The following is a 60,948-nucleotide window of genomic DNA, read 5'->3' on the forward strand; positions in this document are numbered from 1 at the left end:
TCCATTTCAGAAAGAACTTCTAAAGAGAATGGTTTGGGTGTCTAAAGCAAAGACAGCCAGGACATCTGGCTGGTTTAGTCCATGGAGCAGTGTGACTCTTGGTCTCAGGGTTTGTGAGTTCGAGCACCATGTTGGCTGTAGAGATTGCTTAAAAATAAAATCTTTTAAAAATATATTTTAGGGGTGCCTGGGTGGTTCAGTGGGTTGAGACCCTGCCTTCGGCTCAGGTCATGGTCTCAGCCCTGGGATCCAGCCCTTGCTCAGCAGGGAGCCTGCTTCCCCCTCTCCCTCTGCTTGCCTCTCCGCCTACTTGTAATCTCTATCTCTCTGTCAAATAAATAAATAAAATCTTTTGAAAAACAAACAAACAAACAAACAAATAAATACTGCATTTTAAAGAGAAGAGTTCCAGTTGTCCTGAAGATTCACCACCTGTGAAGACGGAACCCAGTCCTCCCTTTGTGCTCCATTGTTGACAGTTCTGCCCAGAACGATGGCCTCATTGCACTGAGAAGGTCCATCTCTCCAAAGTGTGTGTTGTGCAGTAATTAACAGCATGAGCTCTGGAAGCAGATTCACAGGGTTCAAATCCTGGCTCTGTCACTTCTAAGCTGTATAACCTTGGGCAATTTAGTTAATCTCTCTGTGCTTGTTTCCTCAGCCATCAAATGAGGATAATAATAGTACCCCACCACACCTGATGTCCTGATCAGGTATGTATAGAGAGCTCTTGTGTATGAGCGTACTGAGAGCAGGGACTGAGTCTTACTCAGCTCTGTATCCCCACCTGTCCCCTAGACCCTTACTCCTCAAAGTGAGGTCCAACAGCAACTGGGAGATGTTAGGATGCAGAATATCACACCCAGCCCTATTAAATCAGAACCAGCATCTTAAAAATTTTTGTGTGCACATTAAGGTGTGAGAAGCTCTCAACGAATACTGCCAAGTGAACAAACAAAATTTGGCATTATTTTATATAGAAGTCCCAGAAGCATCCAAGGGACAGAGATGAGGGAGGCGTGAGGGTGGGGGCAGGGAGCTCCAGGGAAAAGAAGAGGAACTCAGTAAGGAGAAAGTGGGGGAGGCTGGGCACTCAGAAGGACTTGGTTCAGTCACTTTCCCAGCTCTGTAACCTTGGGCCTCAGTATCCCCATTTGTGAGATGGAAGGGCTAATGCCCACTTTAGAGATTGTGACCAGAAGTCATAAGTACATAAAACACCTGCGGGGGGGGTGGGGGGCAGGCTGTCATTATTCACAGCCCTCCACCTGAAACCCTAAGGTCAGACTCGTGTGGGTTTTTAGAGCTTTCCAGATGGCTGGCTGAAGGGTCAAGTGACGCCCATGCTGACGCTACGTAACACCCCAGCAGGGTCTGGGGCAGTACCTTCAATTAAACCCAGCAAAGTTTCCGTGGTGAAATGTATGAGCAGTAAGAGACATAATAAAGACTTTAAATAACCTCATGGCAGGCAGACCAGATTTGCAGCCAAATCAGTTTATATCAGGCTCATTTTTTTTCAAAGTCTGGTTTCTAGAGCTTGCAGATTTCAGAAGTGCAGAAGAGGGAGTGTGAACCTAGATGACAAAGGAGGAGGGGCAGCCCCAGTGGGGACTATGGGGAGAGCCTGTCCGTCTTAAAGTGGGGTGCAGGGAAGGACTGAGCAGTTGTCTGCTTGCAGGGGTGAGGAGAGGGCAGAAAGCAAGCCAGTAGATGCTTTGGAGACGGGAGGGAACCTGACACATGGACTGTAGGAAATTGTCAAGCCTAGGGTCTGAGCAAGAGTGTGACCCCGTCAAAGACAGAGCAAGAGATTGATCAAACTTGTCAACAAACAGGAAGAGGGCATCCTAGAGTCACCTCTTGGCCTCACTCAAATTTCCCAGCCTAGAAGCAAAACCCCAGCATGCTCCACCCCTTTCAAAAGCACACAGGGAAAAGATTTTAATTTTTTTTTTTTTTTAGATTTTAATATTCTATTAGACCACAAGGGACAGCCCATAGGGTCTTATCAATTACGTAGGTACACATAAAATTATCATAATGTAAGCAAAAAATAAGCATAGTCAGAGTTTCACTGTGTGCCTGGTGTCATCAACAAGTTAGATATGAATTATTGTTCCATTTTACAGAGAAGAAGACTGAGGCTAAGATCTCCTAAGAAAATTCAGCGTCACATGGTTTGTTCATCTAATGCCAATGCCTGAATGACTTCCATTAAACCACATGCTCAGGGAACCATTCTGGCCAAAGAAAAGAAAGGGACAAGTCAGAGGGCTGAGGTCTGGGAGAGGGATTATCCCCCTCCTGCAGCCTCTGAGACCCCCCCCCCCAACTTCGGACTGGTTTCCTTCACCTTTCTGAGTCCTTCTGATGTTTTGGATGCATCTCTTATAAGCCCCAGATGGTTTGTCCTCTTTCCATTCTGACAATCTGTATCTTTTTGGGGGAGCAATAAGTCCATTTATATTTAATGTAATGATTAATGTATATTTGGGCTTAAATCTACTCTGTGCTTTCCATTGGTTCTGCCTGTTCTGTGGGACTTTTTTTTTTCCATTCTATTTTTTTTCCTTCTCTGGATTTATTATTATTATTATTATTATTATTATTATTATTATTATTTGCCATTGAATGTTTCCCTCTATTAGTTTGGAGGTTATTCCTCTTTCTCTATTTGGCCCCACCCTCAATGTTTTGAGGATTAGATTAGACAAACTTGAGGTGGATAGATAGATAGATAGATAGATAGATAGATATAGACAGATAGATATGAAACTGTTTTGTATCTCTAGTAGGATAGCTTGTGATGATCTTGTAAAAACAAGAGCTTTGGAGTTAGACAGGCCTGGGCTGGAATCCTGGCTCTAGCACTTTCTATTTGTGTGCTCCTTTCTAACTGCCTTTCCCCAAGTCTCAGTTTCTCTGGCTGTAAAGTGTGTAAAATGTCACAGAGCTCATTGTGACACTTTAGTGAGCTGAGGGATGCCAAGTGTGCTACCCAGGATTTGGCACAGAGAAGAGGCTTGATATTCCCCTGTCCTCTCTGGGTTTTGCTTCTCTGCATCCCGGAAGAACTGGCCCTGGAAGGGAGCTGCTTAAGAGCCTGGCTGCACAGCTGGGCTTGACCATAGGAACGCTTCCCAGAAGGAGTCCCTCTGCCGCGAGATGTTCCCAGGGTGCAGCCAGTCTGCAGCATCATCGATGACGGACAGCACCGCCTCAGTCTGGGAAGTGGGAGGCTGTTGGGAAATTCTGCTAAAATGCAGAAGGGGGATGGGTTGTATTGATCAGCGTCCCAGGGGAGCCCTGGGAAGGGGGAGGGCTCCCCAACAGTGTGTATGTCTCCAGCCTGGCCAGGGAAGGGGGACTGACCAGTGAGCCAAAGCCTCCCCTTCTGGGAGGCAGGTGTGTCCTCTTGGAGAGCAGAGCGGTGACTCACCAGATTGCCACAGCTCGTTATAAATATCCCCCGAGACACCTAACTCCCTCGGCCCTGGTTCTATATTAGCACAAGCATCGCTCCATAATTCCATAATTAATAAGGTTTCCTAGGCACCCCAAGACTGGGAGAGGGTGTCCCAACCTGTGGACACAAATATTACAAACTATATGTGAACTGAAAAATAAGTTTGCTTTCTCTCTTTTCTATTTGCTTATTTCCAAATCAGCATCATGGACATTTTGAGAAGTGAGGGCCAGCCAGATGTCCCCTACTTGAATAATGTGAAAATGTTCTGATGGACCCAGTAGCCCAAATCAATTTCCCTTAACCCATTTGGGGAAACTGAGGTGCAGGGGGGTGGGGAGAGCACCTAGATGGAAGAATATGGCAAACAGTGGCTGAGTGGGAACTCAGGGCTCCTGCCTCCCCCTTGCTTCAGCTCTCAGACTCTTAGATGTCTCACCTGTGAATAGAGGCACCAGTTCCTGCTCTGACCACTGCCCGGACACTGAAGGCAAGAGAGGGTGAAAGTGTCCGGGTTGTGGGAATCCAGCCCGTGGAGGGGCTAAAGAACACAGGGTCCCTTTGTCTGGTCCCTCCTCTTCATTTTCTCTTTCCGGACCAGTATCTTTCTCTGTTTCCTTCTATGACACCTGGCGGTCAGTCACTGGGCACAAAAGTCCTGATAACATGATTAGAGATTGCACTTTGCCAGAAACAACTCTAGGCTTTAATAATAGTAGATGTTATTGACTGTATATACACTATGTGCTAGGCACTGTTTTTCATTCAGTACCTCATTTAGCCCTTTAAGTCTGAGCTGTCCAATATCATAGTCACAGCCATATGTGGCTATTGAGCACTTGAAAAGTGCCTAGGGCCACTAAGGAACTCTGTCTCTGTCTGTCTCTCTCTCATATATATACTTTTTAAAAAGTAGTTTCCACAACTAACATGGAGCCCAACTTGGGTCTTGAACTCACAACCCTGACATCCAGACCTGAGCTGACATCAAGAGTCAGATGCCTAACTGACAGAGCTACCCAGCTGCCGCAAGGAGCTACATTTTTAATTTAATTTGATATAATTTTAAATTTAAAAATTGATAATTCAATTCTCAGAAAACTTCGAAGTATGTTTACAGCCATTTGGGTATGTTAGTCTACTATTTCGACTGTAAGTTTTGTTGAAGTCTAACTACAGATTAAGAATTTCCTTTTTTTTTAAAGATTTATTTATTTGTGGGGCGCCTGGGTGGCTCAGTGGGTTGGGCCGCTGCCTTCGGCTCAGGTCATGATCTCGGGGTCCTGGGATCGAGTCCCGCATCGGGCTCTCTGCTCGGCAGGGGGCCTGCTTCCCTCTCTCTCTCTCTGCCTGCCTCTCTGTGTACTTGTGATTTCTCTCTGTCAAATAAATAAATAAAATCTTTAAAAAAAAAAAAAGATTTATTTATTTGAGAGAGAGAGAAAGGTGGGGTGGGGGAGGGACAGAGGGAGAGAGAGAATCCCAAGCAGACTCCCCACTGAGCGTGGAGCCTGATGTGGGGCTCTATCTCACAACTCAAGGATCTGATGCTCAACCAACTGAGCTACCCAGTGGCACCCAGGTCAGATATTTTCAGTGAAAATTTAGTGTCCAAATTGAGCTGTGCTATCGGATGTACAATCCACACTGATTTCAAAGATTAATATAAAAAATATGTAGAATACCTCAATAACAGCTTTTATATTGATGAACGTTTATATGACAATATTTGGCATATATTGGTTTAATAAAAAGTGTTATTAAATTAATTTTACCAGGGGCGCCTGGGTGGCTCAGTGGGTTAAATCCTCTGCCTTCGGCTCAGGTCTTGATCCCAGGGTCCTGTGATCGAGCCCCACGACAGGCTCCCTGCTCAGCGGGAAGTCTGCTTCTCCCTCTCCCACTCCCCCTGCCTGTGTTTCCTCTCTCACTGTGTCTCTCTCTGTCCAATAAATAAACATAATCTTTAAAAAATAATAAAAATAAAATAAAATAAAATGTGGCTCGTAGGGGCACCTGGCTGGCTCAGTTGGTAGAGTATGTGACCCTTGATCCTATGGTCATGAGTTCAAACCGGATGTTGGGCATAGAGTTCACCTTAAAAAAAAATGTGGTTAGTTGAACATTTTAAATTACATAAGTTTTGGAAAAACCAGCAAAATCTGAATAAAGTTTGTAGTTTATTTGATAATATTGTGTCAATGTTAACTACTTAGTATTGCCAAATGTACCTCAGTTATGCAAGATGTTAAGCTTAGGAGAAGCTGGGTGAAGGGTTTACTGAAACTCTGTACAATCTTGGCAACTTTTCTACAAATCTAAAATGATTCTGAAATGAAAAGTGTAAAACACTCCCCCAATTACATATGTAATTACTATTGGAGAAATATACAGTACTATTGTATTTTTTTTTTTAAGATTTTATTTATTTACTTGAGAGAGAGAGAGAGAGTATGAGCAGGGAGGAACAGAGGGAGAGGGAGACTCCCTGCTGAGCATAGAGCCCAGCCTGGGTCTCCATCCCAGGACCCTGAGACCATGACCCAAGCCAAAAACAGATGCTTTAACAGACTGAGCCACGCAGGTGCCCCAATACTGCTTTATTTCTATCACAGAGCTGAAAACAGTTCTCGAAGAGATATTATCCTCAGCAATGAAGAAACCCTGTGTTCAGCGGGGTAAGTAGTGGGATTTGGGGCCCTGTTTGGTCAGAAGTCTTTGAGCTTCTACATGAACAAGTGGCACCAGTTAGAACTCCCTGAGAGTTTTCCCAGGGAAACTTGTGAGTGGACCCATTGCTAAACCACCCACTGTGATGGGCCAGCCGGTGGGTGGAGAGGAGGTGGGAGAATGGGGAGCAGAGGCAGGGGAATCTGGAGGTTCCTGTGATAACAGGGACCATGAGGTAGGAGCCAGTCAACTTCTAAGGCCGTGGGACAGAGGGGAGGGGCAAGGGCTGAACTAACGGGCTTTCCAGTTCAGGGACTGGCTGTTTCATCTCTGCCTCACTTTGGAAGGGATCTCAAGAGCGTCTGCGGCTGTCTCAGGGAAAGAATCAGCAAGACTGCTAAAGCCCTAAATTAACGGGCCCCAAAGGCGACAACTAATGATACCGCAGGGGCAGAGCCTGGGACCAGCGTAAGGAAACGGCAGTGACTCTTCTCCAAGCCTCCCAGCCTGCCACCCCAAGACTTGGCCACCAGAAGCCCAGGCAATCCCTGTTACTATCATTCGTCCTTTGCAGCAGGTCCTGAAGCTACCCTATGCTCCCCACCCTGGCAGGCCCCCAGGACCCAGCACAGGCCTCCCAGAGGGTGGGAGGGAAAGAGAGAGAGAGCGCGAGCGCGTGAGCGCACCATGCATGGGGTCCAGAGGCCCTACCCCTCCTCTGGGCCTCCCCCCAAGCCCAACGTGGGAGGCGGCAGGGGGCCTGGGTCTCCCCGGCCAGGGAGGGCGCTGCTCTGCTGGCTCGCAGAGGCCAAGGCCAGCCTGGCTGGCAGTGCACTGTCTGCGGCCAGCCGCCCACCAGCTTCCCACTTCCAGATGCCTCGGAGCGCGCCGGGCGGCCCTGTCCTGACGTGCCCCTTCCCCTCTGCGGCCCTGCCTCGAGCTTCTCGGAGAGGCGGCCAGATGTGCCGGCATTGGTGCGGCGGTCCCTAACGAGGTCCAGATGTGCAGCCTGGCCGGCCGGTGGCGGCTACCAAAGGAAAGGGAGGCCCTGGGAGGGAGGGGCCCGGCTGCAGCTGGACTCCGCGGTGCTGGAAGAGGAATGCGCTGGGAAGGATTCCCATTGGAATGCGAGCTTGGGATGTCTCCTGCCTAAATAAGGGCCTGGCCTCTCCTGGAGCTGGAGGCCAGGCAACTCTAGGTGCCGCAGGGCCGCAGACGCGCCTTCCGCGGTTCCAGGATCCTCGACAAGCTTTTCTCTCTTCTTTCTTCCTTTTTTACTTCTTTTCTTCTTTCCTTTATTTTCCTTTCCTTTCCTCCCTTCCTTTTTCTAATTATGAAAGATACAATTAGAAAGATACAGGGCGCCTGGGTGGTTCAGTGGGTTAAGCCGCTGCCTTCGGCTCGGGTTGTGATTTCGGGGTCCTGGGATCGAGTCCCACATCGGGCTCTCTGCTCAGCAGGGAGCCTGCTTCCTCCTCTCTCTCTCTGCCTGCCTCTCTGCCTACTTGTGATCTCTCTGTGTCAAATTAATAAATAAAATCTTAAAAAAAAAAGAAAGATACAATTATGAAAGATATACAGCAATGAAAGGCAGGTTCATAAACCCCAAACAAGCTAAAAGATGGGAAAAAAATATATATATATAAAAATCATCTATCATTCTACAACCCCAACCACCATTAAAGTTCCGGGGAGCGTAGGGCTGTATTTTTTAAAATACAAATATTTCCTATGTTAGTTTGTATCAGTTGTGCTGCAGAGACTCTCACTGGGCTCTTCCCAGGTGGGTCAGATATCTTGGTCCCACAGAACCCCCTAGAGCCATTCTGCTATTAATAGGAGAGTCCCTCCCCACCTGCTTGCCATGTCCTGACTTAGGCCAACTTTAAATGGGCTTCTTTTCTGGAGGATTTCTCTGAGTCTTTAATTTACCAATGTACATTCTGAATCATCAAGAGGAGCCTGGCATTTCCTAAGCATATGTCACTGTGAAATCCCTTGAGGGAACCTCTTGAGGCTTGGGTCTGTGGAATGTCATGTAGGAGATGCTGTTCTGTAACATCCTTCATCCGGATGCATTGAAACCAAATGCATGTGTCTGAGGTCTCCCTCAGTGGGCGGGCTTTATGGTTGTCGCCCATGTATTGCTATCCCAAATAGTTCTGCGATGGCCATCCTTTGTCATACCCAGAACATTCCAAGAAATAGGACGGTTGCCGACATGAAAGGTCGTCTTTAACTCTCAGGTTCCAGGGTCCCGTTTCTTTTGCCCCAGTTCCTTCCTCAGCTCTTTCAGGACAGCAAAAGAGTTTACCCCTCTACCACAAAAGGGGGGCATTGGAGAACGTGAGGAGTGGGGTCCACAAATCTTGAGCACTCACTGGGCCTCGGGGATTACAGTGAAAAATAACTTTTCTTGGACTCTTGTCAGTAACCCTGTAACATCCGTGGACAACTACTCTTCACCAAAGAACTGTTGCCACCACAGAGTAAAACCATATTTGGGGTACAGAGAGCTTTTTACTGGGTTGCCCAGAAGGCTACATAGCCCCAGTGCAGCATGGGTACCTCAGAGATGGAATGATGCCGCTACTTCCAGTATTTGACTGGACGCACCATAGGTATGTCAGAAGTGCAGTCCAGAGGCGCCTAGGCCTTGTCGTTGACATCTCCCTCCACATCATTTCACTCCGTCCTCACAACACTCTGTGAAGTAGGGAGTGACAGGCTCCATAAATTTATGCCACAGATGAGGAGACAAAGACTCTGGGCAGGAGACTTGCCCAAGGTCATACAACTAAGTAGTGGAGGGGAACTAGGCCCCAGCGACGCCACTCCATGCCTCTGAGCCACACGTCACCTTGACATCTGCAAGCTGCTGCCAGCAAAGAATGCCCTCCTGCCTTTACTTTGGGCTTTATTGACATGGGACACAGGGCACGGGGACACAGGGTGTGTTGCTGGGAGGTGGGGGGGATAGGATCCAAAAGGTTTGGAGCCTGAGGTCTGCACGGCGAGGCCACTGCTGGTGTGTTTCCTTGGGGCAGAGGAAGAGGAGGACAGACATGAGTAGTGAGCTCATCAAAGAAGAGGAATATGGCCCCCCCCCAGAGGCCCCACAGATCTTCTGCACCTTAACGGCCCTGGAGCCAGGCACAAAGTAGGTGCTCTGCACGGGCACCTGAATGGAAGTTGTAACCCCCTGCCCCTGGGAGAGTCTGTTCTGGGCTCAACCCTACGCAGGGGTCTGTGTGTATTGTCTTCCTGCCCACCCCCAAATCTCCCCAACACCCTAATCCCTAACCCTCACTTCTCTTCTTCATGCTCCTTCTCCCCACCTAAATCTCTGTCTTGTTTGCCCCTGCCCCAACAGTCACTGAGAATCTGTCATCAGATTCTGGTCCCTCAGAGATCCTGGGCCAGAGCTGAGGGGCTCTGACTAAGCACTACTTGGGTCCTCAAGGGCACTGTCCAACTGGGCTTTTAACCTTTTTTGTGTAGCAGATCTCTTTTGAAAATCTAAGCAAAGACAGGAATCCCAGAAAAAAATCCAAATGCGCAGGCCCATGATGAAGATTTGCCTTCAATGTCAGAAGTTCACGTGCAGATCGCCTGAGCGACCTGACCCGAGATCTGGCTTGAACACACTCCAGTGAAGGCGGCTGCTTTCTGAAAGCTTCTGTCAGCACTAGAGCCTCATGCTACCCAGTAAGTGCGCCTCACCCGGGGCCCCTACCTTACCGGGAACTAACGGGTCCGCCATCCCTTACTCCCAGTTTCGAAATCCCCAAACTGCCTTTTTTTTTTTTTTCATCATAAGGTGTTTTATGACAAAGCCTGACCTGATGTGAACTCATTTGGCAGCAAAATGGACCTCAACTAATGTGAAGCTATTTACAGCCTTTGTTTCCACCACTTAGGGTGTGAACATTAGTGGACTTCGTTCAGTACTGTTTCTGTGTTTACCGCGCTGGGGCTGTTTTCCAACACCCAGACAAAGTGAACCCATCATGGCTCCTCTCTGAAAAATTCTAAATTCTTGGGGCATCTGGGTGGCTCAGTCAGTTAAGTGTCTGCCTTCCGCTCAGGTCATGATTCCAGAGTCCCAGAATCGAGCCCCGCATCAGGTTCCCTGCTTAGCGGGAAGTCTGCTTCTCCTCTGCCCTCCCCCACCCTTCTCTCATGCTCGCTCACTCTCTCTCAAATAAATAAATAAACTCTTAAAAAAAAAAAGTCTGAATTCTGAAACCTATCTGGCCCCAATGGTTTTAGGTCAAGGATTGTGGGTCTGTTTTTACAAAATTTTCCTTAAACAAACGTCACAGGCTGACAAGTAAGAGGAGTCAGACACAGAGCATAGATATGGTATAATCCCATTTATAAGAAGTTGAGGAACAGAAAAAGAAAACTGACGGAAATCAGAACTGAAATTATCTCTGGGGAGAAGAACGGATCAGGAGCGAGCATGATGGAACCTTCTAGTGTGCCAGAAATGTTCTGTACCTGAGCTGCGTGGAGATTACCTGGGTACATATACACATAAAAATTCACAAGCTATACATTAAACATTAAAGTTGACTGCACTTTGCTATAAGTCTGCTATACCTCAAAATAAAAGTAGAAATATAAATGATGGGAATATATTATCTCAAATTAAGCGAGAAGCTTCTCCCCTTGGCACCTCACCCCACCCTATGATGTTTTTGAACATCAAAACTTAATGTCATCTTAATATATGTTTGGATTGTCTTTAATCCTGAGAAGCAAGTTCAACACAAAAGTCAAATTTAGTAAACAGTTTTAAAATACTCCAGAGTGCCTTCCAAAAGAGCCCATCCCCAGAGTGTGTCGTTGCTTTGAAAGTACCGCAGGCAACCAGCACTCAGGGCCTGCCTCCCTTAGGTGAGAGCCTCTCCATTTACATGACCCCTCACATCACCGCCCCAGGACAGTTCCCAGCCCTGCCGCCTCCAGCAAGGCTGCTAGAACATACTCCAGCCAGGGACTGAGTCCAAATCCAGGCCTGGCGTCCTGGCCACAGGTCTACCAAGTCAGAACTTGCACCCAACCAACAGTATTCTTTAATTGCATCTGATTAGCTGGAATTTGGAGTTGATATCTGAGAACAGAAGGGCACAAGGGACTCCATGATTAAACAGGTCAGATAAGCATATATTACTGAGAGCCATGAACTGCTTTCCTGTAGCTTCTTTCCCGTAGCTTGCTCATTGCTCAACACCTGCTCACGGCCTTGCCCTTTGACACTCACCCCAATCGCTTGCCCACCTCCGCTTTCCCTCCCACTTCCTATCTGCCACCCCACCTCCCAACCCCAGGTCAGAGCTTGGCTCCATTGGGGCCTGACCTCTGTCTGCTGCTCCACTCATGACCAGGGTCAGCCCATATGCCAGCCTTCCCGTCTCCAGCCAGAAGGCACCCGTCTAATGGCCTCGGGCCGTCCTTCACAACCTCTGATCCTTTCAGGAACAAGTCAGGGTATAAACAAACAAACAGACCCACTTGAGCTTCCCCTCATCTTTCTAGAGCACACAGTCTAATAGAAGAGTCTGTGCTGAGGGATAGATTCTATACCTGTGTTGTCCCATTCGATAGCCACTAGCTACTGAAGCAACACTCACTGTGTGCCTAAGTACAACTTAGGAACTGAACCTTCTTTTTTTTTTTTTTAAGATTTTATTTATTTATTTGACAGAGAGAAAGAGATCACAAGTAGGCAGAGACGCAGGCAGAGGGAGAGGGGGAAGCAGGCTCTCCGCTGAGCAGAGAGCCCAATGCAGGGCTTGATCCCAGGACCCTGGGATCATGACCTGAGCTGAAGGTAGAGGCATAACCCATTGAGCCACCCAGATGCCCCTTGAATCTTTTTTTAAAAGATTAATTTATTTATTTGAGAGAGAGAGAACTGGGAGAGGGGCAGAGAAAGAGGGAGAGAACATCAAGCAGACTCCCAGCTGGACGCAGAGCCCGATGTGGGGTTTGATCCCAGGACCCTGAGAACCACAACCTGAGCAGAAACCAAGAGTTACGCATTCAACCAACTGAGCCACCCAGGTGCCCCAGGAACTGAATTTAAAAAAAAAAAAAAAAAAAAAAAATTGGCAAGGGGGGTATCTTGGTGTCTCAGCTGGTTAAACATCTGTCTCTTGGTTTCAGCTCAGGTCATGATCTTACGGTCCTGGGATCGAGCCCACGTCCGGCTCCGTACTGGACAGTGTGTGCTTAGGATCTCTCTTTCTCCTTCTGCCCCTCCCCCCACTTGCGCCCTCTCTCTGTTAAATAAAATCTTTAAAAAAAATTTTTTTTAAGTGTCCCTAGGTGCACAGTTGGTTAAGTGACCACCTCTTGGTTTTATTTATTTATTTATTTATTTTAAAGATTTTATTTATTTACTTGACAGAGAGAAATCACAAGTAGATAGAGAAGCAGGCAGAGAGAGAGAGGGGGAAGCAGGCTCCCTGCTGAGCAGAGAGCCTGATGTGGGACTCGATCCCAGGACCCTGAGATCATGACTTGAGCCGAAGGCAGCGGCTTAACCCACTGAGCCACCCAGGAGCCCATTGGTTTTAGATCACATCTGGATCTCAGGGTCGTGAGATCAAGCCCCCTGTGGGGCTCAGAGCTCAGTGCTCAACAGAGTCTGCTTAAGATTCTGCCTCCCATTGGGCACCTGGGTGGCTGAGTTGGTTAAACCTCTGATTCTTGATTTCAGTTCGGGTCATGGTCTCAGGGTCCTGGGATTAAGTCCCACATCGGGTTCTGCCCTCAGTGTGCAGTCTGCTTGCCCCTCTTCCTCCCTGTGTATTCTTTCTCTTTGCACTCTTTCTCTCTCTTGCAAATAAATAAATAAAACCTTTAAAATTAAAAAAAAAAAAAGATTTTCTCTCACTCTCCCTCTGCCCCTCCCTCCTACCACTCCCTCTTTTAATTAAAAATTTTTAATTAAAAATGTTTCTAATTTAAATGTAAATATTATATGTGATTAGTGCCTAATAGTGGGCAGTGAAGCTCTATAGAGAGAGACGGGTTGAGGGTCTGATACTCCTTTAACCAAGCCCAGCGCCCTGGTATCTCAGGAAAGTGTTGTGTCTGCTCTTCAGAGATACCCAGCCGCCGGGTCTGTCTTCTTTCAGAATAATAACTGGGAGCATTTGCTGAGCCCCTACAATGAGACTGACATTTTGCAGATGGAACCCAGATGCATTGGTCACCTCAAGGTCTATGACAGCATTCCAGAGCTCAGGATTCTAACACAGCTTGGAAAGTAACACAGTAGGTCTTTTCTGAAAACCTCCCAAGGAAGCACAAGGGGAAGAATTTATCACCAGAGGGACTTAACTTCTTTGTCCCACTGTTCAGCCCTGCTGCTCTGGCCCTCTCCTCCCACACCTGCACAACCAGTTATGGTTCTGTTGGCCTATCTACCCTTCCTCCCACTTCATCTTTCTCTTCCTTTCTTCTTCTCCTTCTTCTTTCTCCTTCTTCTTCTTCTATGTTATTTATTTATTTGAGAGAGCGAGAGTGAGCAGGAGCAGAGGGGAGTGGGAGAGGAGAAGCAGACTCCCTGCTGAGTAGGGAGCCGGATGTGGGACTCGATCCCAGGACCCTGGGATCATGATCTGAGCGGAAGGCAGATGCTGAACCGACTGAGCCACCCAGGCGTCCCTTTTATTTCTTTCTCTTTCTCTCTTTCTCCCTCCCTTCCTTCCTTCCTTTCTTCCTTCCTCCCTTTTTCCCTCCCTTCCTCTTTCTTTCTTAGCTCTAAGCCCAAGGTGGGGCTTGAACTCACAACTCCCAGAGCAGGAGGTGCATGCTTTACTGACAGAGCCAGCCAGGTGCCCCCACCTATTTTTATTTTATCCCTGCTCCATAAGGTCACTAGTATCCCCAGTTTACAGATGAGGAAACTGAGGCACAGAAAACTCAAGGCACACAGATAGTGAACAGAAAAATCATGAGCTCAGAGTTGTGAGAATCCTAGGACAACATGGGGTCTCTCCAACCTTCTTGGCACGCCTTACCCATGCAGAGAGCAGGCCACCTGTCCTCACTCCGACCATTGACCCACGATCGATGGCTAATGGACAAACCTTTCCTCACTAAATAAGCCAGCTATGCAAGTTCCTGGGTCCTCCCCCACACCCCAGGAAATTGTTCCGTCTGAACAGGAGACAAAGGCTGAATCCCAACGAGTGACTCAGTGAGGATCTCAAATCCTAGTTTCTCAGTCTAAATTTCAAGGCTCATCAGGACAGGCTGAGCTTCCCCTCCCATCTCCTCTGGGCTCTGCCGGGGCCAGCCTACTCTCCAGCTCATCCTGACTCAGCTGTCCATCCCACCAGGCCCTTCCCACCACTGAACAGCAAGCTGCTCCATTTGCTGGTTAATTATGGTAAAATATACACAACACAAAATTTACCACTCCAACCATTTTCAGGTGTACAGGTCTATGGAAAGAGATTTCACTTATGTCCTGGTTCAGCTGTCACCACCAACCACATACCTCCTCTAAGTGGAATCATATAGTATTTGTCCTTCCGCGTCACTCCATATCATGTCTTCAAGCTCATCTGTGTTGGAGCAAGTGTCAGAACTTCATGTTTAAGGACGAAGAACATCCCGTTGTATACATAGACCACATTTTCTTTATCCGTTCATCCATCAGTAGACACTTGGGCTGCTCCCACCCTTTTGGTTATTTTGAATAATGTCACTATGAACATGGATATGCAATTATGTGTTTGATTCTCTGCCTTCCATTCTTTGGGGTCTACACCCAGGAATGGGACTCTCGGATCATGTGATAATTCTCTAATTTTTGAGGAATTGCCATTCTATTTTCCACAGCTGGTGCTCTACTTTTACTCTCAACCCACGCTTCTCTGGCAATTACCACATTAGCCAGCATATTATCTGTCACGCTCAAAAATGTAGGGCTAAACTCATTGCTTTCAACCCCAGGAATGCAGATCAGTCTGGAGGAAACTCAGTGGTAGTGTGCCGTGGGGTTGGTTTTGACTCGGCTCATTTCAGTGTTTATATTAGAAATTCCGGGGCACCTGGCTGGCTCCGTTGGAAGGGCATGTGACTCTTGAGCTCGGGATCGTGAGTTTGAGCCCCACATTGGGTATAAAGATTACGTAAATAAATAAAACTTACAAAAAAAAAAAAAGAAAGAAATTCCAATAAAGGTATGTAGGTCTATAGTGACAGGAAGAAGTGATACAGCTATAAACTGAGCTTCTTGGGCACCTGGGTGGCTCAGTTGGTTGGGCAACTGCCTTCAGCTCAGGTCATAGTCCTGGAGTATCAGGATTGAGTCGCCCTGGAGTTCTCCCTCTGACCTTCTCTCCCATGCTCTCTCTCACTGTCTCTTTCTCAAGTAAATAAATAAAACCCTTAAAAAAAAATTAGCTTCTCTTCATTGAGTACCTCAATGGGCCAAGCACCACACTATGTTCTTTTATGTATCATTTAATTGTCACACCTCTATAAGATCGGAAATAAGGACCCACTGGGACTTCTGGGTGGTTCAGTCAGTTGAGCCTCTGACTTCGGCTCCAGTCATGATCTTGGGGTCCTGGGATCAAGTCCCATGTCCAACACCCTGCTTAGCAGGGAGTCTGCTTATCCCTCTCTCTCTGCCCTCTCATGTGTGTGCGCTCTCTCTCAAATAAATAAATAAAATATTTTATAAATATTTGTGCCATAAATAAAATCTTAAAAAAAAATAGGGGCACCTAGGTGGCTCAGATGGTTAAGCATCTGCCTTTGGCTCAGGTCATGATCCCAAGGTCCTGGGATCGAGTCCTGTATCAGGCTCCCTGCCCAGTGGGAAGCCTGTTTCTCCCTCTCCCACTCTCCCTGCTTGTGTTCCTGCTCTCACTGTCTCTCTCTCTCTGTCAAATAAATCTATAAAAATAAATAAATAAAATAAAAAATAGTGACCTGCTTCACAGTTGAGGAAATCAAGACTCAAAGAAGCTGAGTAATTGACCCACCCTGTGCTTCCAGTCAAAGGAATCAGACCCCAGAGTGCATGCTCTTTCCAGCACACCATGCCATCTCCTACTCGATTGCACCAACAAAATGAACATGAAAAAGAGTAAATGACCTTGATACAATTCACAGTAAAGCTAGAGGACACCTGGCTTGTTAAGCATTCGTGACATCAAAAGCTCGGCATTTTTGCTGAACTTCAAGGACCGTGATCAAACTCTTAAAAGAGATCACATAACCCTGGGCTCCCCCAGTGAGTATAGTGACCATATTCAAGGGGATAGCTCTCCTGCTGGGCACCCCACCAGCCACTGACATAGAGAGGATGAGGCCAGTTCCAGATAGCAAGTTCTCTAACCAGCTTTCTCGAGGTATCATAGACATATAACAAATGGCGTGTGTTTAAAGTATACAGTTTGAGAAGTTCTGCCATATGTATAACCTGCAAAACCATCATCCCACAGTTTCCGTGTGCCCTTCCTAGGGCTTCTCCCCCTCCACCCTGTCTCCACAGCCCCCAGCAACCGCTAAGGCGTTTTGGTCACTATTGATTACTTTGAGCTATTTACAATGTTGTATAAACAAAATCACCCAGCACAGAGCTTGTTTGTTTTCAGCTGGCTTCTTTTACCCAGTATAATTATTTTGAGATTCATCAGAGTTGTTAAGTATAGCAATAGGTTTGGTTTGGTTTTTGTTTGTTTTGTTGATTAGTATTCCTTTAAAAAAAAAAATTTAAGATTTTATTTATTTGAGAGGGAGATAGGACGCACAAGCAGGGGGAGTGGCAGGCAGAGGGAGAAGGAGAAGCAGGGTCCCCACTGAGCAGGGAGTGCAACACGGGCCTCTATCCCAGGACACTGAGAGCATGACCCTGAGCCAAAGGCAAATGCTTAACTGACTGAGTCACCCAGGTGTCCTTTTTTTTTTTTTTTTTTTTTTTTTTTTAAGATTTATCTGAGATACAGAACCCAAGCACGGGGAAGGGTAGAGGGAGAAGCAGACTCTGTGAGGAGCAGGGAGCCCGACTCGGGGCTCGATCCCACAACGTTGAGTCATGACCTGAGCCAGAGGCAGATGCTTAACCGACTGAGCCACCCAGGCATCCTGGAAACCAGTGTTCCGTTGCATGGATATACCACAGTCTGTTTACCCATTCCCTGCTCACGAACATTTGGGTTGTCTTCAGATCTTGACTATTACAGATAAAGCTGCTATGAATGATCACTTGTCCTTAAATGGACAAACGCTTTAATCTATCTTGGGAGAAATATCTTGCAGTTGAACGGCTAGGCCATATGTTTAACTTTTTAAAAAACCTGCCAGCTCTTTGTGGAAATCCCTGTCCCAATTTCCATTCCCACTGGCAGCTGGAGTTTGAGTTGCTCCAATGCTCACCAGCACTTGGTAGGGCCTGTGTTTGAATTTGAGCCATTCTAGTAAGTCAGACAGTGAGTTTTAAAAATGGTCATGTGACCGGGGTGCCGGGCTGGCCCAGTGTGTGGAGCAGAAGACTCTTGATCTCAGGGTTGTAAGTTTGAGCTCCATGGTGGGTGTGAAGCATACTTTGAAAAAAAGGATGGGACCCCTGGATGACACAGTGGGTTAAGGAGCCAACTCTTGATTTTGGCTCAGGTTGTAAACACAGCGCTATGGGATTGAGCCCTGTGTCCGGCTCCAAGCTCTGCTGGGAGTCTGCTTGAGGTTTCTCTCTCCTTCTCCCTCTGCTCCTCCCCTGGCTCGCTTGTGCTCTCTCTCAAATAAATAAATAATCCCCCCCACCTTTTTTTAAAGGTGACATTACAGAGCAAAAAGTATACAGGAGAAAAAGCTAGAGGGGGAAGGATCCAGAACCAGGACCCACAGAGAACTGGGAGGATTTGGTTTGGAGAAAGATGGATATCTTAAATATCAGAAAAAGGGATTCAGTTTCCATGTTGTTTGAGAAGATGCCCTAGAACCTGCAGGAAAAGTCACGGGCAGAGAGACTTTGCTTCACCTGCAGACCTTTCCATACAGCCTCTCAAAGGCAGAATGGGTGTTTGAGGAAGTGGGATCTCTGTCATTAGAAGGTTTTGGTGCCGGATTTGGAGCTTTTTTCTCTCAGGGATGGTCAGTTCAATTCCGTTCACCTTGGTCGAGCACCTACTATGTGCTGTGAGGGGACGGGATGAAAGGATACAAAAGCAGACGTTATCACATCTTTGCCTAAATAAAGTAATTAGAGCTCGGGTGAAGCTATGGGCAAGGGTGATGGGAGGGAGAAGGAGGTGGCGCTTCCCAGAGGAGGCAACATTGACCTGGGTCTCCCGAGGGCAGTTGGATGTTCTAGAAGAACTCCTAAGCAGGGTGGGAATGTGGACCTTCCAGTTTCCACCAGTCTATGATGAAGCTGCATAAAAAATACATACATACAAACAAACGTACATACATACATATGCTGGAAGTCCATCAGTAGGGGCCTGGCAATGTAAAGGAAGGTCTCTTCTTAAAATGGAATAACATTCATATGTTACAATACATACATACAATACATACAATCTGGGGCATGATTACATAGGATACAAAATGATCTCCAAGATACAGTAAGTGAAAAAAGCAAAGTCTAGGGGTGCCTGGTGGCTCAGTTGGTTAAGCATCTGCCTTCAGCCCAGGTCATGATCCCAGGGTCCTAGGATCGATCCCCACACTGGGCTCTCTGCTCAGTGGGGAGCCTGCTTCTCCCTGTGCCCTTCCCCTGCTCATGCTCTCTCTCTCTCTCTCTCAAATAAATAAAGTTAAAAAAAAAAATCTTTAAAAAAAAGAGAAAAGAAAAAAAAAAAAAAAGAGAAAAGAAAGGTCTAGACACTGTGTATGGTGAACTACCATTTGTTTAAAAGGGGTGTGATGAGCTAAACACACATATACAGAACAACAAACACACACACAGTTTTATTTGCATAATATCTTAGACTTCTCATCTAGTAACATAGGTTGCTTTTGAGAGAGGAAGTGGCCGGGAGACAGGTGTGGGAAAGAAACTGGCTGACATACCCTTCCGTGTCTTTTTTTTTTTTTTTTTAAGATTTTATTTATTTATCTGACAGACAGAAATCACAAGTAGACGGAGAGGCAGGCCGAGAGAGAGGAGGAAGCAGGCTCCCCGCTGAGCAGAGAGCCCGACGTGGGAATCTATCCCAGGACGCCGGGATCATGACCTGAGCCGAAGGCAGCGGCTTAACCCACTGAGCCACCCAGGCGCCCCCCCCCCTTCCGTGTCTTTAGAATTTTAACTCTGTAAGTGAATTGCCAAGAAAAATAAAATTGAAACTAAAAATGTAAAAGGCACCTGCTTATTTCAGCATGTTTTCCTGGAGTGCCTTCCTTGGCCTTTTCCTTCCTGTTCACGTCCCTCCATTGAACCAGGCGTGTGGACAAGTCTTCCCCTCAGGGGAGGCCCCCCCTCTATTTCTTTCCTCCTACCCCTGCAAGGCATGCATCAGCCAGACCAATTTTTCTTGAACATGAATGTTCATTAATGTGATCAACTTGGTATCTTGTAAAAATCCAGATTCTGATTCAGTCATCTTCTCTGGCTCCTGGGATTCTGCATTTCCAAGCGGCTCCGGGGGAGCCAATCCTGAGTCTTCTGACCACGCTCTGATCGAAGAGGGGCGAGGGTTCCATGTGCTCCGTGGTAAGGCTCATGGGTTAAGTACTGACAGGTCTCCAGAAGCCACACTGCTCCGAAGAAGAGAAAGGGGTAGGATGGTGGGGATTCTGGTGGAGAAAGAGACCTGTCCATCCCCAGGCTGGGCTGAGCCTGTTAGCACTGCCAACAGAGTGCAGACCACTGACCATCACCCTAGGTTTCCACCTCCACCTGGAGCACAGGCTGACACCCCCCACCCCACTGCCTTACTTAAAGGGAGGTCCAGACAGCAGGTGGGACCGCATGGGGCCTCAGAGGGAGCTGGAAGGGAAGATGCCTGGGTTACAGCACTGCGCCCCGCACAGGGCCACTTCACCAGCCACTTCACCCTCCCTCTCTTCCTTCCTTCCTCTTCTTTCTACCTTCATTTTCTTCCCTCTTTCCTTCCTTCTTTCTCTACCCATAACGTGGGGCTTGAACTTACAACCCCGCAATCAAGAGTCACGTGCCTTAGTTCTGATGGGCTAAAGGCAGCTCCAGGCCACCCCCTCTCATGCCCTCCCTGCAAATTCAGAAACCAAACCAAGCCTCCTCCAGAAAATGAAACCAGACAGCAGCTGGCAAAGCCATTCTCCCTGGTTGAAAAGCAGATGTCTTGAATCCAGGTGTGGAGGGACCACCTGGCCTGGCAGAAAGCCGATGGGCCTCCAGTGGAGCTCTCCTCCCTTGCCAGGACGAGTACTGCCCTGTGAACATGGAAGTCGACCTGCTGAGCGCCCCGCCACACCCCATCCCCCCGGGCGACAGGGTAGTTTCCTAGGCCACACACATGGCTTTCCCTGATGAGGCATTTTTTTGTATGACAAAACCCTGCTCTTGCCCACTGCCAGAGAGAAATCAGTGTGCTGTGAGTTCTGGAGGGAAATCAACAGGAACATTCCCTCAGGGCTGACATCAGCCCGGGCTGAAGCAGCACCCACCCCCCTCCCAGGGACCCCTGGAGAAATGCCAGGAAAGGCACCCCCTTCTCCCCACACCATCCCCCCACCCCCACCCACCAGGACCATGCTTAAAATTGCACCATGAACATTCATTCTTTGGGGATGAGAAATGGCTTCTCTTAAAATACTCCCACCCACAGGAGAGGTAATATACTAAGCTGTTGTCAGTCATCTACACCTCAGTGTGAATTAGTTGATTAGTCCTGGAATGTTTCACCTGGAATGGGTCTGGTCCAATCCCTCTTTTTGCAAGTGAGGAAAACCTCATCCCAGAGCAGAGGTGATGTCCCGAAGGACAAGCAACAAGGGGGGTGACCCAGTAATGGCAGGGAAGAGGTGGGAGGTAAGGATTGTACAGGGGTGACTGGGGCAACAGGGGACCCCCAAAGTCATTGAGAGGAACAGGGGCATCATCAAGCTTGCACTTAAGAGATGAACTCAAGGGGCGCCTGGGTGGCTCAGTGGGTTAAAGCCTCTGCCTTCGGCTCAGGTCCTGATCTCAGGGTCCTGGGATCGAGCCCCACATGGGGCTCTCTGCTCAGCAGGGAGCCTGCTTCCTCCCTCTCTCTCTGCCTGCCTCTCTGCCTACTTGTGATCTCTGTCTGTCAAATAAATAAATAAAGTCTTAAAAAAAAAAACAGAGAGATGAACTCAGAGCCACACCAAGGTTTCCCCCATGAGAAGGTAGGAGACAGAGTCAGAAGCCAGTCTCCCTACCCCACCCCACCCTTGAACATAAAATTTCTTTGAAGTCTCTGGTTTTATCTTAGAGTTCATTCAGAGGCAACATTCTACACTAAAATATATTTTGGGTTGTTTTCATATAAAAATAATAGGACAAACTGGTGGTTGCCCAAGAGGAGGGTGGGGGATGGGCAAAAATGTGAAGAGGATTAAGAGGTACAAACTCCCAGTTATAAAATTTTTTTTTATTTATGTTATGTATTTATTTATATTTTTAAAAGATTTTATTTATTTATTTGACAGAGAGAGAGAGAGACAGTGAGAGAGGGAACACAAGTTGGGGAGTGGAAGGTGGAGAAGCAGACTACTCACTGAGCTGGGAGCCCAATGTGGGACTTGATCCCAGGATCCTGGGATCATGACCTGAGCCGAAGGCAGATGCTTAACTGAGTGAGCCACCCAGGCGTCCCTAAAAAAGAGTTTTAAACAGGAGCACCTGGGTGGCTCGTTAGTTAAGTGTCCGAGTCTTGATTTCAGGCTCAGGTCATGATCTCATGGATCCTGGGATCCAGACCCATGTCAGTTTCAGAGCTTAGGGAGGAGTCTGCTTCTCTCTTTCTCCCTCTCCTTCTGCCCCTCCACAATCTCTCTCTCTCTCAAATCAATCAATCTTTTCTTTTAAATCTTTAAACATAAAATTTTCTTTAAATAGTTAGATTGAGGGGCTCCTGGGTGGCTCAGTCATTAAGCGTCTGCCTTCAGCTCAGGTCATGATCCCAGGGTCCTGGGATTGAGCCCCACATCAGGCTCCCTGCTCAGCAGGAAGCCTGCTTTTCTCTCTCCATCTGCTGCTCCCCTGCTTGTGTTCCCTCTTTCGCCGTGTCTCTCTGTCAAATAAATAAATAAAATATTTAAAAATAAATAACTAAATAAAAATTAAAAAAAATAAATAAATAGTTAGATTTATTTAGCCAGATATCACTTTCCACTTGGCCGATAGGCTGAGTTTGTGTTTCTGGGGAAGATATCTGGATGGATGGGATGGGGTGAGGAGGTTTCTCACTGTATGCCCCTTTGCCCCTGCTTCTTTATTTTTTATTTTTTAATTTTGAAGTAATCTCTACACTCGCTGAGATCAAGAGTTGCATGCTCTTCGCACCTTTTAAAATGTTGTGCCCTCTGCAAATAGGACCTGGCCAAAAAGTTAATAAAATTGAAACTTAAAAGAAGGTAGGTGGGTTGGTGTAGGGCAAGACAGACCTTTTTGCTCTGATGGGAAAGAATGAAAGAAAGCAGGAACGTATGCATGCTGGACCACTCTCATATTCAGCCACACGTTCGATGTGTGCCCCTGTACCTACCAAGGTCTGCTCCGGGGAGCTAGCCCCTAGCCAAGGGTGTGGGGGGTAGGGGAATGGCACGCAGGCTACCTCATTTGGGCTGACTCTGAGAGGCTGGGTCTGAGCGGCTCGCTGCCTTTGAAGGCCTCGCTGACTCAGACCAGGAGCTAGATTTTTTCCTTCCCAGTCTGGTGACCTCCTCACACCACCCCCTTAAGCACTGCTCAATAAATAATAGTAAAACATGGGGCGCCTGGGTGGCTCAGTCGGTTGGCTGCCTTTGGCTCAGGTTATGATCCCAGAGTCCTGGGATCAAGCCCTGCATGGGGCTCCCTGCTCAGCGGGGAGTCTGCTTCTTCTTTTCCCTCTGCTGCTCGCCCCGCTTGTGTGTGTGCTCTCTCCTAAATAAGTTAAAAAAAAATCATAGTGAAACAAGAGCTGCTGCCCACGGAGTTGCAGTTTGTGCCCAGCTCTGGTACACAGACAGCTCCTTCAGCCTCACGGCCGCCTCACCAAGCAGCCGCTGTCACCTCAGCTATGTGGTAGACAAGGACTCGAGAGTCTGTCAGCGCTAACCTCGCCCACTGTCATACTCTCTAACCCAGCCAGAGGCAGACAGAAGATTCGAACCAGAGGCACATGCATACATACCCATTACCATTTATTAAACGCCTGTGTGCTGAGCCACTGTGCACCTCGCTTAGAGGTGTTTTTACGAGGTCATCTCACCCACCTGCGTTGAACGCAAGAAGTGTCACTGAGGGAGGGGACTGTCCCTGCCCTGGAGAAGCTGACCATCTGTGTCAGTGTCTTAGATGACCACAACAATCCCTCCATCTGTGCCACACTCCACAGCTTTCAAAGCCCTTGATCTATCTCATTTAATCATCTTGAAAATCCTGCCAAATCATGTTCACAATCTCTGCTCCGGGATGAGGAAACCCAAGCTCTCCAGGTCACACGGGGCTGCCCCCAAGATCATCCAACCAGCCTGGGTTGGAGCTGGAACCTGACCTCAGGTCTCATGACTAGGTCTCTGCAGAGCAGGGACAACATGCTGCCTCCATAGCCTGGGCTCAGTGGCTTCCAACCTGCTCTGGCGGGAGGACTCCCTCCCCACAGCTTGGAAATTGTTGCAGTCCTGCAAATGAAAGGGGCTGTTATTTAGGGTTTTAGTCAACCGGGGAAATTCACAGTGGAAAAACGACCAGGGATTCAGCACAGCTGAAAAGCAATAGCACAGTCATACCCAGACATTACTTATCCAGTCGGCAGACGATATTTGGAATACAAATAGACACCGAGACTTCTTGCAATAACCCTGCAGCCCCTGGGCAGGCAGCAGCTGGCTGAGACCCCAGTGCTGGAGCGGTTCAGAGGAGGACGCAGCTCCCAAGTCCTCTCGGTCAGAGCGCAGTGTTGTGGTGGGGGGTGGGGGTGGCGGGTGATATTCAATGGCATTGAGGGAAAATAGCATGGGGGGGATCGTGGGGAGCAAAGGGGCTTGGGGAGGGCCACGGAGCAGTGGGGAGGCTCGCAGGGTATATGGATGTGTGTGTATTTCTTTTGGAGGAAAAGGTTGACTCTAGATGTTCAAGAGCCATTAGAGAGAGCAGTTGGGTAGGAAGCAGACCAGAAGGGGAGAGAGTGGTCTAGAGGGGAGATAACATAAGAGGTTTGAAACTGCAACGAAATTAACTTTCAAGAAACAAAGAGAACTAACATCCAAGGCTGTGGTAATGGGTTCTCACTTGTCATTGAGTGACTGGGTGCCATACCCTGGACTATGTAGGCCTCTAAGCTTGGTGATCGTTCACTCATAGTTCCAGAATCTGCTGCAGGCAGTAGGGTACAGCAGTGAAGCTCATCAATGTTAGAACTCAGAAGCCCCAGTGCATGTCCCAGCTCTGTAAAGGTCTCAGGGCTTTAGCTTCCTCACCTGTAAAATGGAAGTGACAATAGTACTTGCCATGTTGCTATTTTGAAAATTAAGCCCAAGAGCATATGTTAAATACTGAGAACAGAGCTGTCCTAGAATAAACGTTTGATATTATTCCTGTGAAAAAGCCTTTCCCACTCCACACCGATCATACCCCTCTCCCCTGCACACTTGGATCTCCAAGCTCTTCTGCCACTTTTTTTTTTTTTTTTTTTTACTTATTTGTCTATTTGTATGTGTTTCTTGATATTAAACTGTAAACACCTGGCACATCATGGACATTTATTAAGTGAGGAAGGAAGGAAGAAAGGAAGGAAGAGAGGGAGGGAAGGAGGGAGGAAAGGAGGGAGGGGGGACGAAAGGGAGGAAGGAAGGGAGAGGAAAGGGTCCTACCTGCAAAAGCTTATAATTTTACTACCGAGGGGCGCCTGGGGGCTCAGTCGTTAAGTGTCTGCCTTTGGCTAGAGTCATGTTCCCAGGGTCCTGGGATCAAGACCCACATCGGGCTCCCTGCTCAGCTGGAAGCCTGTTTCTCCCTCTCCCACTCCTCCTGCTCGTGTTCCCTCTCTTTGCTGTGTCTCTGTCAAACAAACAAAATCTTTAAATTTTTTTTTTTTTTTAACTATGGAATGGGGCACCTGGCTGGCCCAGTCTATAGAGCATGCAACTCTTGATCTCGGGGTCATGAGTTCAAACCCCAGGTTGGACACAAGAGTTTACTTAAAAATAAGCTTACTGTGGAAAACTGGGATGCCCAGGTGGCTCAGATAGTTAAGTAGATGCCTTTGGCTCAGGTCATGATCTCTGGGTCCTGGGATCGAGCCACACATCAGGGTTCCTGCTCAGTGGGGAGCTTGTTCCCCCCTCCCTTTACCCCTCCACCTCACTCATGCGCACTCGCGCGCGCTCTCTCACTCTCTCACTCAAATAAATCTTTTTTATTTTATTTATTTATTTGAGAGAGAGAGAGTACAGGCAGGGGGAATGGTAGAGGGACAAGCAGGTACCCCACTGAGCAGGGAGCCTGATGCAGGGCTTGATCCCAGCACCCAGGGATTATGACCTGAGCCGAAGGCAGACATTTAACCCAGTGAGCTTCCCAGGTGCCCCTAAATTTAAAAAAAAAAAAATTTTTTAAGTTTACTACAAAAAGTCATCAAGGTGAAAAGAAACCATATGATCTTCATCTTCTATAAGCATATCTTCAGACCCTTCCCACAAAGCCATGGGGAACGGAGTTTACAAAACTCATATAAATTGCAATTCCAGCCTTCGTGGAACTGACGATCTATGCTGGGCGATGGGACAGGACATGTGAAAAATAGCTGTAGAGCAAGGCTGTGGTACTTGCCCACCGAGGGACGGTCAGAACCGCTGGCAGTCAATAGCCGGGAGAAGGCAGAACAATATGGGATGAGTCACAAGTGTGTGTCATCCTTGCTCAAGGTGAAATAGGGTTGTTGGGTAACAATAGGAAAATGTCACAAAGCTGGAGGAGCCAGTGCACGCCTCAGATTGGGGGGCACAGCCTTGGGTGTAGGGTTCACAGGACAAGAGAAAGAGAAGGCTCTGGGGGGGTGGTCAGGGCAAGCTTAGTGGGATGGTGGCTGGGATCAAACTCCAGAATCAGGGTCCCGTGGAACTCTTACTGGCTTGGAGCCCCAAGTGTTCAGAGTTGGCCTTCTATCTTCCCTGTGCTGTGAGCTCTCCTAGATGTTGATTTCTGGTAACTTGATTTATTTGAGAGACAGAGCACGAGCGGGGAGCAGGGGACACAGAAGGGGAGAGAAAGAGAATCCTAACCAAACCCCCTCCTGAGTGCGGAGCTCCACTGGGGCTCAATCTTATGACTGAGATCAGAGTCGGGTGCTTTAACCCACTGAGCCACCCAGGCGCCCCTCTGCTAACTATTATTATGCAAGTAATATGCTTTCAGAGAAGAAAGGAGGAGAAAGAAAAGGAATACAAAGAACCAAAGAGGAGAAAATAACCTATTAGTCCCATCCCCCTCTGCCAAAAATTCACTCCAAGTTTTGGTGCCTGTCCATTCATTCCCCCCCTTTATGTACCCGCCTACCCTTCAAGCTACCTATTCTTCCATCCGCCCATGTGCATCAGAGTTCTCAGCTGCAAACAACAGGATCTACTCTAACAGAAAAGGAATTGATTAAAAAACATTCAAGTGTCGTCTGAGTGGCTCAGTTGGTTGAAGGACCAACTCCAGATTTTGGCTCAGGTCATGATCTCAAAGTCCCAGTATCAACACCTTCATTGGGCTCTACACTCAGGAATCTGCTCCAGATTCTCTCTCTCCTCTTGGCCCTTCCTCCACTCACGTGCTCTCTCTCTCTCTCTCTCAGATAAATAGAAAAAAAAAAAAAATCTTTAAATAAAACAAAACGTTCAGAGGCACCTGGGTAGATCAGTGGGTTAAGCCTCTGCCTTTGGCTCAGGTCATGATCTCGGGGTCCTAGGATCAAACCATCAAACCCTGCATCAGGCTTTCTGTTCAGCAGGGAGCCTGCTTCCCCCACCCCCTCTGCCTGCCTCTCTGCCTACTTGTGATCTCTCTCTCTGTCAAATAAATACATAAAATCTTAAAATAAAATAAAACATTCAGTGGCTCAAGAAGAATCCAGAAAGGAAAATATTCAGGCTCAGAAGTCAGAGATGATGCCCAAACCACCCCATGGTACTTTGCTAGTCAAGCCACCATGGCAGCTGTCAGCATGAATTCTGCAACTTGCTCCAACTCCCCCTCTTCAACGATGGTAGAAACTGGACCTCAGAACGTCCCTCCCGTTGCTCTGAAGGCCAGACGCCTCCTCCAGCCCCCTTCCCCGGGATGCCTGCTATCTCTTACTGTCTTCCAAAGCAAAACCCATGTGGTTGCATCAGATTTGTGGAGCCTGGGTCATGTGCAGACACCTGAGCTGCAAAGGGGTCTGGGAAAGGAAATTTTTGGCCTTTACCCGTCAGAGGTGTGAAATTGATGATCCAGGGAAAACCCACAGGCACCAGAAAGTTAATCAAAAGTTACCGGTGGGGGCACCCTGGGTGGCTCAGAGGGTTAAAGCCTCTGCCTTAGGCTCAGGTCATGATCACAGGGTACTGGGATCTAGCTCCACTTCGGGGTCTCTGCTCAGCGGGAAGCGTGCTTCCCCCTCTTTGCCTGCCTCTCTACCTACTTGTGAACTCTGTCAATTAAATAAATTAAATCTTAAAAAAGAAAAAAAAAAGGTACCGGTAACCATAATGTATGGCAAATGTCCCTTACACTAGGCATTGTTTTTCTCCTCACAACTACAGGATGGCATCAGTTTCATCAGTCTCTGAATCTCCAGGGCCTGGCCCAAGGTAGACACTTGATACATGAGGAAGGAAAGGAGAAAGAGAAGGGAGAGATCACATATGTACACGTTGCTTTACTAAACAAGATTGGAGGAAGACCTCGTGTTAATAGAGTCCACTGGGCTCCCAAGGCCTCCTGTGGATTCTGAAGGAAGGAGACTCCCTTGCCCAGCATGCAGGTACGAGGCTGTCCTCCCACCCCCGTCAGACTCTTGCTCTGCCCCTGGCCTGTAGCATCTGGACCACAGGGAATGATGTCCTGGGGAGTCACTTACTTCTTGGTAGCCCACCTGTTGGCCTAATGTCACTCAGGCTGTCACTGAATCTCCTTCTCTCCCCAATCCCAGAGTTCGTGAGGTTTTAAGTGGTCTCTGAAGGCCAATCTAGAACAGTTGCTGCAAAGGCAACATCCGAGGTCTCCCCAAGGTGATAAAGATCACATTCAAGGCACCACATTCAAGCGGCTCTATTAAAATCAGGCTCGTTCTTCACGGTCAAGGTGTGCTGTCACAGAATTATATGGGTCCTGGCTTTTAGAAGTTTATGCTGTTGTTTAATTGTTAAGAGGCTAGATACACATGCTTAAATGACAAGCTCTCTTGCTGCCAAATAAGGTAGGAAAAAGTCGCGAGCTCCTAGCTCTCAGGGCGTGGGGATGGCCAAGCCTCACAGGCTGGGTGAGAGGTGAGGGAGAGGAGAGAGGAGGGGAGGAGAGGCTGGGGGATGAAGGGGTCCGGGAGCCACCGCTGATAAGCATTCTCCCCTAACCCCTCCAAGCAGGTCAGACCCTGTAACTTCTATGAATTGCTATAACATCGTGAACCCCTCCTCCTCATGGCTGAATGTTTCGGTGGTTATCTGGTTGTCCTCTGCCCCCTGCCCTCCATCCCAGACCTGGCTGTGGTGACCCAGGAAGGTGCTGGGTGGGCAAAGGCTGGTGGGGACCAAGTCAGGGAGAGGCTGCAAGGAGGGCGAGGCTGAGACCCATCACAAAGCCCGTGTGAAGCCTCCCCCTCACACTCCTTTCCCCCAGGGAGGAGCTGCTGATGAGTTTCTGGAGTGTTCAATCCAATTAGTGCCCTCCCCTGCTCCAAGGAGGGGCCCAAGCCACCACTCCCCTCCCTGAGGTGGAGACGGGCTGGCAGGGGGTGCCGAGGAGGTCTGAACACCCTGACCCAGCTCCTCCTGGCAGCGCTGCTGGCTTGCTGCCACACAGAGGCTGCTATGACAGCGCCCGTCTCTAGGCGACTGTTCTGGGGAATGGTCTGTTTTGGCAACCAGAGGGCCCCTGGGTAAAGGGGGCCGCTGGCCGCCGCGCATTTGCATAGCAACCTCTTCTCCTCCCGGGGCCGGAGCCTGAGCTGGGTGCTGCTCCATGGAGGGGGCCAAGCGGCTGGGCGGCTCCGGTCAGCCGCAGCCCCTGCCATCCACCCGGCCCGGCCTCAGCCAGCAGGCCCACCCGGTGCAGGTGCCCTCCCTGCCTCAGCGCCCCCTCTTACCTCTCAGGGAGGTAGAGGCTGCCTGCAGAGCTAGGGCATTTCCGGAAAGGCTGGTACCCTAGGGAAGTGGGGAAATGATGCTTGGGGACCAAACACAGACACGGAGGTGAGGGGGATGAAATATCATCTTTTACAAAGAGTCAAAGTCACATGGCTTGGTAGCGTCGAAATGCCTTCTGGATAACAGGGTTGGCTCACCACATATTTAAGTGACCTCCCCCCCAACCCGGCAAAGGAAGCCCCAGGGGGTACTCAGATCATGTCATTTGGATCATTACATTGCAAGCGTATGTGTGAATTAGGAAATGGGTAGGCCTGGAAAAAACATTTGTTACCTAGAAAAATCAGGCAGTGATATTCCTGGGAAATAATTTCAGATACTTGCAGGAGGAACTTGGTGACACAGTAGTGTCTGCATTTCAGAAGAAACTGAAAGGGAAAATAAACAAGATAGTCCAGGAGGACCCCCCCCCCATCCTGCACAGACCCACCCCAACCCCAACCACATCTGCTATCTTGAGTCTGTGATGCCAACAGAGATACCAGGCTCTGAGCACACAGACAGTAACTGCCCAAGGACACATGCCCTGGGCTGGAACCCTAGAAGGGGGTTGGGCAGGGGCAGGTCACCTCAGCTGAGCGATCACATTCCCTGGCAGCTGTCCAAGGGGCAGCTCTGGCTGCACCTGTTTGTGGGGAGATTTGCTTTTATCAGTGTTGACACAGCAGCCTGGCCAGGGAGTAGGAGAGTAATAAATAAATGAGAGAGGGAGGGTGGGGGGAAAGGCAGGAGCCACCGAGGCGAGGCAAAAATGCTGAGGTCTTTTTTTTCCCTTGTTGTATGTCAGCGCGTTCAATCCAGTTTCCCCACCCTTGAAATCTCCGAGGATCATGGACCGGCCTTGGCATGGGAGCTCTGGGTCTTAAAGGGATAGAATTGCAGATCGGAAGCACCTGAAGATCCTTGTGTGCCAATGTCCCTCACCGACAGATCTCAAGGTTACTTGGTATCCTCACCTGCCACTTAACAGTTTGTCAGGAAGCTCGGCAGGAAGGGATTTCCTTCCTCCCTCTGCCAAGTTTCAGCATCGGGGAGACAAGTATGATTAAAGTGTTAGGTTTAGGAGTTAGTCAAACCTAGGATCAAACCCCGGTGCTGTCTAGCTGTGTGATTTGGGGTGCGCTAACTAACCAGTCTGAGCCTCAGCTCCTCCCCAGAAATGGGGGAACAAAACAAACTTCTGCCCAAGGAGGCAAGTGAGGACAGAAGCTAAGGCTTGGAATAATCCCTCCATATATATGTTCACTTGGTTGCTCTTTTTTCTTTTTTTAAGATTTTATTTATTTGTTTGACAGAGAGAGATCACAAATAGGCAGAGAGGCAAGCAGAGAGAGGGGAGAAGCAGAGAGAGAGAGCCCGATGCGGGGCTCGATCCCAGGACCCCGAGATCATGACCTGAGCAGAAGGCAGAGGCTTAACCCACTGAGCCACCCAGACGCCCCTTGGTTGCTCTTATTACCTATCAACAGCAAGTTTTTCTCGAAAATGTCCCTCCCCCCACAAAAAAAGAAAAAAAAAAAAAAAAAAGATCTGTTCCAGAAATGGCAGAAAGAACCTGCAATGCTCTTTGTCTCCCGGACGGAGCCAAAAGGGACCTCTTAGTTTCTTGGCTTTGCTTCCAGTCTTCAGGGGCTACAAAGCAGCTCACCTCCATTCTAGTCCAGTTCGGTGCCTAAGCGGGATGCAAAACACACCTGGTCATCAGAAGCTGCCTGACCAAGCCCAGCAACAGTTTGTAACAATTACCGCAGTGAGTCACTCCTGCCTTTCCGACAGGGAGGCAGCTAAGAAGGCAGGTTGCCGCTGTCAGACCACTGAACTCTAACCCCAGCCTTGGCAGCTCCCAGAGACAGGTTATTTAACTTTCATAAGACTTGGGGCACCTGGGTGGCTCAGTTCATTAAAGCCTCTGCCTTCAGCCTCTGCCTTCAGCCCCGCATTGGGCTCTCTGCACGGCAGGGAGGCAGCTTCCTCCTCTCTCTCTGCCTGCCTCTCTGCCTGATTGTAATCTCTGTCTGTCAAATAAATAAATAAAATCTTAAAAAAATAAATAAATAAAGACTTGCTCTCCTTGGGCGCCTGGTGGCTCAGTGGGTTAAGCCTCTGCCTTTGGCTCAGGTCATGATCTCGAGGTCCTGGGATCGAGCCCCACATCGGGCTCTCTGCTCAGCAGGAAGGCAGCCTCCCGCCGAACCCCCACCCCGCCTGCCTCTCTGTCTGCTTGTGATCTCTGTCAAATAAATAAATAAAATCTTTAAAAAAAAAAAACCAAACTTGCTCTCCTTATCTGTGAAATGGGCATAATAAAGAACCGCAAGCTTGTCTGGAGGATTGAATGCATGAAAAAAGCATGTAGTGAGGGCAGAACCCAGAGAAAGGGCTTGCTTAATCGTGTCCGCACTGACGGTCATTTGCTGTCTGATGAATAAGGCCAGGGACTGTGTCATACTCATCCCTGTATCCCCAGGTCCTCAAACAAAGCCTGGCGTTGAGTGGAGTCCAGTAATTTGATGAATGAATGAATGCAAGGCCCCTGCCCTCAAGAAGTTAAATCTACCCAGGAAATAGAAGGTGTAGGAGGCAGCAGAGGGTTAAAAGCCATTCTACCAGTCCCGAAGCCCCAGAGGCAGACGGTCCCTTTGATCCCTGTTTCATCTATCCAGGATGCTTTCAAGAGAGGAAAACAGGAAGTATCCCTGATAGCCCAGCCTCGCTCTGTTGTTGTTTTTTTTTTTTTTAAATGATGAGGGGTGGGGGGAGAATGGTCCTCTGGGTCACATTTTGCCAGTAAATCAGCCTCTTTCCTATCTCATCCTGGGGCTTCCAAAGGGGCAGATAAATAGCTTCTTGCTCAGTGCTGAGAGAGAGAGAGATGTGGTCCAGAAATGGCAAAGCTGACAGGTTGGGGTTCCTGAGCTAAAGCGTCTCTTTTGCATTCACTTCCTCCCTCCCTCACTGTTGAACAAGTGCCTGGCCTTGATCAGGGGACCTTAGGGTTACAGCTCAGTGTCTAGTGTCCAGGGTATAAACTGTCCAAAACAAAGGACAGTGAACTCAGAGAGGATGGGCCGAACACGGAAAGGCGAGAACGCTCCGAAGGGAGATAGCCACGTGATGAGCAAGCAGTCATAGGAAAGAAAAACAGAGCGGAACAAAAGAAAAAAAACCTGGAGAATAAGTATTTCAGAAAAACAAAAGAAAGCTGCTTCTTCTTCTTCTTTTTTTTTTTTTTTTAAGTTTATGTATTTCTTTTTAGTTAAAATAAACATGGGGCTGGAACTCACAATCCTGAGATCAAGAGTCACATGCTCCTCTGACAAAGCCAGCCAGGTGCCCCAAAACATTGTTTCTACGAATTTGCAGCTAGGGTTGTAAAGGCCTTGTAATAGGATAACTGGATACAGAGGCTGTGCAAAAGGCCATCACTTCTAGGGACACAAAGGATGGCAAGAGTGCACAGAAGCAGGGAGGGGAAGAAGACAGCAGATCCGACTCTGACCTAGCCAGCCCGAAGACAGCAGGTGCTACCCCTCAGAGTGCTAAACTCACATCCGTGTTTGTTTCGTAAGTTCAGTTATTTATTTGCCCATGCTGGACAGGAGAGAACTTTCCAGAAAGGGGCAAATATGCTATATTGGAATAGAGATATAGTTTACATGGACAAATCTATTTTTCGATGTTACACAGTTAAGCCTTCTACATGTCTGTGTTTGTAAATTTCACCCAGGAAAAGAACTATACAAAGTAACCAAGTGGGAGGGACTGGAGGTAAAGATGAAAAAAGAGACAGAACAGTTAATGACAGACTAAGCATCCGTGGGGGTTCATTATATCATTTGGTTGACATTAAATGTGGTTTGAAGTTTTTCATAATAAAAAAGGGTTCTTTTTTTTTTTTAAGTGCCTATAACATGTCACTGGTGTCCTTAAGCAAGTCCCTTTTGGGTTATCAGCAAGGCAGCTGAGACATAATCTCTTTTCTTACACATTAGGAAACAGAGGTGCACCTTGACTTGCTCAAAGTGTTCTCAGATATCCCGCAGCAGAGCTGACACTGAACTATCAAGCCGGAGCAATGCCCTTCTGACCTTTTCAGCCGTCACCCACTTGTGGGGAGTCAGCTGGAAGTCGCCCCCCACCCCGGGCTGCCTTTGCAACCCCCAGGCCCAGGGAGGTGCTGGGAGGCCGCATGGGCTGGAAGGAGGGTCTGTTGACTGCAAACCCACTTTGCTCTCCAATGTTTTCATTCTGAAAGGTAATCCTGAACATTCGAAGAATTCCGTTAGGTCCCTTAACTGTGCTTTCCAAAAGCAGAGAGGGAAACCTGGACAATGAAAGATTTCCAGTCACCAAGAGTTGAAAGAACAAGAGGCCCGGAGTCCTAGCTCAGTGGCCAACAGAGGTGTTGCCTTAGCGTGGTCCCCTCTCTTGCCTTGGTTTCTACTCATCTGTAAGACAAGAGCAAAGAAGGGGTGCCTGGGTGGCTCAGTCGGTTAAGCGTCTGCCTTCCACTCAGGTCATGATCTCAGGGTCCTGGGACAGAGGTCCTCATCAGGCTCCCTGCTCCGTGGGGAGTCTGCTTCTCCCTCTCCCTCTGCTTGCTGCTCTGCCTACTTGTGCTCTCTGTGTCAAATAAAGAAAAACTTTTAAATATATATATATACATATAGGTATGTATATATATATATATACACTTTGATTAAAAAATAATTTATTTTAAAAAATAAGATTGCAAAAAGACTTTTGGGTTCTGTTACCTTATGGGGTTGTCGGAAAGATCCCAAGAGGTGTGGCTAGGAAAAGTAAAAAGAGCAGTAGCAAGGGGTAGCATTATGGGGAAACAATGAGGCTTTGGCAGGACTCTTAAATAACTTTTTCGGGTGTGCCTTAAGGAAAAGACTTTTTGGGGGGGGAGGGGACACAACATTTATGGATGTCTCTGCACTAGGCCAGATGTGGTGTTTTGCTTTCTCCATAATATCTCATTTACTCTCAAAAGACCTTATGGGGACTCAGGTACTATGATTTTGCTCATTTTCCAGATGAGGAAAGAGGCACAGAGACCCTTAGGCTGCCCAAGGCCAGACAGCTGGAATGGGCCAACCCAGACCTGGAGCGGGGCTGTCCTGTTGGGGGAAGGCCACACCCTCTTCTGAGGGCCGGGTGGCTGCCAAGGCTCCTGGTCACCTGGGCGTCAGACTCAGCATCAGGAGACCCAGCCTCGAGTTCCAGCTCAGCTGCTTATTAGCCCCGTGACTGGGCCGAGTCACATGGCCTCCCAGACCCTCCGTCTCCCCAGCTGTACCCCAGTGATAAGAAAACCTACTCCACCTACCTCTCCAGAAGGAGGTGAGGATTCCTTGAAATCACTGATACTGCAAGGGTTTGGAAACAGCTGCAAAGGGCAACAGAAAAATGAAGACATCACGATTATTTTTTAAGAGACACATTCCTGGCTTATCACATGGGGACATTTCAGCCCCTCATCCACCCCTCCCCCCAGTCCACCCCCAAGCCCCCAATGGTGGTGGTCAGAACCGGAGGCCTGGGTGTCTCTTCCAATACTATTCTGGTCCAAACGTGGGGAAGAGAGGCATCTCAAACAGTCTCAGCTCCAGGATTCCCCGAAGAAACATAGTAGAGTGTCGGCTTCAGACTCCGCCCTGGGCCCGAACTTCAGTGAGGGCCCCTTTTCCTGTTTGTCGTAAAACAAACAGGCTTTCAGCCACTTGGGCAGGATTTAACTGGCGATCGGCCCTAGAGATAAGTGGGTCACACTCCGCAAGCTCACAAGGGAATAATTTGTACCCAAGAGCAGCTTATCATTTATATTTTTGAATCCAGGCCCCCGGGTGGCTCAGCTGGTTGGGCATCTGCCTTCAGGGTGGGTCATGATCCCAGAGTCCCACTTCAGGATGGAGTCCCACTTCAGGATCCCTGCTCAGTGGGAAGTCTGCTTCTCCCTCTCTCCGCTCATGCTCTCTCTCTCTCTGTGTCTCAAGTAAATAAAATCTTAAAAAAAAAAAAAAAAAGTGGTAAAAAGGTGAAGACAGGACGTTTCAGTTTATCTGTTTTGTATACCCTTCATTCCCTTCCTCTGTGTACCTGAGGCCCTTAGCACAGCCCGTCACAACAGAGCACAGAGAATGTTCAAGAAATGAATGGAATTAGGGGGAGAGAGTTCTGGGGTTTTACAAGCATCCTGGAAGTGTATGGCTTTTGCAGGGGTTTTGTGCCCTTTTGTTATGTGCAGCTCACCCCACCCCAGACACTCACTGTCCACCCACTTCTGCTGCTTTCAACTCTAAGCTTAGAGGGACCATGCATTTCTAAACCTCAAATCAGGAAACAAGGGCTGACCGAGTATTTGAGACCAGGAATCTATATTTCAGAAGGATTTGTGCCCTTTGTTTTGCACTCGAATTTGTAATAAGTATCCTCCTTCTGCATTTGGCAGACTTTGCTCAGCCCAGTTTGCCCATGGACAGTCTATCTTACAGAGATAAGGCTGAATCAATACATATAGGGAGATCCCGGGGACTCATCAGCCGACCTTCTAATTCACTTGCCCCGTGGCTTGGTGGTGGTCCTCTGCTAGGCTACCATGCACTACTCAGCACAGGTGAAGTGGATAACCGAGTAGGGTCAGGATCGTTCCCAAGGGGAGAGCTCTCGGGTGCTGGGTGGGGCAGGAGGAGCCTCGGATTGGATTCCTGCCCCATGTCTGCTTCTAATTGGTGGTGTGTCCTTGGGGAGGTCGCTTCTCTCTGGTCTCACTGAGAAGTGAAGGGGTGTGGCAGATGGCACAGGCTCAAAACCTGACTGACATCTTGCAGTTCAAGCCCTGGGATGTGAGAATTTACCCACATACTCTGCTTTTCCTCCTGCAGTTTGAGGATAAACAGTCTGGCTCCTATCTAAGGCAAACACCTTCACTGGCCCCTGGATCCCATCTCCTCCCTCTAGCAATGGTCTCTCCTCACCCCTGCATCACCTGTTTTTCCCTCTTCGCTAAATCATTTAAAACAGCATATTGATATATTTAAATGTTGGCAACTGGGTGGCTCAGTCAGTAAGGTAAGCAATATCACTAACCCCTCATGCCTTTCAGCTCAGGTCATGATCCTGGGGTCCTGAGATTGAGCCCCACGTTGGGGTCTCTACTCAGGGAGGAGCCTGCTTTTCCCTCTCCCCCTGCCTGCTGTTCCCCTGCTTGTGCTCTCTCTGTGTCAAATAAGTAAATAAAATCTTTACTTTAAATATATTTAAATGTGCTATAGTTCCACCCATCTTTAAAAAAGTCTCTCCTGGGGTGCCTGGGTGGCTCAGTGGGTTAAAGCCTCTGCCTTCAGCTCAGGTCATGATCCCAGAGTCCTGGGATCGAACCCCGCATCAGGCTCTCTGCTCAGCGGGGAGCCTGCCTCCCCCTCTCTCTCTGCCTGTCTCTCTGCCTACCTGTGAACTCTGTCAAATAAATAAATAAAACCTTTTAAAATAAAATAAGAATAAAAAAGTCTCTCCTGACCCTACTTCCCCTCCAGCTTCTCTCTCAGGCAAGTTCAATCACTACACAACTCTGTTCAAACTGCTCTTTGTTAAGGTCAACAGTCCTACCCCCTACCCCCTCCCCCGCCGTGCCCTGTCCCCCGATGTGATTAAACCTAAAGGTCATCGGTACTCTTCATCTTACTTGACAATGAGGATCAGCTGATCATTCCTTCTCCTTTTGACACTTGTTTCTCTTGGCTTCCAAGACACTACATTTTCTAGGTGATTCTTCAGGGTAGGTTCTCCTCATTTCCTTCACCTCTAAAGGAAGGCTCCTGGGGCTCAATCCTGTATCTGTATTCAATCTTCACCAAGCCACCAATGATCTCATTCAGTCCCATTGTGTTAAATGCCACGTGGCTTAGCCTAGGTTCCTCTAGAAGCAGAACCCTAACGAAAGGTTTGCGCGCAGGTAGTTTATTTGGGAATAAAATTCCAGGGAGCAGAAATAAGGGACAGAGTGACACAGAAAGAGAGAAGAAAAGATAAACCAAGTCAAGAGTGCATTATTGAGCTGACCACCACCACTATGGAATACAGACCCTTTTCTCCACAGACGCTTCTAAGGAGATTCAAAACTGTCTGTCAAGGGATAAAAAGGGATACACACTCACCCCTCAGCTTCCTTCCACCAGTGGTTAAGGGCGGCCCCATGAGCATCAATGCCTTCATAGTTCTGAGTTATACATATGGTGGCACTGAGGGAGTTTCCAGGGTTGTCCTACAGTCACCCTTGTACAAGAAGCAAGAGGTACACAGAGAGGTAGGGGGGAGGCACTTGTCCATTCATACCCGTGGCAAATCTGCATGATATCAAGCTGGGGGAAGAGTCAGGGCCAAGAGAATTTAAGGCAATGTCTGAAATGCCACCTATAACGCAATGGCTCTCAGCTTTCTACCTCTAGCTGGAGCCTCCTCCATTAAATTCCAGACTCGTGTATCCACTGCTCATTCCAGATTTCCACCTGGTTGTCTCCTCAAAACCTGCTCCATTCAGTCTCCCCCTCATTCCCCACCCCCCACGCATTTTCATTAATGGCAACTCTATCCTCCCAGATGTTCCTTCCTTCCAAAGCCAAGACCTTGGACTCATCCTTGAGTCTGCTCTACATACAATCCATCAGTAAATTAAGCTGGCTTGACTTTCAAAATATACCCAAAATCAGACCACTTCTAACCTCCACTCCTTGCCCAAGCCACACCGCCAGCCCTTGACGGGATTACTGTCATTATCTGCTCAGGAGCCTTCCTGCTTCCTCACTTAACACTCACATCTCTTCTCCATTCTCTGCAGCGGCTAGTGAGTGTTCTAAAATACAAGTCAGATAATGTCGCTCCTCGCCATTTCCTTTCCCCTTCGCTGCTCTGTATTTCTCCATCACACTTATCACTATCTGACATAACACAGACCTCCCCTATTTACATATTTACTCTATTATTGTCTCCTTCTACTAAAATAACAGCAAGCATTTTTGTCTATTTTATCCCCAGGACCTAGAAAGGTGCCTGGTACATGGGGAGAGTACAATAAATATTCATTGACTAAAGATCATCTAGTTTAAGCCCATGCACTTGGCACATGAGAAAACTGTAGCCCAGAGAGATATGACTAGGCTAAATACACTGCACAGCCTTTTTTTTTTCCCTTTTCTTTTGCAAGGCCTTCTTGATGCCTCTACTGGTGTTCTGAATAGCTGGTCTCCATTTTCAGCAACATTAATCCTTAGTTATTATTATGGATGTTACCGTCTAGCCAATCTGAGTAGCAGTCTGTAGTCAGGCTCAAATGCACCTCCACGAAATCACTAGAGAACAATCCCAAGGCATTGGAAGCGTAAGTAATCCAAGATCATACAGTATAAAGGCAGCAAGCAACAACTGAGGGGATTCAAGGTGAGGGAGAGTCTCGGGGGTGTTTTGAGAGAGAAGTGCAACACTGAGATTCCTGAGGGAAAAAATGAGCGTTTCAGGTGTGGGAGAAGCAAGAGCAAGGAAGACAACAATATCACTAACCCCTCATGCCTGCCATTCTCTGCCCCTCCGTTCAGCGGAGTGGAATGGCCAGTGTGAGATGACTTTGGCATTGACCTGGACGGGTAGTTGTACTCGGCTATGTTCTAGCTGTGTGATGTGGGCAAGTTATTTAATCTCGCTAAACCTACAAAATGAGGATGATGTTCCCGGCCCCATTGTGCTGTGAGCATTACATGGAATAACATAAAAAGGAACTTAAAGGGGCGCCTGTGTGGCTCAGTGGGTTAAAGCCTCTGCCTTCCGCTCAGGTCATGATCCCAGGGTCCTGGTATCGAGTCCGACATGGGGCTTTCGGTTCAATGGGGAGCCTGCTTCCCTTCCTCTCTCTCTCTGCCTGCCTCTCCGCCTACTTGTGATCTCTGTCTGTCAAATAAATAAATAAAATCTTTTTTAAAAAAGGTACTAAAACAAAAAAAGTACTTTGTAGAATGACGTGGACAAGCAGTAAGTAAGTAATATCAAGGTTCTTGCTATGACTCTTTGAATGGAATCATGGGAGTGTGCAGCAGTAAGTGTCAGGTCCGATCAGGAGAACGTTGTGACTGGCATCAGGCACCATTAAGACGCAGAGGCCAGATAATGGAGGGCACTGAATACCAAGGTAGAGAGTCTTGGCACTGTGATGTTACTAAAGGATCTTTTTTTTAATTGCACAAGGACTTTTTTAAAAGATTTTATTTATTTGAGAGAGACTAAGCATGAGCAAGGGAGAGGGCGGGCAGAGAGAGAGAGAAGCAGACTCCCCAATGAGCAGGGAGCCTGATGCAGGGCTCAATCCCAGGACCCTGGGATCAGACCTGAGCCAAAGGCAGACACAACCGACTGAGCCAGCCAGTGTTCCCTGGTCAAGGATCTTGACCAGGGAACACACAAGACTCAGTACCTGTGATGAAGACAACCTGATGTCCAGAAGACCAATGGAAAGGAGCAGCCTGCCGTCACCTAGCCCCCTGCAGGGCCCTGGTCATCTCCACCACTGTTCTTTCTCATCCTGTTGCAGGGACAGGTTTCAGGTCTTTGTATCTCCTGAAGTTCAGGACACAGTCATCCCTACTGTCAGAGCACAAGGCCTGGCCCATAGTCGGGCTCCCAGAGCATTCATTCTAGTCTCACTAACCTACACTGACCGCTATGGGAAAAATTCAAGTCTGTGATGATGGAAGCCTGAGTGGGGATAGTGGCCATGAGAATGGGGAGGGTCAAATCACAGAAAACCCGGGAGAGAGACAGTGATTGTTGCAATTCTTTTAACACAGAAATTCAAGAAAGCACAAGGGCACGTGGGTGTCTCAGTCAGTTACAGAGTTAAGCGTCTGCCTTAGGCTCAGGTCATGATCTTGGGTCCTGGGATGGAGCCCTGAATCAGGCTCCCTGCTCAGTGGGGAATCTGCTTCTCCCTCTGCCTGCAGCTCCCCCTGCTTGTGCTCATGTGCTCTCTCTCAGATAAATAAACAAAATCTTTTAAAATAAGCTAATTAATTAAATAAAACATGAAGTGGTGTTAGTAATAGGCTTGTGATTAATTCCCCTGATCCTATTCTGCTCAATTCTTCATTTAAAATTATGAGGGGACTGTTCTGAAGTTTTCAAGCTAAGTCACTTCACAAACACTTATACAAGAGAATTAAAGACCTCAGGGCTTTAGGTCAAGTGACTGGTAGGCGAGTGGCTGGTCTGCAGCTCCCAGGCCACAACAGAGAATAATAGCAAGAAACCAGAATGTCTAGGCGCCTGGGTGGCTCAGTTGGTTAAGTGTCTGCCTTCGGCTCAGATCACGACCCTGGAGTCCTGGGTTCAAGTCCCATATCGGGCTCCCCCTGCTCTGCAGGGAGCCTGCTTCTCCTTTTCCCTCTGCCTGCCACTCCCCCTGCTTGTGCGAGCTCTCTCTGTCAAATAAATAAATAAAATCTTAAAAACAAAACAAACAAAAAAAAACCAACCAGAATGTCTGAGCCAGGCCTTGACCCCCCCCAGGTGAGTGAAGGTGCCCATGGTGAGATTTCGCCCCCTTGCTGCTTTAGGAAGCTACCACCAGGCGCTCCACTCCTCACCCGGGGACTAAAACTGAAGATTGCCCATCTGAACATTATAAATTACCATTGTCAGAACTAGAGCAGAGATAAGAAAAACATTCTTTTAAAGGGCTCAGTGGCTCTGGGAGGCTAGGTAGTCCTGAAGGAAGTCCTGAAGTCACATTAAAATTGCAAGTTCCCAGGCCCCACCCCAAACCTCCTGAATCCTGATCTGTATTTAACAAGATTCCCAGGTGATTCCTGAGCAGATTACAATTGTAAAGCTGCCATGAAAGGGAGGGTCAGAGGCAAGGAAAAGGAGGAGTTACGAAGGCTCAGGTGGCCCCTGTGCATCCAAGCACTACCTGGCCAGAGAATAGGGTCTTGGCCAAAAGGCTGTGGATATTAAGGTCCATTGGTAAGGTCATCCCTGCTGTGGGGATGGGTGAGTGTGGATACCCAGGCCAATGCTCTTCAGCTTCCAGGTCATCTGACCGCTCCTCGCAATCAACCTGTGCTCCCCAAACCCTACTCCAGTTACCACTTGGCTTCATTCAACCCCTAAGACACAATGTGCTGGGCATGTTGATGCAAAGATATTTTTGCATCTGACAGACATTTTTCTAGTTGAAAACTAAACTGGCATCTTTGATATACAAATCAAACCAAGTCAGGAGTGCCTGGGTGGCTCAGTGGTTTAGCCTCTGCCTTCAGCTCAGGTCGTGATCTCAGGGTCCTGGGATCCAGCTCCGAATCAGGCTCTCTGCTCAGCAGGGAGTCTGCTTCCCCCCTCTCTCTCTGCCTACTTGTGATCTCTCTCTGTCAAAAAAATAAATAAAATCTTTAAAAACAAAACAAAAGACAAATCAAACCAAGTCAGAGGAGGGCACACTTCTGGAGTCTGATCAACGAAACTGGGTGATAATTAGACAGCCCTGTCCCGAAACAGCCCAGTGAGCGAGCAGGCTTCTTCCAATAACCATATCTCATCTCCACCCCGCCCCGATCCTAGAATTTCTACCTGTGTCATATAATTTGGCTCAGCTAGTCCTCTGGCGTCACTGGGCTGAATTCCGCACTACCACCTGCTAAGTTCCCTGAGGGCAGCCAAGGTCCTCCACAGAAAACAAACCTGAAAGGACTGGTGGCCTGGGTGCCAAGAACTTAAACCCAGAAAGGAAAGGAAGTGCCTGCAATAGAAGAAACCACCATTTCTTGTCTGGGGAGTATTTCGCTGAGGTTTTGGCATGGAAAAAACAGGAAGCAGAGTAAATGTAGACCAGTGAGGGAATCGCTAGGTGAATTAAGGCATAGGTATATCCCGAATATATCCAACATGGTGCTATATAGTTATAGTCCACGCGGATTCCGTGTAGTAATTTGGAAAACACTCCTGATATATATTCTGTGACCATCAGAGTCTCAGCAGGAAACAGATGGCGCAATCAAAATGGGGAACTTTGGAAAGAGCTTAATAAAGGGACTATTTGCAAAGGTGTGAGCCGCATTTGGAAAAACAACAGAGCAAAGGGGAGCTGTTCCATTTCCAGGCAGTGTCTGAGGGGTAAATGGGGCCCTTAGAGGAACAGGGAGAGAGAACTATCTGGAGAAAAGCCTCGCGGGGCCCCAGCCAGAAGCTGTGGCCTTCTTCCGTGGACTCAGCTCGTCTGCGGGGACCTGGAAGGGAGGGAGGTGGGGAAGGAATAGGTCTCAAACCCAGCCAGAAGCCAGGGAGGCAAAAGGGCACCCAGCAGACCGCTGGAGTGCAGAGCAGGGTGAAGGCGTTTGGTGAGAAAAACCTGCAGGAGCAAAGGATGGAAGATGCCCAGCACCGTGAATTTTGGGGGAGGGTAAGCAAACCACGAGGCGAAACTGCAGTCCGGATACTCCAGAGATGTCAACACCACATACGCATCAGAGAGATCGAAGGGAAATCTACCCAAAAGGCAATCATGACCGTAGGAAGACACTGGGGACCGGACTGCGGATTTTGGTAAGATGGAGGGTTATTGACTTTCAACGACTGAGAACGTGGCTACGTTCCTTTTCTAATCAAGCGCAGTCAATAGAGGCGAGCTGAGGAAGAGCGTCTAGGGAGGGGGTGGGGTCAGGCAGTCCTTAGGGGCACCTTCTGGTGTCCTTCCGATCTCTTCGCTGAACCAGAGGGAGAGCTGACTTGTGCAGAGTCAGAGAGCAGGTTAGTGGCAGGCTGGGAGGCAATCTGGATGGGCTCTCCCCAAACCCACGCAGGCTTCCAAGCGCTCCTCGCCTCTCCATTCGGCCCCACGCCACCCCTCCGCGCCTCCCCCCTCCTCGGCCCCCTCCCCCTTTTCTCTGCTGCGGCAAATCGGCAAATCCTTGAGCTACTCGGAGACTCGAGACGAAGCAGCTCAACAACCTCACACCCTTAATCTCACTGTCTGAATGATAAATCCTGCAGGACAGCTCGTTCCATTCAAGCCCTTCACACTCTCCTTTGAGTAGCTGGGTGGTCTCTTCCGCCGAAGCGGGGGCTGCTTGCCCTTCCTTCCACTTAGCATTCCCCCAGGAGTCGAGGACTTCCCGGGAGCCAGGCATTCGCCTCCAAAACAATATCCAGCTACGACACGGCCCTCCCAACCCCCTTTCAGGGCCAGACCATAAAATAAAGCCGCGTGGGCCTTACACCCCTGGACAGAATCCTTTGTCTGGGTTGGAAACAGCCTGAAAAGATTAAAGGGGGCCTCCACGACGACCTCTTCACCTCTTGTTATCTTGTGCCCACTCCCTTTAGACTCTCTGAGGCAGACAGCAGCATTTTCCCATGGTCGCCGGGGTTAACAACGTCTTAGCAGCTAGCAGAGAGCGGAATGTGAGGAATGTACCTGCCTAAGGGGCGATTATTTTCATCAAGGACAGGCTGAAATGGATAATGAGGTCAAAAACAAACGCCATCTCTTTCTCAAAGCACTCTGTAAAGAGAGGCTATTAGATATAGTTCATTAGCTAGGGGGGTGGGGGATAGAGAGCTACTTTTCCGACTGCCGCTTGAAGAGAGAGGAAGGCATTTTGCCAAGCTAAGATTCTTTTGGGGGGGGGGGGCTAAGTTTGGATGCAGATTCAAGCCTTTATAGATCTGAGTTTCAGGTACCGGCAACAGGTGACATCTGGACTGGAAGGGAAGATTTGCAGAAGAATGTATCACAATGACACAAGTGGGGTCCGTGGTAAAACACACACACACACACACACACACACACAAAACACCTAATACCCCAAAATCGAATTTGGAAAACTGACGAACCAGAGTTTACTTGTCAAAATACATGTATCATGTGTTAGCATCTTCCTACAATGGTCCCCTTCCCCATCATCGCAGTTCAGGCACTAACTCCCCACCCCCACCCCCAGATTTTATCATGACTTGTAAACTGGAACCTCCTCAGCCCTTTCCCTTCCAACCGATCCTGCATCCCCACACAGGCTCATCTTAAACCACATGTTATCTGCACCCTCAAAAACCTTCATGGCTCACCAAGGCGGAATATGGAAAAAAGGTATGTGCTTCCCTTTTTCTTGATATCACCATGAAATGGAAATTTAAACTTTATGCCATGTAAAGCTTTTCAAAATCGGAGCCTAAGTAACTTTCAATTTGGAACAGCCCCCTCCCCCACGCTATCCCCCCACCACACACATATTTCAAAGACCACTTGCCCATAATATCCCCCAACTTTGCAACCGAGTTCTCAAGGCAAATACCCTGGGCTGTGTCAGTGGACAATAAACTCTTCTTTGGGGTTAATTTTCCCATGACAAAAAAAAAAAAAAAACAACAAACGGAACTTCAGGCTCGGCTTAATTTACGCACAATCACTTGCTGGAACACCGTGGGGAGGTAAAGGCTGAAACCAAACGGGGTGGCCTCCCAAGACTCGCCCTTCAGACAGGAGGGGGCCTGGACGTGAACACACAAACAGACATGTGAGAAAAATGTGCACACCTCCAAAATAACAAATCCACAAAGTAAAGGGAAAGGAACCAATCAGGAAGATAGGCTGCAGTGGGTAAGAGTGCAGGTGTTTCCTAACCTGGGCGAGTCTCTTCACGGCTCCTGGGCCTCAGCTTCCTCACCGATAAAATGGATTGTTGTTTTAAAATAGGAGATGTAGGAGCGCCTAGGTGGCTTAGTCATTAAGCATCTGCCTTCGGCTCTGGTCATGATCCCAGGGTCCTGGGATCGAGTCCCATATTGGGGTCCCTGTTCTGCGGGGAGCCTGCTTCTCCCTCTCCCACTCCCCTTGCTTGTGTTCCCTCTCTCGCTGTGTCTCTGTCAAATAAATAAATAAAATCTTTTAAAAAATAAAATAGGATATGAGTAAAGCACTTAGCAGGCTGCATGCCATACAGTCGGTAAGTTCTATGAATGTTAGGTTTGATGATGATGATATAGACGAACACTTGCAAAAGTTCTTTGCAGAAAAAAACAAGTTCCCTGACCAGGCTTGTGCTCACTCAGGCTTTGTACCTTTGCCCTAGCTCCTCTCTGGGTTTGGAATGTACTCTCCCCTCCTCCTATCTCTGTTCAAAGGACACCTTCATGGCCCAGCCCCTCACTCCCAGACCAGCCAAAGGAATTCCTCTCCCTATTAAGGGACCATAGCTCCATGATGGCGTTTCTCACTTTGTATTAATAATGACTTGCTTAGATGTTGGTCTCCAGAGTTAGAATATTAACCTCTAACACTATTATTAGCTTTGGAATTCTCAGTGTCCAGCACAATCTAACTCGACAATATGGGTGCTTTAAAAGTATCTGTGGGGCGCCTGGGTGGCTCAGTGGGTTAGGCCTCTGCCTTCGGCTCAGGTCATGATCTCAGAGTCCTGGGATCGAGTCCCGCATCGGGCTCTCTGCTGAGCAGAGAGCCTGCTTCCCTCTCTCTCTCTCTGCCTGCCTCTCCATCTACTTGTGATTTCTCTCTGTCAAATAAATAAATAAAATCTTTAAAAAAAAAAAAAGTTCATATTCTAAAGAAAAAAAAAATAAAAAAATAAAAGTATCTGTGGAAGGAATGCACAAAGAAAGAACCAAGAAGTGGCCGTACATTGTGTGGTTTCACACCAAATCCCAGCCACCTCATCCCTCCACTGTCAGACCCCTGTAGACACCTGTTTGAGAGAACTCCCGCTCCTAGAGTCTCCCTGGGACCTAGGAGGGCATGACTGCATTTTCAGCTGTTGCCTCCACCCCACCTTGCGTGACCTGCTGACCAGCTGGAGATGCCACAAGGAGCATGACTCGGGGTGGCCAAAAGATGGTTTTGTCCCCAAATGACAGAATTCAGTTACAGGTTAGTGCCCAAGCTGCTACTGGAGGAAGTGCCTGCAAATCGATCCGTAGAACTTAGTTTACCAACACCAACAACTCGGTGGGCTGGCATTCTCTTTAGCTCCCAGAAGGCTCAGAGGAAGAAGGTAATAACTGATCGCTTTCCATTTTTGTCCACTAGTCAAGAAAGGCACAAACGATCCTGGTTCTTCTTCCTAATTCCGAGTATTCATCAAATTCAAGGGGACAGATGGTCTGTGGTCTTGCAATAGGACAAAGATACTGGGTCCTCATGGGAATAAAGCCGGTGACCTCCAGTTCATTAGCACCTGTGACATCAAAGCAAACTTAATGGGCCCCAGCCAGAGCTTTGGGGCTGCTGGAGACCTAACACAGGGAGGTAATACTGGAGAGGGGATATAAGACGTGATTATTATGGGACACCTGGGTGGCTCAGTCGGTTACCCACCTGCCTTCCACTCAGATCATGATCCCAGGACCCTGTGAAAAAGTCCTGCATCAGGCTCCTTTCTTGGCAGGGAACCAGCTTCTCCCTCTGCCTGCCACGCCCCTTGCTTGTGTTCTCTCTCTCTCATTCTGACAAATAGATAACTAAATCTTTTTAAAAGGAAAGAAAGAAATGATTAGTTATGAAATGATCCCGTTAGATTCACTTTAGAAATTTACCACATATTCACTGTGGGAATATGCAGGTATGTAAAGGTAAATCAGAGGATAGTGGTAGGAGGATTAAATGTGACCACGTAACCTGCATGTAGTGAGTAACACCTTATCAAAAGGTAGTGGAAAGGGGCGCCTGCGTGGCTCAGTGGGTTAAGCCTCTGCCTTCAGCTCAGGTCATGGTCCCAGGGTCCTGGGATCAAAGCCCCAAATAGGGCTCTCTGCTCGGTGGGGAGCCTGCTTCCTCCTCTCTCTCTGCCTGCTTCTCTGCCTGATTGTGATCTCTGTCAAATAAATAAATAAAATCTTAAAAAAAATAAAATAAAATAAAAGGTAGTGGAAAGCTCCAGACATACAGCCGGAGTAGTGGTGGTCCAGTAAATAAGCAGAAATTAGGAAATGTGCACGCCTATGGGTTGGGAAGGGAAGGGAAAGGGGAAGATCCCTGCTCTAGGAAAAATGCTGGTCTCCAGGCAAGGCAGGGGAAAGGACTGAAGTGAAGAGATGGGTGTCAAAGGTGATGAAGTCATCTATCACTAAGTCTGGGAGTTCCCTGCTCTCTAACAGTCCCCACCTTCCTCTTTTTTTCTTTTTCTAAAGATTTTATTTATATATTTGACAGACAGAGATTACAAGTAGGCAGGAAGGGGGGGAGCAGGCTCCCCGCCGAGCAGAGAACCCAATGCAGGGCTCGATCCCAGAACCCCGGGATCATGACCTGAGCTGAAGGCAGAGGCTTTAACCCACCGAGCCACCCAGGTGCCCTTCCCTTTTTAAAAGATTTTATTTATGGGGCGCCTGGGTGGCTCAGTGGGTTAAAGCCTCTGCCTTTGGCTCAGGTCATGATCCCAGAGTCCTGGGATCGAGCCCCACATCAGACTCTCTGCTCAGCAGGGAGCCTGCTTCCACCTCTCTCTCTGCCTACCTCTGCCTACTTGTGATCTCTCTCTCTGTCAAATAAATAAATAAAATATTTAAAAAAAAAAATAAAAGATTTTATTTATTTATTTATGTCTCAGAGAGAGAGAGCCCAAGTGGGGCCGCAGCAGGCTTCCCACTGAGCAGAGCGCTATATGGGACTCGATCTCAGGACCCTGGGATCATGACTTCAGCCAAAGGCAGACACTTAACGTACAGACCCACCCAGGCACCCTATATTTTAAGTTCTTGAGGGAAATCTTGGACATCATCAAATCCCACCACACCATTTTATCAGGGAGGGAATTGGGGCCCAGAGAAAAGGATAAACTTTGCCCCAGGTCATGGTTCTAGTCCTGCCTCTGCCAGCAAGGGGCTGTGAGGCTTTGGGCAAGTCACTCTCCCTTTCCCAGCCTGTAGTTTCCTTCTCGGTAAAATGAGAGGTTTGCAGTATTTTGAGATCGAAGTTGCCTTCTACTTTTGCTGTATTAAAATAATAGTTCTGGGGCACCTGGGTGGCTCAGTGGGTTAAAGCCTCTGCCTTCGGCTCAGGTCATGATTTCAGGGTCCTGGGATCCAGCCCCACATCCGGCTCTCTGCTCCGCAGGGAGCCTGCTTCCTCCTCTCTCTCTGCCTGCCTCTCTGCCTACTTGTGATCTCTGTCAAATAAATAAAATCTTTAAAAAAATAAATAATAGTTCTTTCTACCGCTCTCAAGTGTAGACATCGGATCCCTCCCTTCCTGTTCCCCAACCCCCTCCGCACACCCATCTCACACACAAAAAGTCAAGAAAGACATGTCTGGATACCTTTTGAGCTTAATTTTAATGGAATGATAGTTTTCAGTGGGGGTAATGACAAGAAGAGAGTGGTCCCAGAGAAGAAAGTGCCAGATGCTGAGGGTTCCTGGGTGCGTGCCCAGTCAGCGTGCCCAGCCCCTGTGATCCAGTCCCGGCAGGGCCAAGTGCCGGCAGCACAGCGGGGATAAATAAGGCCAGCGATCACCCCTTACATGGCCATCCCCGAGCTGCCCGGAATCCCTGGGATTACGCAGACTTCTGGAGGACTTGGAGCAAGTGCACATCACCTGCTGTGGCCACAAGTGTGCCTGGACTTCGGCAGCCTCCGTCTTGTGACTGAGGAATCTTTAAATGGAAGCTCTGAGCTCACAAAAAAAGAACATGTCTCCCTGATGTCACACAGTTGCTGCCAATTCATCAGCTCCAGTTAAAGGTCAGAGAGGGGGAAGCCACTGCTCCAGGGTCCTGCGGCTGCTCCCTGGGATGGGGCTTCCCTTCCAGCAGGCTTTCCGCCAGCCACCCAGGCCGGGCCAGCGGTGGAAGTCGAGCTGAGAGGGCTGTTTGCATTTCCAGGGCACGCACAGAGGCAGTCCTAAGGCCTGCTTAGCTGCTGCTGCTGCCTGTCGCAGTCCTGAAGCTCTTCAGCTCCAATCCCCGAGCCCCCCACCCCCGGGCCTCTCCAGCCCCTGCCCTCTCCGGCAGTCAAGGCACATCCTGGAACCTGAGGGGCCTTTCCTAGGATCGCTTCAAAGATAAAAGCAATTTGGCACAGAAGTTCCTGGGGTATTTGAATAACTGAAGGCAGTGTTCAAGAGCGAAGAATAGGATTCCCCGGATTCCAGGTGACAGCTCACTCCCAACGCTTCCAAGGAGGGAGCTTTTTGCAAGTTCCTTAACCTCTCTGAGCCTGCTTCCTGACTTGGAAAATGAGGCCAAGAATACTTAACCTCACAGGGTTTTCCTGAGGAGTCAATGTGAAGCTTGGCTACAGGGCCTGGCATGTTGTAAGTGCTCAACAGATGTCAGCTTGGAACTGAGACACGCAGAGAGAACTGGACAAATCATTTCATCCCTGAGTCTTCACTTCCTCATCTGTCCAATGGGGATAATAAGCATATGTAAGTGAGAGGGTCGCTGCCAGGATTCTGGGAAACACACAGCAATGAACAGAGCACCCAGCATCAAAAACAATAGATGTTGGCCACTGGAACTCACCTCTCCATCAAACTGGGATCCACAGGGAAGGCCTACTGTAGTCGTGATAAAACACCTTCTCCAAGCCTGACACAATCCTCAGCCCCCTACGAGTCATAATCCAGAGTTAAAGATGAGACATGGAAAAAACATGTATATGGTTCAAACATAAGCACAGAAAAAAAAAATTTAATTCATTTTTAGAGCTTTCCCTTTTGGGGGGACTGTTTTCAAGTGTGGCCTAAGTTTCTAAGAAGAAAAAGATGATAAAAGTTACATGGGTGCAAGAGAGAGGATTCAGTGGGGCGACCACAGGGAGCCGGTAGATGGAACCACAAGTGACATCAAGGAGGAGGAGGAGGAGGCTAAAATAACTGAGTAATAAGATAGCAGTAGATTTCTCTAGAACCGGAAGGGACCCCAGACTAGTTCTCTACTTAAGATGTAAAGAACGGGGCACCTGGGTAGCTTAGTCGGTTAAGCATCTGACTTATTTTTTAAAGATGTATTTATTTGAGAGAGAAAGAGAGAGAGAAATAATGAGCAGGGGGAGGGGCAGAGGAAGAGGGAGAGAGGGGAAGCACACTCCTAGGTGAGCAGGGAGCCTGATGTGGGGCTTGACCTCAAGACCCTGATATCAGGACTTAAGCCAAAACCAAGAGTCGGAGGCTTAACAGACTGAGCCACCCAGATGCCCCAGGCATTTGACTGTCATTCTCAGATCAGGTCTTGAGTGCAGAGTTGTGTGTTCAAGCCCTCCCTGGGCTCCATGCTGGGTGTGGAGCCTACTTTTTAAAAATATGTATTTTTTTTAAGGTAATAAAGGTAAAGAACAGACCTGGAAAGACAGTCTGCTCAGAGAGGGTCACCATGCTTACCCAATGCTGACTGATTGCGGTTCTCCTTCTTGGGCACCCTGGGTGCCCCCAAACACAGACTGCTGCCTCAGTGACTGACTGGAGGCTGCCCTCTCCTAGCCAGTCTGCTGCCAACCCGAGATCCCCCTCCTCCCTGGCATCTCCCATCCTTCGTTTCTGGCACAGGGATGTCCTGGGTGAGGCTTTTCTTCAGAGCTCCTCAGTCCCTCTCAGGATGCTCTCACAGTGTCCCCAACAGGTGAGCCCTGGCAGTCTCTTCCTGTGTCTTTCCGGTCAGCCTTAAGACAAAGACATTCAAGGTTCTTGGTTTCATATTTCCACAGGCTATTAATATTTTAATGACAAGACCTAGAGAGTCAACATAAATATATCAAATTCTGTAAACATTTCTTGAGCCTCTGCCTAATTACCAGACACTACTCTAGTCCTTCTGCTTTCTCACAGCTAGCCTATCAACTTCCCGGAGGCCTCAGATAAGAAGCCCTCGAGAATCACAGCACAACCCTCCACATCCTCCTACCCTTCAAATCCTGCCCAAAGATCAAGTATTGTGAGATCCTTTTTCTGTCTCCCACACGTGCTTCTCCCTCCCTGTTTCAACTGGGCACCTCACATCAGCCCTTCCTAGTCTGTACCCCTGCATAATCGCATCTTCCTTGAAAGCCTCCTTCATCACATTATCCAACCCCCGCCCCCCACTCCATCCAAATCCTTCAATGGCTTCCCCCCAGATTTCATTCAAGGTTTTCAAACTCTCTGGAGAGGGATTTACTCAGAGAGCCCTGATTTACCTATGCCAGGGGTCTCAGGGGAGGAAGGAGGAGGGAGTCTGTGTACCCAGCAGGGCTTTAGCGCAATGTGGCCAGGGCAAAAATCTGAATCATAGTCAATGAGGGCAGCCAAATTCCTATCTGGGAAATCAGGGCAGTCTGAAGGGTGAGGCCAAGCCGTAAACAGAATGAGTAATGAGGTCAGGAGCTGGTGGGGACCAGAATCATGTCTAGATACAGTTTAAGGAAACGGAAATGGTACAGGACTGAGGCTGTGGATTGAATTATAAGAAGGTATGCTGCTCTATGCGGGGATGGGGGCGGAAGGAGCAGTCCTCCAAGTCTTCCCTTCCTCTGGCCCTGTTCTTTGGGTTTCCACGTGTGTGGAAATGCCTTTCTTCCCTGCCGCCGAAGTTTCCCACGCTTCCCAGGGCCCCAGCACTGCCAAGAGACTTGTCCAAGGTAGTGTGGTGGAGGATGGGGAAACAGAGCTCCCTCTCCCACCTCACAGGGGATGTGCTAGGGAAGCAAGCTTAATCTAATATTCGAGGGTTCGGAGACTGACCTCACCTCTCCACATCTCAGATGCCTCATCTGTAAAGCGAGGACAATAATAACACTACTTTGTAATAGTGTTACATAATAATAAGACTACTCTGAGGATTAGCCAAGCAAATATTTGTAAAACGCTTAGAACAGTGCTTGGCACTTAGTAAATGCTGTATAAGTGTTAGTTAAATAAAAATAAGGTGCACAGCTGGTAAATAGGGCCAGTACTCAAAGTCAGTTCTAATTTTAACATTCGAGTCCTTAGATCCTCCACTCAGGTCAACAGCAGGTTATGATGGACTAAGCTGACTATAGGGCTTTCAAAAATTAGTTTTCGTGTCAACTGAGAATAGAAAAACACACTGTTGGCTTATTTTACTTGGGCACAATGGAAATATCACTCAAGTTAGTGCCCTTTCCTTTTCTAGGAAACCACTAAGAAATCCAGAAGGACCAGTTCAAATAATAGTTTCCATCCCAAATTTAATAAACCTTTCAAAAAAAAAAAAAAAAAGTCAAACTCAGAAAATGACTGTGAGTTCAGAAAAGAACAGCATAGGAGCACCTGGCTGGCTTAGTCGGTGGAGCAGGGGACTCTTGATCTCAGAGTTGTGAGTTCAAGTCTCAAGCTGGGTGTAGCGACAATTAAAAAAAAAAAAAAAGGATCAGTGTATACTAGGGTAGCTGGGTTTAGTCTGGCAAGGGTCAAGGCTACAGCTCTCCTAGGAGAGGTAGCCAGAGAGCAGATAACACAGAGGAAGAAACATTGTATTTATTTTCCAAAACTGTGGGGGGAAGGGGTATGGAAAAGAAAGAGGAGAGGGAGAACATGAGTTTCCTTTGCAAGATGATTAAAAAAAAAAGGGACTGAGTGCTACTGAGTGCTCAGTAGCAATTCAAAGATACTGCAAACGGCTGCTTGCTTTACCAATCTATCAACCAGAAATCTTTATTAACTGAGCCTCTCACGCGACTACAATATGGCACTAATAGATGTTTGAAAATGACGACCTCGATAGAAGGCAAAATCCTAAACAGCTTTCTGAAACAAGAGAGAGAAGATGAAATGAAGCTTGGTATGGTTTGCGACAAGTGCATTTTATTGTTTTCTAATTTTTCCCAAACAAGCAATATTTTTGTCATTTTGTATGGGGTGATTTATACGCCCTCTGATAACTCTCTACCCACCCTAACAATAGGTTGCCTGATTAGGATTGGTATCAGGGTTTAATAAATATTCCTTTTCTCTGAACACACTTTCCCCATTACTTGCTTCCGTGTTCCCTCGCCCTATTCTTGATGCCTGTCTCTGCCAGAACGTGACCCAAAGGGGGTTCTCCACTACCTTGATTCTTCCCCAAAGGAGCTGTCCCTGGCCTTCCCAACCACTGACCCTGGCTTTGCACACTTTCATGCTGGGGTGGAATTTTGAGGATGGCGCTCTCTTTCTCTTAAGAGCCCGAGGAAGGACACCAGCCCGGGTAGAATGCAAGGGAAGAGCACAGCTCTTTGGAGGTGAGGCCTCGGGGCGCGGGGCGGCGACAGCTGAGTGGCGGGGAGCACGTGGCTGTCCTGGAACAGAAACAGAGCCGCAGGGACCGCCCCCGGGACACCCGAGACACAAAACAGAACCCAGCTCGTGCCCGCCGGGCCCCGGATCGCTCAGGCACGGAGGAGGTTCTCCCGCCTTTTCTAATTACCTTCCCATTCCTGTCGCGCCCCTCCTCGGCCCGCACTTCGGGCTCCGCATACCACAGGGGTTAGACACAAATAAAATCCATACATGGACTCCATCCTCGGGTCAGAGCGCTTGCTTACCAGCGCGGACGGCCGATGGCCCGGGCGCTCACCTCCCTTCCACACCACCGACTTTGCTGGTAAACACCAGTCACTGGGTAACACCCTCAATCAGACGCCTTGGGGCTATTATTCATCACCGACTAACCTTCAACCAACTCCATCTTCACAGGCCTCCCCCCAGAAGAGAGGAAATTCCACAGCTCTGAGGTGATGTGAAACGTGTTCTGCACGCCCCGGCTCTCTTTCTTTCTCACTCTCCCCAGCCAGTTCCCAAACTGGGTTTCCCGGGCCCCCCTGGACGCGGTCTTCCCCGGTTTCCCAACCCCCTCCACCCCCCTCCCTCCTTTCCCTCTCCATTTTACACACTGTAACCTGATAGGCTGGAAATGCAGCCTCTTTCATCTTCCATTTCCCACATCCTGAAAGTCCCGAGAGAAGGAGCCCACCCAGATAAAGGCATTCCAAGTATGTGCGTCCCCATCCCCCTATAACTCCATTCACAAAGCAGATTACTAAAGGCCCGGGGCTCCCGGGAGGCCCTACGCCCCTCCCCCATCCCGGCGCCCAGCACCCCCCACCCCCACCCCCAAGAGTTTACTCATTCCAGGCCCTCACTCCTCACCCGCACAAAAATCTAAGTCCACAGGCCTAGAACCAAAAATTAACTTTTCCCTGGACTCTGATCCTAAGGGAAGCTTTCAAACTTCACTCTGATTGGGACTGCCGGGGCTGGAGATTCTGCTGCCTATCCTTCATCTGTCCCGGAGTTAGCATTTCTAGATAAGAAGGCTCAGGGAAAATGTGTCTTTGGACCAGGGGGAAAAGATACAAGTGTAACATGTGATGTTTCAAGAGGACTAACTCGTGTCTCCGGGAAAGATCACAGACTGTTCTAATCCAGAGACATTTCCTTCCAACAGAAATTGTTTGGAGGCCAGAGGAAAAGATGCTTTATTTGAGGGAATAAGCAGAGAACGGGTGTGTGTGGGTGTCTGTGTGTCTGGGGAGGGAGGCTCTGGTAGCATTTTTGTTTAGAAGTTTCTTTGAGTCCAAATATCCTACTATAGTTCTTCACTACCTGGAAATGAGTGATTATAAAACATGCCCCCAGCTAACGTCATTAGTTGCCCTGTCCTGAGTTGTCACGGATGGGGAAAGGGAGGGCAGGAGCAGCCTCCCTGACCTTAACCACAAAGGTTAGGAAGTACCCCCCCCCCACCTTACCCCCAAATACCACCACCACCACCATCCGGCCAACAAGCATCCCCTTTCACAATGGATGATAAATTCTCTTATCTGTCCTTCAGAGAGAATGGGAAAAACACTTGAATCTGTACCAGGCCTGGTATAATCAGTTTTCTCTGAGTTTACCAGTCATTGTGTGAAACAGGATTTCCTGTGTCAAAGAATGCTCCCCAATCCTGGTACCATGGAGTATATTGAATAAATTATAAACCATATTGTCTTTGCAACTCAGGAGAGCTAACGTGCTTGATGCACTAGCATGGGCCCGAAAATACGCTCAAATCCTGGCCCATGTCAGTGTGTTGGGTCATGTATTCAACAGATCTAATGATTACTTAAGAAGTCCCTTGGAATTCCAAGAAGAATTCAAGAGCCCAGACCTGGGAGATGCGGTCATGATGATAAGAAATTAGACTGTGGCAGAACAGCCACATGGCCCTGTGGTGCTAAGGGGAAACGCGTACTGCTGCCCAGCTCCTGGACTGGTCCACGTTTGCAATCTGCAGTAAGGCAACCTGTTCCCTGTACCATGCTGCTAAGAGGCCAGCTCCATGGGCTCGGCCTCCTTAACCAACAGCAACACAAAGGGGTACACTGGCCGCTTGCAGCTCTGAGCAAGTATTACTCTCTCAGAGCCTCGGTTTCCTTCTCTGTAAAATACCAATGCCTGCTAATCCAAGTGTGAGCCTCAGTCCCACAGCCATGCTTTACCTGGGAGCTAGCTAGCAATGCAGAATTCCACCCCACCCCAACGGATTGCATTTGAACAGGATCCTCTCATGATTCCTGGGCACCTTACAATTTGAGATGCTCTGGCCTTAGCCCCAGGACCTCGGGGGTCCTCTTTCCAGTTCTGGAATTGTCCAATCTCATGAAGTGGTTTCCAGAGAAGTTTTTCTTTGCTGATAAATGGTTTTTCTTCTTTCTTACACCTCTGCTCTTGGCGTAAGTAAGTAGGTCTTGGGAGACTTACTGCCTCCCCTGCCAAGGAACTCCAGTTTCAGTAGGTATTGGATTTGCCTGAAGAGCTTGTATAAAATGCAGATTCATGAGCCCCATCAAGAAACACCGACTCAGTGGGGGCCAGAGAATCTGCATTTCCACCAAATTCCATGCATTTCCATTTTTATTATGGAACATTTCAAACATTTAAAAAAATAGACAAAATAGTAATAATGAGCAATCGTGTTTCAAAATCCAGCTTCAACAATGATCAACTCAAGGTCAATTTTGTTTCACTCAGATCGTATTTAAAAAACGATTGTATGTAGACCTTCCCTGTGTTCTGAGCTCCCCCTCATCTAACCACCTCTAGTCCATTTTTTTAAAAAAGTAATCTCTCTGCCCAAAGTGGGACTCAAACTCATGACCCTGAGATTGAGAGTCACGTACTCTGTGGGCTGAGCCAGCCAGGTGCCCGACCTGTAGTCTCTTAAAGCTCAGCTTGTTCTCCTTGAGGGCAAGAGTTGTATGTGTTGTATTGTCTTGGAGTCCCTAGCACCCGACACTGCCTGGCTCATGTAGGCACTCAGAAAATGTACGCAATAGTGCATTAAAAAGAACCTTAAAGTAAAATATATTACCGTCTACCTGGATGGTTTAAGATGGAGATAATTGGAACCACCCTATCCCCCATTTCTTTTCAATTATTTGCCTGTGATGCCTTTTTCAGTTCGAGAAATTAAGGCCTCAAAATACATCTCACCAAAGTGAAAGAACTGGCGGGAAGTTTCCAGAAGTCCTTGTTGACATTCGTTTCGTACTGGTTTCTACATTGCATAAACGATTTTTGTGTTTGTGTGTGTGCGGTAGGAAAAAAGGTAGGAAAATAGCTCTGGGGAACGAAGATATCATCTCATGGCCTGTTTTACTCTTTAACCTGGTAATACGTCTCTTTAGAGCTCCTGAGGTATTCAGAATATCCTGTCCAAGGCAAGGTCTTCCCACAGTGGTGAAAGGCATTCAAGTTTCCTAGGTGGACAGAGCCATGAGATCCCAAAGGTACAGTCCTGCCCTTTCCGACCATTTGTTCATGGTGAGGCTAGATCTGCGAGCTCTCTCGGACTGGTATGCTAAATAATACCAGGGAGAGTGAGAGAAGAAGCAGGATCCAACGGAGAAAAGCTCGGCAGTTCCAGAACTCAGCACAACAATCAAGGGATAAAGCGGTAATTAGGCCTGATTATCATGCAAGGCAGCCCCGGTTAAATTGGAATGTAGCCGGAGAGACGAAAGGCTGGATGGAGAGTTTGCTATGCAGGAGACATGCTTTGATGTCTGCAGGGAAGGTTGTGTTTCATTCAGCCCTCCAACCAACCAAAAAAACATTGCAGGAGCCATAAGAAACCTTCTAAAATGCAGCGGACGGGAAGCTGGAGTGGAGAGCAAGGGGCTGGGTCCGAGTTCCCCTTGTGTGTGTGTGTGTGTGTGTGTGTGTGTACTTAGATGCCTTAGATGCCTCTTTTCTCAGATCTCAGATTTGCTCCAGCCTCTTGGATATGTCAGAAGACAGGAAAGGAGAAAAGGAGCACACGCTCCAGCTACTAACTCACCGTCCGGGGCTTAGCACAGTCATATGCCAAGGAAAAATGTGTTGAAGCTCGCGGAAGCCTTTTTACCTGCTGTGGGGAGAAAGCAGAGGAAAGGGGGGTAAATGACTCTGGGTGTCCGAAGAGGAGGCCTTGAACTCTGCTGACCGTGGCAGGCGGAGTCATCGGAGTCTGCCGGCCACCAGAGCTTTGTATCAACTTATGTAGGAAGAAGAAAATGAGCCAAGAAAGTAGGTTAATCTCCCAGAGAAACACAAAATAGGTAGCAAGTACCATTTTTACACCTTTCCCTCTTTAATTGCTTCCAACCCAGAGCTGTGAAGCCCAAGGAATTCCTTCTGTGTCCTTACCTTACCTTGTAGGGGTATCCCCGATCTAACATGGTGTTTTTGTACCTGGGCTTGATGCTCAGCTAGGCGCCCTCCCCAAAGCAACCCACAACTTTCCTTTCCGTGCAAGGGATTTTCCGTACAACTTGGAATTGGGAGAGATCAGCTTTTTATCAGCTTTCGACTAAATCACTGACGGGAAAACAATAGTCATGTTATTGTTCTACTCATTCACGGGGTGTTCACTGGAGGAAGTGGGATGTACAATCTTGATTTTGCATGAAGACGGTCCGTGGAAATACAAAAATGCAACATGGGAGAGTAAATGCAATTTCTTCTTCTCAGATGTTTCCAAAATAAGATCCTCTCGCCGCTATGGCATACCACCCAGACACGCAGTTCAATATTTCTTTTCAAAAGAGATGAAGGAAGTTGCTGATCAAGTTATCTTGAAGGAACCAAAGGAGCGTGGATTCCATATACAACACATTGCTTCTTTGGTTTATCTCAGTTTTTTCGTCCTCTGTTCCAAGAGACAACCTACAGAATCAGCTGTTTTGCTGTGATTTTTTTCTGTACCCCCATTTTACTCTTAAGAACTGCATAAAATAATAATGACATGTATTTACCATGCAGGAAAGAAACCATGAATAACTAAAGGCACAACACCTATTGCTTCTATCACTACTGGCATTGCTACAATACTTGAGAAATTGTGTGAGTGAAGGATGATTCTCTGATGTAACAGGCTGTTCCTTTTGTCCCCGTCCCTCCTCCCCCCACTACCAAACAGTGTCACTTGATTTAGGAGAAACTTTACTCCATCCCTTCTATAAAATTCCCTGAAATTACTCTTGTGGTGTGCAGCATAAATTTAGGATAAATAAATTGCACAAGACTGAAAATACCCTTTCAGCTATCTTATTTTGTATAATAAATGAAAATGAATTGTGGAGTTGTGTTTTTACTCAGCATAAAAATTAAGAGAGGGGGGGGGGACAGGGAGGAAGAAAGAGTCTTAGCAGCTGTGTGTTTTGTGTTTTTTTTTTTTTTTTTAAATAAGAAAATAGCATTCCCCAGAATTTCCAGTAAAACCCTTAAGATTTAGGCAGTTCATCCCTAAAGTATGTGTGGGATGCTGGGAGCTCCCGGCTTTTCCAGGCAACCCCCCCCCAAAAAAAAACACCCCACAAAAAACAAAAGCAGATGGCCTGCATCTGAACGGATCAAACTCCCCAGGGGCCAGAGCTCTCGGCTCTAAATGCTAATAGAGTGAGTAATCAGAAACCTACATTTGGTAAATTATTTATCTTATCTCTGGAACTCAGCAAAGCATAGAAGACAGCAACTTCTGTAGAAAGATGTTGTTGGTCAAGAACTCCAGCTGGAATTTGTACTTTTACTAGAAAAGGGAAAAGTTCAGAGACCAGTATGGCTCATGAAGCAATACTTTTTTTTTTAATGACCAAAGGCAAAGCCAAGGAAAACTGACATCACAGTTCTGTGGAACAGGTCTGGTTCATGTTTTGTCTAATGGGCCTTACGTTCCATCTGTATTAGGGTAATGGCAAAACAAACCAACAGATATTAAGGATCCCTGAAGAGAAGGGAGTAGGTTCCCGCACTCCCCATCTCTGCCGGTCCCTTGTGAAACGCAGCCGGCCAGGGTAACTAGCATCTGAAACTTGAGCTTCCGGCATCAGAATCACCTGGAGGGCTTTTAAAACTCAGATTGCCAGGCCTCACCCTCAGAATTGCAAATCCTGTAGGCTTGCAGGGGTGGGGCCTGGTAATTTGCATTTCTGCACTTTTGAACAAATCTTCGTACCACATTTTGAGAAGCACTGGCCTGGGGGGCGGGGGTGTCTTTCCGCAATCTGGTTTGGTTCCCGTAGAATCCAAGCACTCTTCCTCAAATGAAATGTGTAGATTTGCAAGCTTCAGGCCTATAATTGGGATTTTGACATGGAATTAGCCCTAGTAATGAATCTTAGCCCTTTCACTTATCTTACAAAATGTATTAACTTGATAAATCAATTCTATCCATGATGAACATTATGCTGATAGCATATACAATTGCTTTGTGTCCTCTGTAGTCCCATGCACTTTGGGGTTCAGTAGAACCGAGCAAATGAAAAACTAAAGCCTTCCTGTGAATAAATATGGTTGCATAATTTACATTCATAATTATAAACACCTTAAAAGTTTTATTTTGTCTCTGGATACAACTTCAATGGTTCGTTCATATTGTGAACTCAGTTCTGATGGACTCAATTGTGCAAGCACAGGAACTCAAACAATTCCTTTGCCTTTGCTGCTCTCCTTCACACAACAAATACATCTGGAGCATGTACTGTAGGTATGGATACCAGGCGATAAAAACATAACACAGGGTATCAAATCTAAGGGGAGATGAGACCAAATGATACAAACCACATGGATTAAAAGAATTTCCCACCAAGTGTTATAGTCAGGTAATGCTTTCACAGAAGGAGGCACTTGAGTTGGGTCTGTTCAAAATCCTTCTATGGCTTTCAGTCACCCTTCAGATAAAATTCATATTCGACATAATGGCATACACAACTGTTTATGATCACCTATGGTTAGCTGCTCAATGAGATTTCTCTCCACTCCTTTTACATCCCAGGGGCCATACTCAGCGGCAAAGTTC

At 47.9% G+C, this 60,948-nt stretch overlaps 3 long non-coding RNA genes across 3 annotated transcripts; all 3 read right to left on the minus strand.

The window, feature by feature from the left end:
* Window positions 1-23,452: 23,452 nt before the first annotated feature.
* On the minus strand, window positions 23,453-31,514 carry LOC309865674. The gene is made up of 4 exons (XR_014312230.1): window positions 31,218-31,514; window positions 29,602-30,030; window positions 24,591-24,751; window positions 23,453-23,953 (listed from the first exon to the last, which is right to left on the minus strand). It is a non-coding gene; the product is annotated as an uncharacterized lncRNA (long non-coding RNA).
* Window positions 31,515-33,870: 2,356 nt separating this feature from the next.
* On the minus strand, window positions 33,871-36,326 carry LOC309865679. The gene is made up of 4 exons (XR_014312234.1): window positions 36,216-36,326; window positions 35,201-35,674; window positions 34,998-35,057; window positions 33,871-34,110 (listed from the first exon to the last, which is right to left on the minus strand). It is a non-coding gene; the product is annotated as an uncharacterized lncRNA (long non-coding RNA).
* A 13,336-nt stretch (window positions 36,327-49,662) lies between these two features.
* Window positions 49,663-54,417, minus strand: LOC309864483. Its single transcript, XR_014311556.1, has 4 exons — window positions 54,300-54,417; window positions 51,036-51,313; window positions 50,179-50,264; window positions 49,663-50,055 (listed from the first exon to the last, which is right to left on the minus strand). It is a non-coding gene; the product is annotated as an uncharacterized lncRNA (long non-coding RNA).
* Between the last annotated feature and the right edge of the window lie 6,531 nt (window positions 54,418-60,948).

This window comes from Mustela nivalis, assembly GCF_964662115.1.
Source record: "Mustela nivalis genome assembly, chromosome: 5".
NCBI lineage: Eukaryota > Metazoa > Chordata > Mammalia > Carnivora > Mustelidae > Mustela > Mustela nivalis.